We start from the raw sequence: 67,084 nt of genomic DNA, 5'->3' as shown, positions 1-67,084 counted from the left end.
TTTAAATCAATTATGACAGAGGTTCGTTAAACGCTTGATATAACATCTAAATGAAATAAATATCTTGCATTCGGTCATAGGAAAAATAAACGGATCGCAAAAACTGCTCTTGATATAGGTACAAATGGGGAGAAAGTTCCGTGTCCTTTGTGGACGCACATGGCGCACCTTGCACGGATCGAGGAAAGCGGAGATTCAATGGCGCACGCAGTTATAAAGCGAAGAACTCGCCGGTGCAATATCGGAAGTACGAGAAAAATATGCTACCGAAGCACAATCAAGGGGCTCAGATGCATTCCATGCACGGCCGCCAGAATTTCGAGGCATATTGGAATTTTTCTCTGACATTTTCCGAGGTTCCTGCTTTTCTTCCCAACCCCCTCCCTCTCTCCTCCCACCTATCCCTGTTCCTACCGCCCGACCGCACGCGGTTTCTGCGCGAAGGAACGTGCCTTGAACACGCTTACGCGATGTCTCATGTATGTATATGTATGTATCCATCGCGTAAGTGCCTCCCTCGTACGTTCCTGCGATTCATCTTTACCTGCGGACACCTGAAAGTAGAATGCGGCCGGAATCTTCCGCATTCAGAGAGAAATGCGTTGCGGCATCGCTATCGAGCTCCTAAAATTAGATCCGACGTATGCAGGGAGGAAAAAATCACTCACTTGTAATAAACTAGCTCTTTGCTAAGCGATATGATGGAGGAACAAGTCGCGACTGGAAATAGTCTCAAAATAAAAAGTACAATCGAGACTTTTTTTAAAATCGTATAAATTTAATGTCTCCTTGCAAGTAATAATTTATGATAAATGTTTTGAGAATACTACTATTATATATTAATTAATATATAATAATAATGATAATAATAATAATAATAATAATAATAATAATAATAATAATAATAATAATAATAGTAATAATAGTAATAATAATAATAATAATACCAGAATAATAAAAGAATTATAATATTGTACATGGATAGCACGCGTAGAGCTGTATTCTAACATTGCATAGAATCATATGTTGTATAAATGTTAACAGTTTTATTATAATAATTTTTTCAAGTAACATTTTTCAAACATTTTTTATTTATAACATTATACCGCGAATTAACTTAACAACCGCGCGCATTTAATATTGAAAAAGCTATCAAAATACACAATTTCTACGATAATGGTCTTTCAATGTGTTATTTGAAACGCGAGAAGAATGTATTACAATTTACTACGTTCTTCAAATGCAAAAATGTGTGGTATTAAATTCATATAAAATTAATAAAATTACTCACACAACAACTTTAATATTCAAGCTGTAAAATTACACGATTGAATAACATCGCTTAATAACGGATCTTTCATCGATACGGAATAATGCATAGCGTATCTATTGAAATAAGCAATTAACATAGGGAAAAAAGCAACAATAAATTGCGATATTTTTTTTTCAAGGATAGATTCTTGAATATAATGCACATGTTTTTATAAATATGTAATATACTTTCGTAGTATATTTTAGATACTATTATTTGTTAATTTTTGTAACATACTTTAGATATTATTATTTGTTAATTTTAAAATTATTTTGTAATAAAAATGCGGGAAAAGACATATGCGATTGTCATTAAAGCAACATTTTGACGCCGCAAATTTATTTCGACATAAATCTTTTTGCTTACTATCACATTGACGTTCTCCAAAAGAGGAAAAGAAGTCTGCCTGTTGGGCTTCGTCGTACATTAAAATTCGCGGAAAATCTAATATTCGCCTCGAGAACGCGGACAGGGATCGATAATTCGATTAGCAGTAGTCGCTACCGTCTAGTGGATGCTTCCACCTTCCTGCTTTTCACTCCCTCCCCCTCCCTTTTACTCCCTCTCCTCTCTATCATCCAACGTCGAGTACAGTTAAAGTAGCTGGCCCCGATAGGGTGTGTACACTACGCACGTATAATATTCTCGAGCACTTTCCTACAGATAATATCGCTCCAGAAGCCTCTGATGTCGAAGTTAAGGTGGCAGGGGTGGCGCCAACTCGGTTTGAATGCGACACAAGCAGCGCGGCCGCTCTTGATGGATAGACAGACGAAAGAGGAGAGAATTCCTTGTCCCTTCTGCACGTCCTCGTCGGTCACCCGTCGCGGCTATGCCGCATTAATTAACATTGTTAGCGCATATTAATTAAAGCAAAGTAGCGCGACGATAAATGGGCACCGGCAGCTTGAAATCTTTTTCTTGCCCTCCCGTCGTACATACGAGACCTTTTCAATGGCTCAGAGGTCGTAAAAGATTGTAGGTAACGCCAACGAGCGAGACGGTGAAAAATCAATTTCTGTGTCCTATACTTTATGGAAATTTAATTTATTCGTTATGTATGACAGTCGATAACTAACGATATTACGTTCATGAACATGCAGCTGCGATGCGTTTTACAAAGGAGACTAACTAACTCTGTTTTACTTTCTGCAGAGAGCAAATGTATAATTAAATCCGTCAACGGATTCAAATGTCCAGCATGCTGAGACTTCGAATGTTGTACTTGCAAATTGAGCGCTTGTGGACTCGCGTAATGTGATTTAAAACATGATTAGTCATATGGGATGCATCGAGAATGGCGAGACTAAAGTGTAACTTTCGAACGGTCGTCTGTTTGCGAAACGCATTAAAGCTTCTAAAAATCGAAGACATACGTTAGCCGAACGCGTAAGTACGCCCCCCCCCCCGCGTGTAAAGAGAGGGGGATCAATATTGACAAAAGTTCGGGGCTGTCGCGACCCTTCGGAGCGTCTGCTCTTGAGATACGTCGCGGTGTAAAACGAGAAAATAAAATACGAAGCATATGTTACATCTTCCAAAGAAATTTAACGGACAAACATAATAATCCTGTGGATTGTATATACAATATTATCTTTCCAAACAATATTATGTCTCTTTTTCCTATTTACTCTCTCTCTCTCTTTTTCTTTTTTATAAATAATTAAATTTATTGTTAAATTTATATACACAATATATTTTAATGCCTGAAATAATGTGTTGAACATTATCTTTTATGTTTTTTATAATAACAAATATAAATATAAAATTTATTTTATGCAATTTGCAGGCTACATATTAGATTTACAAATACAAACTCTGATAGAATTTAATGACAGCATGTAGATTTGCATACGCACGAATTAATAATGTAATATAAATTAATGAAAAATGTGCGTTTAATAATAACTAAAATATTTCCACTAATGGTTTATTTTTTTTAAATTTTTTGTCTCGTTACCGAATTTTAATTATCAAATTACGGGACAATATAAAAATTTAATCACTTTTTATTCTGAATTATATTACACATCGAAAGATTAAAAAGAGCTTTTGAATCTTGAAGTCTTTGCAGGGAAAAGTTCTTATCGTTCAAAGTAAGATTGGACTTATTTATCGTTCATAACAGATCTGTTCTTATTCTCAGAACTTATGAAGTCTATAGGCAAACTGCACCCAATTTCCATTGAAATCGAAATATCGTGCAATACGATCATATCAAAGACTCGCGTTTGTTCGACAAGTATTTTTCGTCCGAGGAAAAAATGTACACATTTTTTAAGACGATGTACACGCTCGCGTTATCTGCGATACTTTGTATCGTCGGCTTTACGAGATCTCGCGTACAAGTAGAAGCGATATTACTTCGTCGCTTAGACATGACGAATGTATGATACGTACACGTCTATGGGAGCAAATCCCTTTGAGAAGAAAAAGGGGGCGAGCAAACCAGGAACGATTCAAGAACAGCCAATACAACTGACTGCAGAATATTACGTTTCTATTGAAATATATTTGTAAGCCACTTCGGAAGACAATTTTGTCTGAAGGATATGGATGTAGACAGGTGGATAGAGATATTCCTGGAGGGCGGATCGTTATAGCGCGCGGAGGGAAAAGCAACTATGGTGTTGGTGGCTATATAAAAGAAAGAGGGAGGAGAGCTCGTTTATCCTGTTCGCGGCTAGGATTACTTTCTTCACGGATATTGTACGTAAGACTCTAATCAAAACTTCACATATCGTGAGATTACGTCTCGCACAATTTTTAGCTATATTTTATTATTACGTTTTACAGTTCTAATTTGTATCGTTATATTTCTATCTTCGGTAGCAAAAAAGTTACACTCTATATATTTTGATATTTATTTAACGAAAGATAAATATTTGAAATATCTCTCTTTCAAATACACCGATATTTTTGAAAATCAATATTTCACGCAGGCCACTGTGTCATCACTAATTCTTGACATTTCCTAGGCAAATATTTGAAACTCTTCCGTCTCTGTCTTATACTGTTCTTTATTTTCAACAAGTTCTAAAGATTCAGATCCCTATCACTTTTGCCACTACTCAATAACGTAACGCTGACATTATCGTGAATGGCGCGTACATACATCTTCACTTTCTTCAATATTTCCGCATTCTATTCTATCTCTCATGGGTTTCTCCAGTAGACGGATCCGTGCCCTACGAACCGAAGAAATTCGACGACTTTTCGTGAAAAACCTCCGGGGCACAGTTTGCTTTGGAACAAGAGATGTTTGGCTAACATGTGTGCCTAATGGCTCGTGCAAAATGGATTTTTAAGGTCTTTCTTTTAAAATGCGCGCACGAGCTATCTATCGGAAAAGAATGTCGCGAGGTATCGCACGATCGATCGAAAATCGATATTCCACATTAAAAGTGTAACATCATACGTCAACAACATCGAAAAATCATCACACAACATTGATAATAACGAAGCAGCGCTAATTTGTATCTAAAATTTGGAAAACACTTGTGGAATTATTTTCGAGAATATAAAGTAATGTAAGATTAAAAAACCGATTAAAGAGTAGTAAAGAATTCATATTTTAGAGTAAGAAAATGAAAATGATAGCTTCATCAAACATTTTATGAAACAGTTTCTTTAAAGCTATTTCTCCTAGATCTTATTATACTTACAAGGATAACGTGCGTGCCATACACTCGAGAAATGTAAACGCTCGAGGACAACGTGCGCGAGATAACGCTCGTACGCCCTCTTAAAGCTTTTACAGATCACAGTAAGAGAGTGAGAAGGGAGGACCCTCGGATATATTAGGTTTCCCAGTGCGGTTTTCAACCACCCACTCGATCGGTTGATCGGTCGACTTTACCCCGGGGAAATCACACTAGATACGAATTGGAAGCTAACCCTCTCCCTCTGCCTCAGCTTCAGCCCACTTTTTCCTTTCACCTTCCGACGTGCTTAAGAAGAGGACCAAGAGTGCGGTGCAGTACACGGTCCTTGGCGACATGGAGACGGTGCTGTGTATTAATCGGGGGAAGGATCTTCTTTCATTCCTCGTGGCATCCACTCGGTCCCCCGAGACCGGATGAGATGAGAAAGGATTACCGCAGAAGTAGTATTTCTCTCTGCTGTATCGACACTTCAGTGATTGGCGGAAATCAATATCGATTTTTTCCCTCCTAAAATCGCGCGAAACTTCGTGAACCTTACAAAGCCGAAGATCTGATCAGTGTGCAAATCGATATCGTTGCTAGTTCGATAAAAAAGTAATATCATCAAATAGGTATCTTTAGCAAAGCAACATAATAAAGTCTGAAATTCTTTCTCTCTTTTTCTCTATCTTTTATACAATATTTTCATAACATTTCATCAAATATGTACACTAGAAATACGTGCAAAACAACGCTGCTTAATTATTCTATTCCTGTTAAAATGAATTTTTGCCTGCGACATCTGTTTTTTCACAATATTCGAAATTGCATTTAAAGCTTTTCAAAGAAATGAATAACGGGTTAAAGACAAGAATTAAAAGCAGAATTGAACTCTGTTTCGCTCAACTCTTTCCTTGTTAGCAATATTTAAAGAAACTAAGAGGGGTTCGTTTATTCCTTCCAAGAGAGTTTATTTAATAAAACGTATTAAACTCGCCTTCCGTTTGCTTCTCTACTTAAGATAATTTAAAGAAAATCTTTTGACAAATAAAACATCGCGTCGTTTCTTTACAACTGTTGTAAATTAACAAAATGCAATATTATAAAGAGTAAAATACTTTAATTACTTGTATTACTAGATTTTAAATAACTGCCATTAATCGTTTGCTATGCGGCAAATGTTCACTTGATTATCTATTACGATGTCTTAAATTATAAGCAATTTATAATCTAGTCTCTATACTATATTAATTATCAAACAGCTCGTTTCATGTTCATGTAAGCATTAATGCGCAAATCTGAGAAACAGAAAAACCATTTAGTAATTTTATTAAGTTTAGTAATTTTTTAATAAAAATATTAATTATAGTGTGAATTGAAATCGTGGAAATCGTATCTACGATAATACAACTCGTAATTACTGCCATTTAATGAAATTAGTTGTAATGAGTTGCTACATTACATTTACTTGTGTTTGACAATATAAATTACTCCCATTTCAAACTACAATATTTAAGTAATTGGACTTTTATAGTATTTCCATGATCTTAATTCACGCTACAATAAATATCTCTATTAAAAAAATTACTAAACTTAATATCTTTATCATGATCTTAATTCACGCTATAATAAATATCTCTATTAAAAAAATTACTAAACTTAATATCTTCATCAAACCTGTTTCAATGTGATAATTATCGTTTCCATTTGGTCGAGTTCATTAATTCGAATGGGATCTTAATGTTCCACGTTCACTTTTATTGCCGATAGCCAAGACGAGTTGTCTTGTGGCGAAACGATCATCAGAGAACATCCCTCGAAGCGGGAGGAGCCGCAGGAAGCGTGTCCCTAATTTCTCATGTCTGTCCACGGAAATTTCGCATTCGCCCGCGACCCCTCGTATCCATCTAGGAGCCTGTCGGCTATTAAATCTTGCCGGGCGGCAAAAACTCCTTCCGAATTCTATTTGTCTTTCCACCCGTCCTCTTATCCTGCGACCGTGGAAGAAATCCAGCCACTTCCGTCGGTTTTCCGAGCCCGTCTCGAAGTTCCGGCGACCAAACGCTAATCGGTCTAGACTCCGTTTTCTGCTCGTCCCCCCATTCCTGTCTTACGAAATCCTCGTTTTCCTTCCTCGGCTCTCCTTCGTCAGGATATGGCGAAACGAAGCCACAAGCACATAGTCGAGAGACGATTTTCTTGCCTCTCGAGTACTTCGTCCCTTCATGTGACGCGTCAGCAATTGGTCGACGGAATAAACGGACAACTCAATCGGTTCCTCATGACACGTGCGAGTTTCTCGGTCACTAAGCACTCCGACGATAACATGCGTTTGTTATTTTCGTTGGATGTGCGTTGATAGATACAAATACTGCCGAGGATTAATTAACCTATTTTATCGTGTGTCCGATTATCGTGGAACGAGATATCGAAAGATAATCAATCATAGATATAGATATTAGATCTAAATTTGTGGAAATTAACTTATTTTTTCGTGTGAATTTTCTAAGGTGAAATATTAGATAAAAAATAGATATGTAATGTAACTGAAAATTCACAGACATTGTGAATTTTTAACTTGGAATTGCCTATGTATTGTATCTTATGTGCATAATGCCAACAATTTTTTATAAATATTTAATTCGATATCTCATTGTTGCGAGTTGCACTATCGCGATGTTTACCTAATAATAGACTCCTCTATTATGCCACTGCAAATTAATAATACACTTGGGCTTTATATGAGCAAAGTTTATGTTATATATAATGCATAGATCTAGAAAGATGTTATACATATATAATGCATACATCTCTAAAACTCTAAAAACGCATTAAAATCAAGAATCAGGTAAATATTAATGCATTTATGTATAATTAATCCATGATATGTTCCTAACCACAATGTCAAATATTTAACAAACAAATGTATTACATTATTCAAATATGAATCAAATGTTTTTTTCGTCGATTAATTCTTCACTTTAATTCTTTGCTTGTTAATTATTTTTCCTAATTTCTTTCTTTTTAAACATTCTTGTTCTAAAGTCATTAAACTTTTTCTATTCGCGCTATTGTCACACAGATATCGATGACGGAGTAGCGTCATATGTTCAATATTGACACTGCTTATCATTCGTACGCAACATTAATCACGACGGCGTTCCGAACACGTCACTCGCAAGAAAGTGTATTCTCTAATACACGCTTCGCAGGCGTATCTAACCGATAATACAGTGCGAGGCGAGTAGAAAAAGATGCTGAAGGAAGACCGCGGGAAGCGCTCTTTTTTCCCTGCGACTTTTAAATAAAGTCATCCGGCGGGCACGCTCTAATGGCAAATCTATAATGGCGCCGCGCACCTTTTTTCCCCTCTCGTGCAATGTCCTGTTCCTATCATTCTTTGTTTTTGCACCTCACTTTCGGTCGACGTTTCGTTTCACCTCCGACGCGACGACGCGGCCACGACCAGGCCCTACCTTTCTTGTCCACCGACACCAATTCTCTCTCCAGCTCTCTCGAGAAACGTCGAGTGGCGCAAACGGCGACGCCGGCATCGATCGATCGTCGGATGCAACGTGATAATCCCGCGTGGAGTATGCGGTCGCGTATCTAATCTCGGCGCGGCGGATGCGGCATATATATGTGTATGTGCGTGTGTGTGTGTGTTTATGTATTGAGTGCAACAAGGTATATAATACGCGCAGTGATATATCATGTGTACGGAGAACCGATCGTACTTCGGCGTATCCGCGCGCCCTGTTTAAGATCACCGGTGATTGATTTTCTGGAACGAAGAGAACGAGCCGCGCGCGCCTCGCCGGGGAACATATCGCTTAATCTACTTGATATAATTTTCACGGCGTTAACTGGTATTAAGTACACGACGCCCGACACACTGAAGTGAATTTTTCGATTAAATAATAATCGATCTTTGTAATAAATATTCGATTGACTATTTTCCTCGTAATTTATTAATTCTTAGAATGAACATTCGGTAACAAAGAGAAGGGTCTCTCTGTTTTGTATTAATTTTTCAAACACAGCGCAAATTTTTGTGTTCCAGAAACAAATTTATGAAGCGTATCGATATAATTTTATAAATTAAATAACAATTATGCAAAAGAAATATTTTAATTTGTATTAAAATTATAAAATTAAATAATAATAAATTTACATGAAGAGTAAAATATTATAAATATTATGATGTTGCAATCAATTTATATTGTTTCGCGCATCAGTGATGGCTATTGAAATTTCCGTTAGTTAGCACAGCAGTGAATGCACGACGGTAAAACTTAAATGGTCATGACATAATCAATAAATACTTTGACATACAAAATATTAAATGCACATATCAAATCAGGTAATTGAAACGGATAAATGAGCAACGTTTATCGGATCGTTAATTATCGGACGAATGAATAGTTATCGAAAGGACAAAATCGAGCATATTATACCGAAGTAAACACGCTAAACAGCGTAACCGTTGCTTGAAGGAATACTTATGACATTTACGATGCAAACGGGGATGTTTACGATGGTAATAGACAAATGCGTAAAACTTGGAAGACCGACTAATTTGATGAGGGTTCCGAAATGAATCGTTTCGCCGAATTGGTCGAATGTTTCGACGTGGCTTATATTACCAGGTCCCGCCGGCTGGACCTTCTCTACGGCTTTATCTTCACAATGGGGTACTATCTTGAACACCGTGATCGAGATTGCCACGCAGGTCGTTATCGTTTTATGAATAACAGTTCTCGAAATTACCTCTGCCAATGTACATACCCTATCCCGATCTATGTAACTACACGCCACGTGTATTTAAGTATACCGTGCGCTTTGCAAGGGCTCGTTCTGGTGCCCGGCGTGGGATATCGAGCGAAATACTTCAAAATGGTACACCTACCGGCTGCAGATGCATTATCTATGACGTATAATCGTCCGCACGTAAAACGCGATCTTATGGGAATATATTTCGCCGTTTAATAGTGCACTAATACGCTTGTGCGGAGTTAATATCGACGACTAGGTATTCAAATCGTATGTAGTTGGAAAATGTCAAAAGTCGAAAGTGACTTGTATACATGATACTAGTGATAAAAAACAATAAATCAAATGCTATGAATTGAAAAAAAATTCTAAACATCAAATCTTAAAATATATTAAGAAGTGATATGTTTCAAACTACTTTATTTTTATTAATAATTAATGTATACGTGAATATATGAGAAAATGAAAAAGAACCACTTTTCCTCTTTTTTTTTGCCACGACAAACCTTAAAAACAGACCTGTAAACTGTCAAGGCGAATTGAAGTAAAATAATATAGATGTCTCGTCTTTCTCCCCTTAAGCAATAAATTTCCTTTTCCCCGGCAGTTGCGCTTACCGCGGTCGAAAAAACCATCTCCCCGCGATTCGGCATGAAAATAATGCATGATGCTAGGCACGGTATAAAGAATGTACGCATTCTCCAAGCTATCCACGCACCGACATCGCCGTACGGAGATCCCTCAGTACTCACACTAATGCAGAAAGTGAGGGAGGAACGCGCTCGTACACGTGCGTATCCGCGAGACGTATGCAAGGGAAAGTAAGGGCAAACCCAGAGAAAAGGGCCAGCGAGACGCACGCTTTCGCGATAGATAACGATCGCGCACGAGTCCCGAAGCTTTATTTTTTATTCCGCGAAAGGATTCGAGAGATCAGTTAGCGGAACAAGAACACAATGGAAAGAAGAGAAAGGAGAGAGAAAGAAGGAGAGAAAAGGAGTGAAGAGGTACGCGATCCCACATGAGCTTTCAAAAGAAAGTATGTCGACCGCTGTGGATTGTGATAAATGTCGCGACTGTGATGCTGCGATTTCAGAGGTATCTACCACCAATGCCGGTACCGACCATGTCTCCGAGGGCTGCTTTTAACCCTCGTCGTTCTTCCCGATCTCCTGTGAGACGCGTGCCGTACATACAAAAGCTCGGCAGGATCTTTCTCTTTGTCGGAATCGTACGAGTGTTTGTCGTAGATATCGTATACCTTTCGCGCGATTCTAAAAAAATGACGTCATTCGGACGAGTCTCGAACGGATAGTCTGTTGGAGATGTGTGCGATAGAATCGATGATGGACCGGTAACTCGATGGTTCATGACCGCTTGTGCCGGAGAATCGCCCGATAAATGGGACGTGCAAGCACAAAGTATCGGTTAGCACCGGGTAATCGTTTTCGCGAAAACTCGTTGGCCGATAGGACGGAAGGGGTGGACAGGACGAACCGGCGATGATGCGTGATCAACGAGCAAACGCGCTTTTTTCTCCTCTTTTTAGCCCGAGCAACGCGCGTAGGGGTGCGTTGATCGCAGCTTGATTGCGCGCGACACAAGCCACTGCTTGTAATTAGTGCGCGAGTCGATTTGACGCCAGAATCGTTTCTTTACCTCAAAGGGAGCTGTTAAGGCCAAGTGGGTTGCAAGAGGAAAGAAGGGTGATAGTTGGAGGAAGAAAAACGAAAAGGGATGAAAAGCGTGATACAAATCGGAAGAGAGAGAGAGAGAGAGAGAGAGAGAGAGAGAGAGAGAGAGGAATGGAAGGAGGGAAGAAAAGAGGGAGAGGACTGGCATACCCAGGGCAAAACAATTACCTACCCTTCCTGCACGCCGGGGGCACATTTTCACCCTTCAAAACGTGGGAAGGAGAGCCATCGCTTGAGGTATGCGAACTACTCCCTACAAAGCGCATGTATATGTATAGATGCGCACACATACGCGCACGCATATCCACGCGTCACTCGTGGGTATGCTCGTGTGCTTTCTATATACACTAGGGCATTCCTCATCCTCTCGACGAGCATTACCGCGTCCCCACGAGACCGAGGTAGGGTTCTCGCTTTACGGGTACAGCACGACGAAAATACGATGAAACAGACAGGTGAAAGAGAGTGTGTGCGTGCACGCGCACGCACGCTCGGACGAGAGAGAGAGAGAGAAAGAGAGCAACAGATAGATCGATACGCGATGGTAAAAATATATGGGGATAGCTGAAAAGTAGGTACGCAGGTAACTGGACGTCCATGGATGCTTAACAGTTTTATAAATTGGAATTTATACGGTCGTCTCCTTCCATTTTCTTCTCCCTCCCTTGTTCCTTATCATCGGTTCGGAGCGTTGGTAACATGAATAATTCAGCTGCCACAGTAAGCTCGCACGTTGCTCTTTTCTTTCCCTACCCCCGTTTTTTCATCCTCTTTCTGTAAATTGAACCCAGAGGCGATTCACTAGCGCAACGATACTCGTCAAAGCCATTAGTCCCGCACTGCAAGTTCCTCCTTTTTATTTTACCTCATCATGCATCTTGAAGTACTTGTCATGCGAACCAGTTCAACCCGAAATCCCCTTGTAAGAAGTTTGTGATACATATCAGATGTCGAAAAATACTAATATCAATTAAATTAATTTTTAAGTTAATATATTGTGAATTTAGTAATTTTTCCATCATATATATATTAATTAAAATTATGTATATATCTAATTTATAATAATAAGTATTGAGTCGAAGCATTTCGGAGAGATCCGAATTAAAGTATAAGATTTGTATATGTAATTTGCAAAAATAAAATAATGGTGCGATTCTTTTTATTGCACTGATCGTGCCCTACAATATCGTACAACGAAACGATAAGCAAAATAAAAATCATATCATTCCTCTGTTGTTTTGGCATTCCCAACTGAATAGCGCTCCAGGCAATTGGTCGGCCAACCCGAACCTCAATGCGTCCCTGATCTTTATCGAGAGTTGACCTTTTTACTTCTCTCTCAATTGTACCATTTGTACCGTCTACAATTATCCCTAATATATGATTTATTCTTAGCCAGAAATACGTCAGCCGGAAGGGAAACGCGAAATGTAACCGTTGATAACAGCATTTTTACATGTAATATAAAAAGCGATAAGAGAAAGATCCAAAGAAAGAAAGAAGTGATTGAAACGTGACAAATTACAGGAATGTGAATCGGGGCACGCTGGAGGAATAGAACAAACGCAAAAGAGAGAGGGAAAAGAGAAAGAGAAAGAGAAAGAGAGAGAGAGAGAGAGAGAGAGAGAGAGAGAGAGAGAGAGATTTATCGGCGAACTGCACTGAATTTCGTAACTGCCATGTGGGTGGAGGCCGGAGTTGATTTATCCATCGCCGAGGGTTATCTATATCGCCGCAACTTACTTAGCCCTCGCATATTTGTACTGCTTTGCATTTTGCTTAATTCTATTCAGTGAAGTACGAACACTCTATCAATATCATGCGCACAACGTGTACACGCCTACGTTAAAAATTGCTTGTGAAAATCTGATATGCAAACTATGCGATCATTTGTATCGATGAGATTTGCGATTAAAACAAATATGCTTAAAAAAAAAAAGAAAAAATTCGAATTAAATTAATATCAAATATTTGAATATTTTATTTTGAATATTATACTCATTTTATTTGCAAAATATTTTATATGCATTATAAATATATATGTCTCTTCAGAATAAAAATAGATGGTGTTCTCGAATATTTCAGCAGAAATATTTTCTTACTAGAAATAATAAAATATTTCTACTTAAATATTCGAAATCTGCGTCTATTCTTATTCTGGTCATTCTGTATTCGCCGCCAGATACTTATAATTCACGATTTTTATCGTCCGCATCGGCGCTGCGTCCCTACCGAGGTTTTATCCCGCTGTAATCGCTGTCGAAAGCAGCGTTAGTCGTAAATCGCCCAGCATTTAGCTGTATTTCTCCGCGAAAGACCGCGGCACCATGAAGTTAAGTAGACGACTGGAGGAACAGCCAGCGAATCGAAGAAATGGCCGAGTAAAGGTTGCGCGAAATAAGCTCGTCGCCGATAGAGAAAGGAAAGAGGAAGTACGATTGTAGACCAAAGCCGATGAATTTTCTCGATGCTCCTTTATCGTCGCGCCTTCGTTCGGTATCGTCGTTCTGTGCCAGAGAAAGTATGAGAAAGTCGGCCGTACGTACAACCCCGTGCAACCGAGTATTGAGAATTACGATGGGACCGGATTGGTTGTGAGATTTCTTATTTTATAGTTTTGAACACGATTGAGTCAATTGCTTCCTCTTCCCGTTTGTATTTCACGATAGTGGCAAAAATACATTTTAACTGCATAGAAATAAGCATAACAATTATCCGGAAAATCAAGAGAAATACGGTTAATAACGCGGATTAAAATATTACAATGATTTATGCTTTTCCTCTTTTCATAATCAGTATGACTGATAACATTAATGTTTGATTCAATAAATGCATTTAATGATATTTGTATTATAATTTTGCATATTTATGCATGTATGAAATGTTTTATAGAATTAATAGATTATTATCCTCATAATAAGAGATTCACTCATGTAATATAAAAATATGAGCGAAAACATGTAGCTGTATTTGTTGAAAATTATTGGAAAACAACATTATTGGAAATAAAATGCTTTATCGTCTATGCTACATTTTTTAATAATTTCTTGTTATAAAATATAACAAAATTCATAATTTAACATACTTTCAGATGTGTGTAATTTATGTATTTTTTTCAATCAAACAAAATGGGTTCGTTTACGTCGCATATATCCATAATGGTTGCACTGGAAAAGAAGCACGTCAAAGAATTTGATTAAGCTTCAAGTTCATTTTTTTAGCAATATAAATCAAGCAAGAGACATGGTAATAAAGCGTGTATTATGAATATATGCGTGTATTGCATGCAACGTTCTGTGCATAAAAAATGAATATGGTTCAGCGGAAATGAAATAAAAATAATATCGGCCGTTGTATCGTTGTTATCTTTATGAATCGTATTGAATGAAGTAATTATGCATCGCCACAAACCTTCTGTATCGATACTCCGAACACACGATTTAATAGTAATCGAGTGAAATTAACGCATACGTCCCCGCTCATTTTGAGGAAAAGCACTTGCCCTCTCTGTAAACGATGATGGGTGGAGAAATCGCCGCCGCTGTTATGCACTGTGGCTTAAGAGGTAAATGCGACGCTGGAAAATTTCCGGGTAATCAATATTGACTATCGACGCCAACGAACCGCTTTTCACAACAAGCCATTTCGTATGCAATTCAAATAGAAGCGTTGAATTCGTGTTAATCGGCACGCATTTGTAAATGTCCGCGAAAAATACAAGTTAAAATGTCTTTGATATTTTTATTTTTTTAGTTTAATACTTGTTTATCCACAAGCCCATACATGTAGTTATTGTTGCTGCAATAATTGTTTATCAACGCGAAATGTGCAAAAGCATAAATTATTGCGACGCGCGATTACTTTGTCAGATATACAATATTAACGAAATATTCAATGTAAAGTTCAAACAGAATCAAATTTTAATGAAAATTAAAGATCATTGTATTATTTAACACTGTGAACACTATATATTCTCCAGATATGAAACCTGATTTCCGAATCACGAAGCACGTTGATCACTGTATAATGTTTACAATCAATATTGCACCAAGTGAGATATTGTTCATTTGTTTCTAAATGATGGGCGAACATTTGTCAATATTTGATACGACCAATATTAATTTAAAAGCAAGCATGTATATCCGATGTCGAGACATTGCAGATTAAATCATAACCTCAACATTACAACGATTAATCTGTCTCGCGAGTTTAATTATTTTGTAAAATGCATTGATCGATTTTCGAGCAAGAATGCCCGTTAGGTGCGGCTTTATTGAAAATTAGTCAAGTATAAACCGCACGGAAGATTTAAAATTCAAATTGATGTCGATAAAACACGTCAAGGCCTTTCCCGTTTCCTGCTTCGCGCTACTCTTGGAGATTTTATGGTGCAAGAAATGCGAGAGACGCGACGATGCGAGCGTTTGAAGTCTGATGATATTTCTTCCCCTTTCGAGATTTGTCTGACGATGCTTCTGATAAAAATCGGTGTAGCGTGCGACAAAAATATATGTCGGTTTCGGTAATTTATCGACATGCGGCTACATCAAAAGAATTCATAGTATTTGTACGAATTTCGATTACTAAAATATATATACATTGGGGGTTAGGGGTCGACATATAAAGCACATTCAACAACACTCTTAAAATATATGTATATAAGAATATTTTTACTATCTAAAAAATAGAAAATATTTAACTTGATTATTTAAAATATATATAATTTAATATTTCATAATCAATATACGTACTTATAATCTTCTAATATTTTATCTTATAAAAAATTCTATTCTATTAAAAAAAAATTAATGTATTTATAAACTGTTCAAACATATATTTAAAAATATGTTGCTCAATATATATATATTCTTAATACTTTTCAATATTATTTATATACTATCTACATCTTTTATATTTAAACTTTTTTTGCAAGATAAAATAGAATAAAATATCGAAATATTCATCCAAAAAAATTTATGCTGAATGCATTCAAGCATTAAAAAAACTCAAATTTAGTCATCGTGCATTTATGACAACAAGTCATAGCTCTGACACGTGTCCTCCTTGGTGACGGATGACAGATGTCCGTAACACGTGTCGTCGTGTACGTACAAAAAAAAAGATCGCTCTTCGATCGAGGGTCGTGACATGCTGTCTACTCTCGGAAGTAACGCCTTTTGAGCGTTTTAAAATACATTGCATAAATATATAAAACGGAAGCAACTGCGATAATCGAAATTCATATTGATAAAGTAAGTTCGAAAATGATAAATTATATAAGTACAAGATATATACGCACATTGCCAATGGAACATCTTTGAAATAATGCATAGAGAAGTATAGAGGAAGATAGAAGGTTGAAGAAGCAACATTCCCGCATGGTGAAGATCAAAGAAAAAACGTGACATACATCCATATTAGAAAGAAAAATTGAGCAAGGAAAAAGAAAAAAAGGAGGGAATTTCTTCCAGCACAAATCAGTACATCAAAACAACTGTTAATGTAATTTTCGTTCCGCCAGTTGGTCTGTATTCTAGAAGAAATAATAGCTCTTCATCAAAATTAGATTATATCACAATCAGTACTGAGAGAATAATCTATAAAATTATTAAAAGAACAGATAATATTATAGAGTGAAAAATTCTTGCATATATATTGATAAGAAACTTAAAAATTTACACAATCTGATTGTTTATGAAACATTTTTATAACTATCAATAATCGCTTCGAGAGATGGAAGATCGCAGTGAAGATTTAAACAACTTTAAACGAGATACGCGGTCAGGAAGGGCTAACCGTATTAATTCCCACGTCAATAAAATTTCTTCGCAGGCTCGTAATTTCAATACGCTATGAAGTAATTCTCGGGCGAAGATACTTCGGCACTATACTTCGTCCTAGAGCTCGAGTTAAGTAAAAGTTGGGCGTTACGGCGCCTTATAAATCAGAAGCCCGAACTTTCTCACGGGATAACTCCTTAAACTTACTTTTTAACTCTAGCTTTTCTCGAGAGTAACAACCCAATTTATGCAGATTATGGACGCGGATCCGAAACCGCGAATTTGAGCCAACGCGCAAATTGCCATTTCGACGAGCCGTGCGTCGACGCTGTAAAATATTCAACGTCGATTCTAAAGATAGCCATAATATCCGCGGTTATGGTTTTATACGGTTACTTCAGCCTGCTTACATGGTGGAAGTTTTGCGATTCATTGAAGAAAGGCGATCGTTGAGATGCGTTTTTAAAGTCGCATCTCTCTTCGATCGTTAATAATAGATTTTATAAGGATCTTTATTTACATATGAGACAGCCACTTTTATTGCACAATTCTGACGATGAATATTGAATGTTCGTGTAACGAGAGATGAATTCCATTTTTTCGTTTGTGCGTACTCCATACTTTATTCTTTATATAACAACGCGAAAGTAATGGATATTGTATTAAAATATCATAAAATATAACATCTATTTTACGAAATATTTTATTTTATAAATAAATATTTATATGAATTTCTGAAAAATAAAAAAGTACGGTGCTTGCAATGTATATCTAACTCAAATAACAATGTGATTTTACGTGACATTTCAAATATAGCTTCTCGAGCATTTTTGACAAGTATCAAAATGTAACAAGCATCAAACTGATTGTGAGATATCTAAAGCGCGCCATTTTTCGTTTTATCGTCACCATCTGCTCTCGGTCAATTGGACAAGTTTTTTTGGTACACAGATTTTAATGTGGTTTTAACGGAGGTCAATAAATCCGTTAACCGCGAGTGGGCTTCTCCCACCCGATCGTCCCAGAATTTGTTCTAATCAGCGGCAAAGGTCGGGACGTGTTACACTCAGGGTCAATACGCATTACTTAATGAGGAATTTCGAGAAAAAGAGAAAGAAGAGGCAGAGAGAAAGAGATAAAAAATATCAGAAAACTAGATGGCGCGTCTTTCTTGCCGGGTATCTAGCGCACATCCTCATTTAAATGAAATAAATCTTGTTACGAGTAATTTTCGTCCGGTTGGCGGGCCTGAGATGGTAAAGAGAGGAGATGGAAAGGCCTTTTAAGCCAGTACTCGGGCGATGCGAGACAAATGGATTTCGCTCCATCACCCTGGGGACCCCCTTGCAACAATGAATGCTCTTGCGTGCGGCATTCAGGCGTTGCGTATTCTTACGTTTAGACAAAACCTCGTTCCAAATTTAATATCCGCTAGCTGTCCGACAATGTTTGTATTGTTCGAAATAAAGACGGATATGCTTGTACACCGGGTATATTCATAAACCTGAAACTGATTTTGCGGAGTGTATATTCGGGAACTTCCTTCAAAGCGGCTATCAGTAGTAAGAGTCTCGTACGTACAGCCAGTCCCAAGTCCCCAACAAATAAGAGACAAAATTTTTGCTTTCTTTTTAAAAGCAATCATCAAAAGTTAATTACGACACGAAATATTATATTATTAGTCACGAAATGTGTGATTTTTATAATAATTCAATAAGTCGATTTTTATTTAAATATTAGGTTCAAAATATTCCCGTAAAATAAATATCTTTATATAAATAATTATTAGTTATTAATTATTATTATCTTCATATAAATATTAATAATTATTAATGTATATTAATCTATATTTAATAAAAATGATAATAATGCAATAGATAATGTACAATTAATTATTTATTAATTAAAAGAAATGTGAGCGAATTATGAATATTCTACGAATTGTTTGATATGAAAGCATCCTCCTCTGGAGTGTAACTTTAAAAGCGTAACTTATCGCAACGCGTTTTGCGGTGGTTTTAAAAATTTCAAATGCTCCTGAATATTGATGATCTCCGTCCGAAACAGCCGCCTATGATCGCAAGTGTATCTTACTCGAATATGACGTTGCCTGTGTATCATAAATGTTACTAAATTCTCAAAAGAGATATGAAAGTGGAAACATCACGAAGATGATACTATCAGGACGGTCTTCTTGGAAGCTCGCGTGCCTGTTTGCGGTTGGCACGAATTACCAGAAGCTCCTCGCTTTGCGCAAGGCATGTATCGGAACAAGGTATTAATTTGATGCGGTTGATAGCCACGCAAAAAGTATAATCAACGATGGAGAACACGGTCAAATCATATTTTAAGAGTGGCTTCTATATTGAAGTGCATGATGCGCGAGCAGCTATCGCTAAAAGAGTTGATGCTATCTAAAAATGAAATTCATACCGCGCATTAATTTTGTATTAGAGGCGTTGATGTGTTTTCCAGAAGATTATACTACACAGAGGCAATGATTTTAATGTTATAAATAACTACAATAACGATAGAAGATAGTGCGCGTAATATTAATCAAGTTCATAAAACTTCATAAAAGTCGGCGATATAATCATATTATCGAGCATATATAAGAAGATAACAAGCTATAAATCTAATTTGCTTTTTTGTGAATTATATAACCGCATTATAAATCTAGTTGGACAGATATCATTGATAATTCACGAGTCTAAGTAGTGTCCATTGCATGACAACATGTCGATTATCTGGAGCGTAAGACGGGAGTTAACCAATGTATATAGACTAGTAGCGAATGCCATAATTAATAGCATGTAAAACGCAAAGATTGTATCGATTCATTAATATTTCTGACTACACCATTTATCAACCACGATATTCTATAAATTTCATCTTATGTGACGTTTCTCTCAGTGAAAAATGCATATTAAATATTTTATTTAATTATATATTTTTTAAATGCCAAATAAAACATATGATAATACGCAAGTGTAATCTCTAAAAGGGAAGTATATAGAATCGGTCAGTAATTGCTCGAAATATTGTTATAATTATTCGACGAAAAAAAGAGAGAGAAATAAAAAGAATGAAACTTATTTTAGACATCGTTATAATAGCTCAATATTTACCGACGTAGAATGGTGTTACGTAAAAATAACAAAAAGTAACTTCCACGGAAAAAGCCTTTAAACACGAGAACGACAAAAATATTGAATCCCTCTCTCGTCCAACGCGTCCCGTGTCTTTCTTGCACGATTCAATTTATACGGTTTTTTCCTGAGCCCGCGCCTTTATTCGTCTTGCCTGGTAGTCCTGCACGAAGAGGCAAACGGAGTAATGAAGAGGGAAGACGAAGGAGAAATCGGGTAAGCTCTTCTCTCCAGAAACGGAAAGCTTGCGTTTTGTTATTTCGTTTTACGCGCGTTCATTTCGTCCGGGTGTCCGAGGACCGTACATCTTCGACATCCGGCATACGAACAGTCCGCTACTACGCTGGGTTCGTTGAACCATAACGTATTTCCTGTATATTTTCGCAGACGTTTCGCGAGACGGGTGTGCGGATATATCGTAGAGAGCGATAGGTCTCGCGCAATAATAACAGGTGTTGTACTTGTAATATATGTATAACTTAAATCAGCGACAGAGAGTTGCTCTTGCAGACTGAGATAAATATGTCTCATTAGATTTGAAATTATGCTTCGTAGAAATTTACATGAAATGAAACGTTAATAGACATTCAGAAATGCGAAAAATCGTTTGATTATATAATTTAGTAAAATTACGGTCGCGTATAAATTTTTTATTTAAACGATTCTTCAATAAATTTTTTACGATACGAGTTATTTAAAAGTCAAGTTTTTTTTTAAATTATAAATGAAGAGTAATAAAAGAAATATTATAAATTAAATATTATAAATTAAAAATAGATATGATGATAATATACGCGACATTAATGAATAGCAAGAGATTCTTTTTGATCGTTTATAAATGTTTTATTATATCAAGAGTTATATGAAATATAGATTCGTTATTTTATTTTGACGGATTATATCGTCACCGATAATTCTCGACGATTCATTGCCATTTATGGGCATCTCTTTCTCTCTTTCTCATTACACATTTGCTATATAATTTTGTAAATGTCTTATTGTTAGATTACCCATATGATATACCCATCAGATTTAGGCGTGCGATATATTTCACACGACGAGCGAAAAATAATACAGCGAGCGGAGTTCGTCGCCAAGTGGATTGCACCAAACCCTGGTTGAAACAAATGTGATTGATGGTCCATTTGCGATATGTCAAGTAAAATCGAGATAATGTTGCATTTGAACGACATATTCGTGCGTTAAAACTGACGTATCTTAATTATACGTTTATTATAATATATACAAGTCCACAAACTGACTTTGATATTTAATCGAATAGTTCAGTAGTTCAAAAAATGCATAGCAACATAATACACATACTACTATTCTTATACGCATGTATTTAATTGCATATATTTAATTTATATTGAAATGCTGTTATATTGTCACACAATCATATTTTGATTTTATTCTCGCTCCTATTTTTGTATTATATTTAATATATTTTTAACTTTTTTCTAAAATCATACGTCGGCGAATAAGCTATCAAAAATGATCTTAAGATTGAATATCAAGGAATTATTATTTGCGTTTGATATATAAAGTTTCCCCCTAAAATTTATCCGCGGTTTTCTCGTTTTCGCGCACAAAGAACATGGAAACCGTTTGAAAGCGTCACTTTCCTCTCCCTCTCTCGCGATAAATGCTATCGAGGAAGGGGCAGGAGGGTTCTATTCTTTTAGGCTACGAAGTTCTTACGATCGAAAGTAAACATCTAAGCACTCTACAAACGTACCCGAAACTGTATGAGGCGGGGGTGAACGCGCGGGAGATTTCTACTGCCTCAAAAGCGCGCCTCTGGTGTTCTCGTTCGCTTTAAAAAGGGTCTCGAAGAACCCTCTTCAAGTTCCGTCGGTCTTTTATGGTGACAAAGTGGATCGATCTCGTCAGTGTCTGCTCGCTCGTCCTGCCACTAGATATCGCCAAGGCCCAGATTCTCCATTCAATCCTCCAAAACTTTTCACTCACAGTTTTGCATCGCACGGGTTTCTTTTTCGTTTTGTTTTCCCTAACTCACCCTATAATTTACCTATCAACGGTAGATTTTTGATACAATTCAATTATCGCATTATATCAATGTCATAAGAAAAGCATCATTTTAATAAATTGAATTTAATTTTCAATTCAATTTTTCAAAAATTATTTGGCTTAAAAAAGTAAAATGTAGTGAGATTTGTGTTAAACCATATCTTTCAAATAATTACCAATTTTATAACAATATCTTTATTTTGCATTAAGAATCTAATATATATTTCTTTATTAAAAAAAAATTTACGTTATCAATTTATTTATCTCTTTAGAAATCGTTTTATTAATGTAATAAATAAGGATTATGTCCGCCTCTTTCTTTCTTTCTTTTTCCACTACCTTCTTGCTTTCTCTTTATAATACAATAAAACATGATTATAGAATTTTTGCAAGTATGTTCGGGAAATATGTCATGATTGCACATTTGCATATCTCGCGAAATTATAACGTAAGACTCGTTTTAATGTTTCATATAATACTGTAGGTATGATATACTGCTAATAGTCAGCTATACTTGGAAAGAGCTAGAAAAGTGTTACTCGGAGCGATATGAATTTGTCGAATATTCGAAAAGTATTAGTTACGCAAGTAAAAATGCAAATACTTGTACGACTTTTAAAAGTAGATACTTTAAATTTGCAATATATGCACATATAATATCATATACATATTTAGAAGATACACAGTAAAAAATTTTGTGTTAAATTTAACATATTTCACATGTCCCAATTTATCCACTCTAATTTTAATGTTAATTTAACAGAAGGCAAGTATGTAAATAAATAACACAGGTAATATGTAAAAAATTAACACAAAAGTGTAATACTCTTAAACGTTATCTGGAAATAAAGTTTATGTTAAATTAACATATTTATAATGTTAAATTTAATTAAAAGAAAATGTTATTCTTACATTTTTATAATAAATAACAGAAGAGATATGTCGATTTAACATATGGAAACTGTTATAGAGAGAAAAATAACACAACTTATCTGTTCATTTTAACATATAACATATTTCATCAAAAATTCGTATTTCATCAAAAATTTACATATTAATTGTGTTGTTTTAACTCTTAGGAACGGTGAATATTAACTCAACGCAGAAATGTCAAAATAACGCAACGACAATATGTTACATTAACATAAGAGTATGTTAAAAATTTAACACAAAAATTTTGACACGAGAAAATTTTAACAGAAATACAAAATGTTTTTTACCGTGTATCAAAGATTTTCCAGTTGCAAATTTATTCGAAATTTTACGCGCATGTAAGGCATATTTCACTTAAATAAAATAAAAAATTCCGTTTCTTCATAAATAATATTAACATCAATGACATCAATATCAAAAACAGTCTGCACGATTTAGAAAAATATATCTATAATTTGATTCATTTACAAATAACATAGTTTGTTTACAATTTTCAAATTTCGTATTGGACAAGTATCTTATAATTTTCATATAGAGTATATTGCTGGAATATATTTGCGGGTAATTTCTGCGTGCAATCAGGCATTATCTTAAAAAGCGCTCATTATACGTCTTCTTTCTCAGACGCGTATTTGCACGCTATCCTAAAGAGCTACGGCTGCGTTCTCACCTCAGCAGAATCATATTGCCGCCGAGAGGCTTAAAACCTATTTAGACGAAACGTGTTGTCTCGTTATAAAATATCATTCCGATATTCTTTTTAAAATGGTGCTCTTAGAAGAGAATGGAGCAAAAGTTGAACTTTGCCGATTCTTGCAACCATTATCTGTACACGAGTTAGCACTACTAATTACGATTATTGTTATGAAATCGTGTGAAATAATTTTATCCTTGAGCAATCGTATAAATACTTGAATAAAAAAACCCTCCAATATGTCATACGACTTGCAATTCGATATCCTTTCGATAAAAGAGAGAAAGAGAGAGAGAGAGAGAATGTGTATCATTCTCTTGCTAAATACTTCTTTGAATGCCCATTTAAAATTCCGCGCGCGTACTTGACAAGTCACTGACCGATCTCGATCAGTCGATCAGCTGATTGCACAATCGGCTGTTATTTTATATTCGAAATTACACGCAGCTTGCCGTCGTGGCAATTCGCGTTTCCCGCCGTGTCATAATTGATCTCGAAGTCCCGCGGTCGGGAAACGAGCTTCGCCTCCCGGGTAGAAAGTCAACGCGTTATAACGACAAGCAAGGCGCTACGGGCACGAAATCAGATGTTAATGGCGTTTCCGTGCTAGGTGAATTACACAGCGCCCAACGTAATTGCAGACGTTCGCGTATCGTGAAAATACGTGTGTGTCGTACTTAACAGGGAGACGCGAATTTGCGTCACGCCGCGGCGAAATGAAATTTCGTCTCAATTTGGCGGGCGCCGTGTCTCGTCCAATATAGACGCCGGCTAATTCGTTGCAGCGAACCGCATTAGCAGAAGGCTGACGGAAGACGCTGCTTGGGAGCACGCATTATATGTATATGTAAAATATATATGTGTTACCTTATCTCCGTTCTTTTCAACTTCGGAGAACGTCAAAGTTGCCAGAGCAGCGTCTATCGTCTGCAGAAGGAGGCCCGTCAAAATCGTGCCGATAAACTTAAGTAGAGGCGTCTGGCATTCCGCGGACGCACTTCAAACGCGCTAAATCGACAGCGACTCAAATCTTAACTTTCCACACGCGATCCCGACTTGGTCTGACCTCGCACGTGTCAGTTTCATTCGAATTAATCGATAAATGGACAGCTTCGTTTTCTTATGTACACATTTTGAAAGATTATTTAGTGAGAATGAAAATGTAATTAGAAAATTATGAGATTAGAATGACATTTGAACGAGAGCCACGGAAACGTATGTTAACAAAATGTTACATACGTAATTTACTGTAATTCATATTAATTAAAATATTATGAAAACTAGTGTACACTTGTTTAAAAGTGCGACATTCGCAACTGGTGATTTATCAAAGAAAATATCATGAAAATGATTGTCAAACAGTTCTGAGAAATATTATGTAAAAATAAATATAATATTAATTTAAAAAATATTGGTACGCAATACATATATAAATAATTTTAATTTTATCTTTGATATGTGTTTACAGTCTATTTAAAATTTATTAATAAACAAATTTAAATTTTTCTAGTACAAATAACGAAAAGTAAAAATCAACATGTATCGAATCAGAGTAAAAACTTTGATAATTATGTAAAAAAATATAATATTATCTTAATGCTTTATTACTTTCATATTTCATGATAAAAATTTTAACAAAATTTTATAAAAATTAAAGTTGTACATATCAAGCTGTCATGTATATGCTTGTTTATCACAACGGTAAAGAGAATAAATGTCGGATTTATTGTTCATAAAATTAAATTAAACAATTTAGCAATGACAATTTCCCCGAGTTACCAGAATAACCTGTCCATTTCGATATTATATGAAAATTCACGATCTGGATCAATACGAATTCTGACTCATAAAAGCAATATGTTGCACCTGTATTTTGAAACATGATTTGAAAATCACGTGCCATTCGAATTCGATAAAATCTTGTTAAAATTGCGTTAAATAATTAAGTTAAAAATGCGTTTAGTTAACTCGCGTTACATTAACCTAACTTAAATGAGCGCGCGAAACTTTGCACTTTGCTACGCACGAAATTTTGCCGGATTCTGTTATCTCGGGTGGCTTACTCCGAAACACAAGTATTTTCATAGAAATCAGATTACATAGAAGTTCACACATAATTACTCACCGATCGATCCGGCGATGTCACTTTTCCCGTTGCGCGTTGCAGTTTTTTCGTGGCCCGGAAATCGGAGTCGGAGTCGGATAAAAATCCCACAGAGTAACGGAGCCGAGGGGAAAGAACGGGAAGCCGATTACCACCTCGTCATTCCGCAGAGATTCCTCGTTGTACAAATTTACGGAGTGAAGATCCACCGCGCTCCTCGCTCACGCCGACTTTCGTGCGTTGAAAAATCGTGATAAGAGCCTGCCGCGCTGGGCCCGTACAACCGTTCAGCTCGGTGTCTCGCGCTCAACTGATCTCCTCTTGTTGGCGCGGATTTCTCGCCGGCCAATCGCCGTCGAGACTGCGCGGCGCGCGCACCTCCGCTCCTCGTGTTGTACACCGCGCCTTAGGTTTAACCCCTGCTGTCAAAGGGGGACCGTGTCGCTCTCGCTCGCGCACACACGTGAACCCCTCTCGTATCTCTCGTCTCTCTCCCCTCTCTTTCTCTCTCTCTCTCTCTCTCGCACTTTTCGCGCCCTGCTACGGGGGAACGCGAGCGAGGGACGCGAGGGACACGAGGGTCGTTGGCACGACGCATGTGTGCGTGTATCATAGGTGTGCGGCGCGTGTCGCGTTACCTCAGGTGCGAATTTCAAGACGGATTTAAACGGCCTTGCTTCGCATATTCGCGCGCTGCCGTAAACTCGATGTTTGTTTAGCCACAAGATTACGAGTGGTAAGTATACGCGCGCACCCCCTCCATTGATTACTTTTGATTACGAGAGTCTGTAGTGTTATGGAAGCCGCGCGACTGTCCGTGTGACATTGAGTAACAATACATCTCGTAAAAATCGGCTTGTGTATACATTGTGTCTCGCGGTAACCTTCGCATTCTTTCGCAGGTATGTATGTACCTGCTTGCCTTCGTTGGATTCGGCGATAGTTTCGCGTGCTCCGCAGATATGTATGTCCGCGGAATCATCGAGGAACATTAAGGATCGAGAGGAAAATGCAACTGATAGATCGAGGTATATAATACAATTGTAATTAATTACAGTTATTTCTTTAATAGCGATTTTAGAAATTATTTTTTACATATAATGTATTTATTTGTCAAATCTAAGAAGACGATTCTTAAACTATTGCTCATAACTGTTGTAAAGTATCGTGTCTTATTTTATTCATTTTATTCTATAGAAAACATATAATATTAATATACATTTTGTTGCGCCACTAGTATACATCATGCGACAAAAATTCGTTTAGTAGAAACTCTAATATAACGTCCGTATATATATAAGATATATTAGCATGTGTGTGTGTGTGTGTGTGTGTGTGTGTGTGTGTGTGTCGCGGGGTGGACGTCACGAATTATAGCTTAAAGACGAGCCTCTTTTCTCTTTTTGGGATAATAATTTGTATTCCCATACAATCTTCGCAAGCCACTTTATACGATTCAAATTTTAAACGCATAAGGAATGTACTCTACGTCGCGGAATTTACACGCTAATAAACACAAGAGCGTAAACAATATATAAAATATTTTATTTGTGTGTAGTAGTATTTATCGTGTACTACAACTCCCTTCGCTACCGTTTCCCTCGACGATTCGCTCTTGCTCTCTCTTTCTCTTTCTCTTTCTATTTATTTTTCTCTCTCCCTCTCTCTCTCTCTTTTTACTCCCTTTTGCTTCTCTGATAATTCCACCAAGGGTTCAGCTTTAAGCTAATGCTTTTTTCACCCTGCCTTCGGCGTAGGCGACAGGCTCTAATATCTGTACGCGGCCTTCCCGCCCCGAGTGATGCGAATTTTTCTCAGAAACGACTTTCCATTCGACCGCACGAATCCACAAGGTATCCCCCAAGGCGCCCACCCACGAATTATCCGAGTATCTTAGGTAATTCTACTGGGAATCGTATTGCATAATGTTAAGAAAACGCGATGAAAGCCTCCGCAATATATCTCCGATGAATTCTCGTCCGGTAATAGTATCTTATCGTTACAGTACGCTTTTTCTTATCCGTCATCTATTCCTGCCATTATAATTTAATTATTTTCCGCCTCTGAGATCTGCGCGCATCTGTATCTTCTGTATAATACTTTTGTAGTACTTCGATAAGATTTTAAAAAGCTGACGTCGGTGAGATAAAAAGAGATACTCGAGAGAGATTGTAAAAAAATGAGCCACGGTATGTTCTTTTAAATCCCTATGCAATTTAACGTATCGATATATATCGCGAAAAATATGTCGTTGAGGACTAACCGTCCTAAGTAAGTCGCGCGAGGCTCGGAATGAAGGGCGATATATCGACCTAACTCGCGCGGTAACTTCCGCTCATTTTGAACCACGTACGGAAACGCATTCCGCGCATAACGTAAAAGTAAGACACGGAAGGAACTCCGGTATGCAGCGCAAAATCACCCTCGGCGGAAACTCGTTGCCGGCGATGTCCTCCGGAGCTACGCGCTCGCGGGTCTCGGGTTCGTGCCAAGTAGGATTTAAGTAAGTTCTTAACGAGCGTCTAGTTGCTGTTATCTGGCAGTTGAGAGTAGCGCTAATACGGCCGCGTTCGTCCATTCCGGCTCGATAGAGGACTACAGGCGCTTGGGCAGCAGCCGGTGGGTTTATCAGATCGCCGAAATAGAGTTTTAGATTAGATTCAGAGACCAGTTCGCGAATGTCGTCGGAGCCGGTTCGCGCATAAGGACTTTTTAATGCATTCGCCGTTAAGAACTCGATTCAAACTCCCTAAACGAGTTACGGCAAAGTTCTTTCTCTCTTTTACGAACGCGTGTACTCGTGGACGGCCTCCTTTAGACCGCTTCTTTCTTCTTATCAGCCGATCTTGCGCTTCCTGCTCTCTTTTTCTTCGCGTGTTACCTCCTACGTGTTCCCCTGTAAAAAGAGGCACCGGAAGCCATCGCGGATCAACCGGCCTTTGTCGCTGACTCCGAGGCTTTTAGGACTTTTCGGCGCGAGATGTGCCCGATCGTTAAAAGGCCCGTGAATTTTATCTTCGATAAGCCGTTGACTAAAAAGTTGATAGCATTACAATGAGATTTCTAGATTGGCTCACTGAGCGTGCCGAAATAAAATGCGAAATGTCAAATGAAAGCATTGCGTTAACGGGAATTTGTATTCCGAAATTATTTGTATAAATTGTATCGTGTTATTATAAAGTATAATTGTCGGTTTCTGCGACATATACATCGAAAATATAAATTTTAATGAAAATCCGTGATACATATATTTGTAGTGTATTTATGAATACGAAAACATAATATTTTATATTTATTTTTACTTCAAATTGAGAAAATTAAATGTCAAAGTTGTATTTCGAAACGTGTAACGCGGTTTTTTTTTCAGTGAAAAAAGTGATGCTTTAGTTTGTTGCATAAATATTCTATTAATACGATTTCAGATTCGTCATATTGCTATGTGCAAAATTTGTTTTCTTTGTATATGTTTGTGAATAAGAACCGTGATCGATTTGTATTCCTATGAGGTAACGTTTCTTTGCGTCGAAAGGTATTTCTGAAAGTTGAAGTCAAAACGTTGACGATTCAAATTTAACGTTAAAAATGAGTTCGTATCGCGGAGAGAAATTTTCTATCGTGATTCGTTTGCGGGCATAGAGTTTGGTCGTGTCCTGTAAATGCGACACGATTGATCGCGTATTCTGCATTTCAAAAATCTAAAATATAGCTAGCGGTTATTCTGTATTGTAGTGTAATAAATTTGTACATATTACGGAAAGCACAACCGTTTTTGATGCTACAAAACGTTCTGTGATAACAGACCGTACTGCGATTCATATAAAACGTTTGTCAAATACGTCGCATATTTATTTTGTTTTTAGTTCATGATATATCTTTTCATCATCTTGTTTGCTTTGTACAATTATTAAACCCATCAGGAATTGTCCGATAAAATTAAAGTTTATCGATTTCCATAGAATGTCACATTTTAACGACAGATAGGGTCGTTAATCGCGGACAGATAGGGTTGAGAGAATCGTCTTAAAATGGTGCTAGAGATGATATCTATATTTAAAAAATCTCGTTTCATCTTTCCATCATCCAGTCATTAAGTGATTTTCTTGATGATCGAAATCAATTGCAAATCCTTCTTCATCAGAGACCTGCACGGATATAAGCGACCGGTAAGCCGCATGGACGCGACAAAAACAGAACGACGGCTCCGCCGCCGTCTCGATCGGATAAGGCCCGAACGCATTTTGCCTCGGGACGTCGCGATCCATTTCCTGCGCGCGGCTTAAGCGCTGCCGATCTCCGCCGTGACCTTATTTCGCGATGACGAGACGGCAGGAAGCGGAGAAGGAGAAGAGAAAAAGAAGAATAAGGAAAGGGCGAGTGAGTTCGCGCGCCCTTCGTGCCTAAGTCGTGACATGACAAGAGCGACCGGGAGTCGTTCACATCGGCGATCCTGTCACCTCGCCGGTCGTCACGATCGCACCAAGGCCCTTTGACGATCAGGTTAAAGAAAAAATACCGGGAGAGAAGGTGAGGAGGCGAAGTCATGAGAGACGAACTCGAAAACACACGGCCATTGATATAACGAACGTGACCGCCGCACCTCCGACACTATTATTCGCATCTCGAGAAAGGCACGAGTGCCGTCCCACGCGTCCACAACACCGGTCGCGATAAATCGGTGTTAAGTCGAAATTACGATCGTATCGGCTGGTCGGTAGCGATGGTGCGTGCTCGGGCAAATCGCGCGAGGCTTATATAAGTCCCGTTCGGGGCACCATCTGGATCGACCGGACGATTGCGCGTCGTATACGCCCTTGTATTGATGATAATTGTCCGCCGACGAGACCATTCGTCCGCTTTTTCTTTTCACGCGAATTGCCCCTCGGATGGCGGATGTGGATGCCGTTTTATTTCGCGCGACATCACGAGCGAGTCGCGTCGAAATCGACCGTGAACTGGTCGTAATGGTTTTATTTAACAGCCTGTTAAACGATAGTATTTTTTTGTCCTTTAATACACACACATAAGGTATTTATTTAAAGATTTTACATTTTACATTCGCATTAAATTAACGAAGGTTTGCATTCGAGAGAATATGGAACATAAAATATTAAAAAACTTATTGAAATTTTGTTACGCAAATAGTTAATTATGTATAAAAGTAAATGTTTAATTAAAACGCGTTGTTATAATTCTCATTTATATAATCTATAGATAATTAATTATATATAAAAAATTCTGTATATAAGATTAACTTATATAATATAAATGAAGCATATATACCTATGTCTTTTTTTATAAATATCATATATTTATTAAACTTTTAGTCTAATTAATGAACATAATCGCATGTCGTTTTACGTCAATAAGTCGCTATGATTTTATATTCGTAAGATAAAATTCAAGATTTTTTCGTTGAATTATATTTTGTTATAATTTCCTATAAATTTTTATATAAATTTTTAATTATCTCAAAAAAATACTCTATATTTAAATGCAAATACATTACGCATCTTATAAAATTTTCGATTATCAAATAAGAAATTGTGAAGAGTAGCTTAAGAAAAAAATGTTGCCATATTGGTCAAAGTAGTTTTGAGATATAGTTTATTTTTAAATATTATTTTTAAATATTATTTTAAAATATTATTTAAAAATATTATTTAAAAATATTTTTAAATATTATTTAAAAACCTTTATGCGCTCATGTCGCATGCACGTCGTGTATAATGTCACTTATGCTAATTCCAAGACCTTTTGAATTCGTAGGGTTCTCTCCAAGGGTACGAATTGTTCCTGCGGATCTTCGTGTCAGCGTCTCGTCACTGTCACGGGGGATTAAAATCCGGTTTTCGATTCACGCTGCATCCTGTCAATGAAAATAATAATGCCAAGCGCGCGCACATGCGGCGAAGCGCATTATAGGCCCCCGTGCGCGATGCTTGTCATCTGTAGAATGATGCGCGCGCGTTCGTTCGCTTTGTGCCATCAGCCGTTTACCGTAACGCAAACACGGCGCTTGCCGTATCACTGTCGTTTTAATTGCAATTTTCAACGCGAATGAAAATTACCCGCGCGGATCCGCGTTTGAACTCTCAGGGATAGAAATGATGCTTCTTCCCTTGATATAAAAGCGCATTACCGCCCGCTTCACTAGAATGCCGTTTCATGTGATGAGAGCGTATTAATGTTTCAAATACTAAAGCGAAAACATATAATGTGTACTTTAGAACTGCTATTTAAAGTGAACATATAATTATATATATTTAGTCTATTTATTAACATGTTTCTAATTTCGTAATGCTAACACATGACTTGATTACCTGCACTGGTATCAAAACATTAACATAATATTAGGAAGTTACACAGTTATTATGTATATTAATAAATAAAATATAAATTAGTGTTCACACATTATTAATTTATGTTGAATATTAGCAAATAATATAACATTTAGTTACAATTATGAAAGACATGTCGATACTTAATATTTTTATTTGTGTTTAAAAATTTTCATATAAAAAATATATATTCAAAGTTTTTATATATATTTTATATATAAATTCTTTTTATTAATATATCTCTTTAAATGAATGCGTGTAGAGAATATAGTTCATAACTGTGAATATATGTAGTTCATATCTAACACGATTTAAAAGAGTTGCATCTCATCAATAAATAAAATAGAAATATATGAAATAATGTTGTGATTTTTAAATCTCTTTTTGTATTTTATTGCGACAAAATTTCATTTGTCCATATAAAGGGTTAAATGCATTCGAGTTTGGCAGCTCTTTCGTAAATAGCATCGCGTACATTGTGCGTTTTGAAATCGTTTTAATTGCACGTGCACTCAGCCGCGTACGATTGTTATTGGTCAATAGTCATCATCAGCCAGCTTACATAACGTTATCATATATTGATCTCGATATTCTCGGTAATTATGAATTCTCTATGTAGTTTATGAATATTTCGGTTCGTTCACAGCGTATAAAGTTCGTGGAAAATATATCAGAGATGTGAGCGAAATATTGCATGCGGAAAGGAAATATAATCACCTACATTTTTTATTGATTAAATGAAAAACATATACACTATTTATTCTTAATACTATTTTTATCATTATTGCAATGTTTAAAAAGTACAATAAAGATAATTGGTCGCGAATTGCGTATTAAAATTGTATCAAAATTCGGAATTGTAAGTTATTCATAAAATTGTAATTGTATCAAGCTATGAAGATCGCAATTCGTATCAGTTAAACGCGGCTGAGCGTTGTTATAAACAGTGTCATTACCGTACTCATGAATAGCAAATAACAATGTTAAATCATCATGAAAATGCAACCTTTTAGTGTGTACCACAATATTAAAAATAGCGCATTTTATTTTCTACTTTTAATGCAATACAAATGTCTGAAAAAAATTGGAGTTCTTTTCAAAAATATATAAACAAAAATATCAAAATTGCTTTAAACAATTTAAAACAGAAAAGACAAAAGAATCAGAACAAATCACAAAGAACAATATCATTAATTAAATTAAAAGCGAGCAATATAAACGATATATTATTGTAAGCGTCTATGTCAACGATATATTATTGTGTCAAATATCTTAATACATTTATAATTTTTGTAATTGGTTTATGACTATTCTCTTAATCTTGGATCTTTTTCAATGTATTCAGTATACGTATTATACGATTATTTTCTTTCTCTTTTTCTTTGTCTTCTTATATATATTTATGTACTATTTCACAAAGTATTATCCGGCATACAATCACAAATGTGGTTGTTTTCAAGAGCGGATTTGTGGTCCAACTGTAAACATGCAGCACGCAAGTTTGGGATTAGAAGACGATGCAATTTCTCGTAATGTCATAAACGTGTACAAACTTTACGAAAAAGAGATTCTTATATAGCCTGCTGTATAATTTATAACATTAGGTGATTGTAATTTTACTGACTATACTAAAAAGCAATTTGTTAGATATTTTATTGCAAATTTGGAAATTATTATCTATAAGTACATTTATGCGAGTAATATAAAAAATAAAAATTATTAATTAAAATTTTCTTTTTGGAAATTCGAAGAGTTATTTTAATAATATAATATAATAATATAATATAATTTAGCATTATATCAATGTTAAATTAATAAATTCTTCTTTCTTTTTGTTAAGTATTAAATCAAACATCAAATATTAAGAATGAAAGTTTTTGAAACTAATTATATCAAAACATTATCTTTTTACATATTTCATTATTAAATAGAATTGAGAAAGAAAACCTTTTTATCAATTATGTTTATTGAAATGCTAAGAATGGAATGCTAATTTTTTCACAGAGAATTTATTAAATATGCAAAGAATTAATTATTTGGCGAATGTTATTGATATCTCATACTTGTGTAAAATAAAAATTACATATATAATCTTATAGCTTATATCATGTGGCGAAAAGCATGTGAGCTTTGTGAGGATACTGTCGCCCTCTTTTTATCGAAGGGTGTATCATTTTCTTTCTTTTAGCTTGAACACGTATTATATTTCATTTATTATATAAATAAATTAATTTTTATATATAGCGTGTTATCAGAAGCATTAATAAAGATAATTTAGTTTTATTAAAATCTAACGTTGAATTCATGTTGTAAGATTTTCATATAATAATTATCTTGAATTAAATCATACCATGCTCAATAGATGGTATTACAATAAATTTCCAAGAATATAGATTTCGATTGACTTCTGTTGGTCATATACATCAAATGATATACAATACAGAAAGAAAAATGAGATGACGCCATGGTCATTGATTCATTTTCAGTGTAACATTAATATTATGCGTTAAAAAATAAAAAAGCTGAAAATAAAAAAAAATTGATACGAAACGTCCATCTTTATTGCATGTATTATGACGAGTAATTTGAAATATACTAATAATTAAAAGAAAGAGGAAAGTATTTTTTTCTTGCGCTCCAATTACGCGCCTTATTGACTCTTACTTACAATTTCTTAATTAATTTTTAATTATAATTTTAATTATAATTTTTTAAATTAATTTATAATTATAAATATTAATAGTATACATTTTATAAAATTTAGTTATAAAATTTAGTTATATAAAAGAATCTTTAATATATTTCAAAAGAAACAAAAAATTTTCGTCAACGTAGCAAAAAAGATGTTAATTATAAACAAATGTATTTAATATTTTTATTATTGTTGAATTATCAAGCTATACCCAATGAGAAATGATAAGTCGAATAAACGTCTAATTGTAAGCCATCTAATAAATGTCTATTAGACATCTATTAGACGTCTTAGACGTTTATTAGACGTCTATCCGACTTGTCATTTCTTACTGGGTATGTGACCTTCTGCAGGCATCTTGAGATAATCAATTATCATCACGAAAAAAAGACAATACTTCGAGATTTGCGAATATTAACATAATATTTTTAAAGAGTCAAGTAAAAATCGTATATATAGTAACGGAAATCCAAAATAATAAATAATCGTTTCGATATAAAATCGATTTTTAGCAAAAATTATCTCTCTAATGATACAACCAAATATAATTGTCCGCGACGCTTTATCGTTCTATTTTTCAATCATTTAAATGTAATTCGAATTGAGAACGCGCAATAAAAAAATCGAATCGTAGATCTAAATAATTAACAAAATGAAATACTTTATGACACATTAATCTTTTAATATAATCATAATAATTAATTTATATAATTTAAAGTATTTCTATACTTTAATATTTTCCGCGTACGCATTTGTTAAAGTACGCAAAATATTTCGATGATGAACGGGCAATAACACGGTGTTTGGCCTTGGCGATATGAACAGTACCGCGGTAATGTTTTTGACTTACGGTCATTCGCACAGTGACTTTGAGCAATAAAGTAGTGATGTGAGACGTTTCATATATTATCAAATTCTTTCTTTACATAGTCAACCTTGGCGATATAAACAGTACCGCGGTAATGTTTTCGATCATTTGCTCAGTGGCACTTGAGCAGTAAAGTAGTGATGTGAGACGTTTCATACATTATCAAATTCTAAGTGCAACGAGGAACTTTTCGTGAATGAGTGTAAGTGCAACGAGGAATTCAAATGAGTGCAACGATGATTGAAGTGCCACGAGGAAGAAGCGAACAAAGCAAATGAAAAAAGGAGGTTTTGGCAATGGATGGATCAATAAGACATCATGTAAGTCACTTATATAAATTATTTATCTCATTCATTATTTATTATATTGTTGCGTCCGCGGAACGATATATATCGAATACACGCGACACAACCGATCGGCACATGCTGACACATTCGCGCATTCGCGCTCTCGCAAATAATAACACGATTTTCAGAACACAAGAACTTTAATAAATCACGAATAATATACAAGACTTCGAAATAATCGTAACACGGGCCGCAGATAGACGCGCGTCCGCACAGCTTGACAGCTGAATTCAGACTCTTTGACAGTCGTTGTTTATGACAACATCTTGACAACGCGCGCGGAGACGATCTTCTTCCATCGACGTACTTCTCGCCGACAGAATACAACGGGTGGCGAATACATCCGCAGGGATGGGACGCGGGGACGCAACAATATATAAATATTTATCATTCATTATTTATTATAAATAAATTATTTATCATTAGTATATTATACATTCAAAATTAGTATATTCAAAATATACATATTTCTCGTTTCATTTCTTTGATAGTGATTCAATAATGATTTTAAACTGTAACATATATAATACATATACTTATAAAAAAATGTTCCATTTTATTTTAAAATAATTAAAATATTTATAAAATTTTTTATTAATTAATATTTTCAGATACTTTTTATCCTTTTATAAAATATTTCATATTAATATATTTATTTAAATATTGTATAACATTTTCCAACTTACTTAAGACGATCTTAAATATAAGAGTGGATTATGAATATTTTTTTTTTATTTAGAATATAAAAGAAAGCCTGGGGGTTACCCATCCAGCTATTATACATTTGTTAACGAGTTATTCTTATACTACATTTTACACGAAATTACAATATTTATAATGAGAGTCTAAGATGAAATAAAATAAAATTCATTATGACATTTATAAGTATCATTTACACTTATACTTGTAAATCTAAATTAAAATACCTAGAAGAAAAGAAAACTGTAGCATACAATAACATATATCTATACGATATCGTATTTACGATAACATAATTATTATCTTTCACTTAGGACTATATAAACAGTTTTATTCTATCATTATTCTATTCTAGTACTTAAAATTAAAATTAAAATTAAATATCTCCTTTACCCTAACTTTTAATGATAGGAATAACACTAATAATGGTAATAAAAATAATAATAACAATATTAATATTAATAATAATAATAATAGAATTAATAATAATAATAATGGTGATGATAACTAATATCATACACGAACTGTGCAAAAAAAAAAAACCCAGGTTGAAAATAATAATCGAACTCAAAAGGCTTGTATTTATATATTGACATGAAGTTCTATCATTGTAATTTGTAGATTACTTTAACTAAAAATACAATTCTATTAATAAAACTACAAGTTGACTCTTTATGGGAATATATTCTCCTTGCATTCAAAATTAGTTCTATGAATGAGAAAGGGATTATGAATACCGGCTGTAGTTACTGGTAGGGCCATCTATGCCGGACAGATCGAAGGAGAAGAGTCAGACTAAGAGAGATACAAAAATTATATATTATATAAATATTAAAAAAAAAAAAATGGAAACACAAAAGAGATAATTAATCGAGAGAATAGAGAAAAAGAGATCAGTGATTTGAACATCTTTTAAGAATATTTGAGGACAAAGAAATGGTCACAGAAGATATTGTGATGGATTTCATAGGAAGAAAGAAATGCGACAAATTCCTACAGTCTTGGGACGAGGGAATACAAGTTCATAATCCGAGGACTTGAAAAAGAAGATACGTTGAATAGGAATACATTGTGATTACGAATGAAAAGATAGCATATAGTTGTAAAAAATTTGCTCATAATACAATTCAATTTAATTTAATTGTATATTATATAAATTTTAATTATATATTATATAAAATATAAAGCATTAAGTATCAAAATTATGCTGTTATGAAAATTATAATAAAATAATGTAAAAAATATTTACTACGTTAAAGTCAAACTTTTGAACTTTCTTTATTTTATATAAAGGTAGAAACATTTGAAATATTTTGCAAAATTTATATTTTTGGAGCATCTTAATGCTTTATATATAGGTTCAGAAGAATTATTTTTTAACAAGTTCTATATACGTATTACCAATTAAAATCTAATTACTAAAAAAATTGACAAATATCAAAGATTAATTTACCTTTAACTATTGCTAGTAATTGATATTATATAATATAGTATTTAAAATTATTTTAATTTAATACTTATTAAATTATTTTTTCCAGTTTTTAGATAGATTCGATATTATAAATATACTTGACAAAAATAATAGTAATATTGTTTTATTTTCCTAAATAATTATCAAGTTTTATAAATCTTAAACAAAAAATAAAAAATATATTTATCAGTATTCTTTTAAATAAGAAAATAGTGTTCAGTTTATTTGAGAGTAATTTAAGAATTTTTTAAATGTTATTTTTGACATATTTATTTGTTAAAAAATTTATTAAATTTACATTGTATGTGTATGTATATAAATTTATCGTGGAGGATGCGCGATCATATAAAATAAAATTATATATTTCAAAGTGATGGTATATGAACATTAAAAATTAAAAAAACACACATAAATTATTTAATATTATTGACAATCTATGTACATATATATATATGAATAAACTATATACATATTCCATTTACTGGCATAACAATATTACATATATAATGTAAAATATTCTCTCAAATTTCCAATATATTGTAGCATAAGTTTTATTATAAAACTATCTTTAAGTATTTAGTTATTAGTTGCTCAATATAATATCTATTAATTCATAATAATTATAAGTATTGTATTTTTTTTGCAAATAGGACTTACTCAGCCTTATAGTTTTCTGTTTAAAGTTTTAAAATGCAATACTCGGTTATTGTTTCGAAAGTTATAGAAGTAGTCGAAACTATACACAGCCTTAAAATATTCGCGAGCATCATGCTATTGTAAGAGCATCGTGTCATATTAACACGATGATTAAAGTATTTGTTACAAAATATTTACAGCAACTTCTCGTAAGGCAACGCTGGCGTACTATATTATTAACATCGATACGTTTTGTATAGACTGAGTTGCTTGAACATATTTTGCATTGAGTACTTTCGAAAATGATCCAAATGTAGATCCATATCGAAGCTCCACGTAGATCATTTAGAGTTTGCTTTAGTGTTGAGTTTTGCAATGAAATCCATCGCCTGAGTATCTCCTTTTCGATGCTCTAATGCGTGAACGACATCCGTACCTTTGAATCAATTTTATATTTAATATAATTTCATATTTAATTCATATTTAATATAAAATTTACAAGCAGTGGATATAATTAAATTGTATGCATATTTAGTAAATAAATGCATGTTTTATATAAATTTTTTTAAGTATGAAAGTAAACTAAATATAATATTAAATATAATTATTATTAGATTAACTATTATGATTATCATTATTAGAGTAACTATTATGAACTATATGAATTATTGTTCTTGAAATATAATGCTAATGAAATATAATGTTCTTGAAATATAATAAAAAAGACTTATTTTAAAATACTTACTTTTTTTGGTTGGTCGGGAAAGTTTTAAATGAACTTGTTCTAAAGTTGCAAAGTTAGTTTCAGGTTCAGTGTCAGGAATCTCGCTAAATGGTAGGAAAGCTTCAGCCATAAATTTTGATCTAAGAAAGTCTTTGTCTTTTATCTCAAATGCCACTATAGCATTTTCTATGGCTCTTTGTTCCGGAGTAAGAATACTAAAATGTTAGAAATATTTTATGAGAATACCAGAATATTATATATAATTAATTAAATAATCTTGATTAATAATCAACTCTTTTACTAACATGTTAAATGTTTCGTCAAAAAGAGGAAAAAGCGTTTCTTTTTGCACATGCGTTTTCGGCGCTTTAATATCCGCAAATTTCTCATCAGGCAATAATTTGATCTTTACATAGGAATCACATTTACCTGTAATAAACAGAATAAACTTATATTTTATATAATATATGTAATATAGATATTCCCGTTAAACATTTGAAGAAACCCAGTGTGAAACTTCATGCACGGTGAAGATGATTATCACTGTCGACGTAATCTATCTTATCGATGAGGTCATTAACTTTCATTTTCATTACATATGTTAAATAATTTTAATTATATTCAAAATAATTTCTTTGTTTAATTATTTTGCTATCTCATACATTTATTATTGATAATAATAATTTTAAAGAACCTCATGTATAGATTAGATTACAGATAATCGACGTGAATTTATTCCGTGCCGTGTTCGATTTTTAACTCAGGAAGACCATTCACTAAAGTTCACAATATATTCACTAAAAAAAGAGACTATTTTTCTATTTTTATAAAATATCAATACAAATTTGTTCCAGTCATGCATTTTCAAAATGCTATTTTCACGAGAGCAGGCAATCTGATAGAGAATCATGTAATAATGATGAGGGAGAACTTGATTTTACACTTGCTTTTACATACTTGTCTTCCCTTCTTTCAGTCTTTGTTTAGATTTTGAGTGCAGTTTGCGCTCAAGAGTAGACAGCTTGCCTATAAAATCGCCTACAAAATCGAAAAAAATATCATTTTTTCTTTTAAAGAAGTTCGCGATAGGTTACACTAACGATCAAACATTAAAGTTGAAATAACCACTCCCCTATGATAAGAAAATAATTACACAAGTTCATTTTATAGCCAACTAGTTATTACGTTAAACGTATAAGTGTGTGTTTTAAATTATTTAATCATTATTTGTATCATTAGATATTCCGCTTATAAAACCATTTATCGTTTCGTAACTGCAAACTTCATTTGATATTTATTCAATCATTTTTTATTCCTTCTGGTTTAATAATATTTTTGTTATTTTCACGAACGTTAATTTTATATTATCACGCAAACAACGCATTAACTTTTATATTTCTTTATAGATTTTTTTATAGATTATAATTTTGCTCACCATTATTATCCATACTATGAAGATTTCTTGCATTCAAAATCTGTATATTCAGTGAATTATCGATGAAGTGTGCTTTGACAGTGATAAGACCATAAATAGGTTCCTCAATTTCTTTCTGTTCTTCTAAACGTTCTTGATGGTAACGATGTATGAGCTCAGCAGTTTCAAGTCCGTGTAATTTTAAAAGATGTTCGATCTTCTCTAAAACTTGCACATTCGTTGTTTCATCGGCACCGAGATTAAAATATCGGATGAGCGTATGAAGAGTTCGATGTAAGTTGCAGTAAAAAGCTGGCGGTCGTCGTTTCTGTAAATAACAATGCTATTTTATGAGAAAGAAAAGCTTTAATACGATAAAAAAATATGCTTGCATAAATATGTACTTCTAAATTAGTATTGACTAGCTTATACAGCGTCTCAGACATGATTTCCCAAATCACTAGGAGAACTCTATTAAAGTTATCCTCGTTGAGATTATCATGTAATGTTGTCAGATTACTATCCAAATACTGTAGTAGACGATCCATCGCGTTGCTGGTCATATCAATTAATTCGGCTCCTTCCATGAGATATCTGAAAGCGCAAGTAAATCTCTCAGTAAAATAGCTTAAATGTAATTAAATTAAAAATAATAAGTTGCGCTACAAATTTCGTTATAAATTAACAAAAATTATTATTTGATATAAAGAAGGTAATAAACTTCTTAATATTTGACGTACCTATTCATCGCAGGAGCCATTTTGTTAGCTACAACTTCCAACAACTCTATGATCTTATTCTTTACAGTATCTGTGGCGTTATCAATAATAAGTTCAAGAGTCTGTCGACAACGATCAGCCTCTTCTTGAGTCTTGTGTTCCCCTAAAGCCTCTACAATTTCTTGCAGCCCTAAATCTTTGGCTAGTGGTGCAATCGACGTTCTAATATAATCTATGTTATTAATCGCAAAACACCAGGCTGTTGATATTGTAAATTTCTTTTCATAAACGCTACTCTGCGAGAGTTGCTCTAATTCCGTTGTCAGTTCTGCTTTTTGTGCCATCTTATCCGCATATGCAATGGAACATTTACAAATGTCCTGGGACAAACAATTATTATTATTATAAATTATATTTAAAATTTCTATTGATCTTTTTTTATCTGTTAATATAAATAAAATGTATACATATTTTTTTCCTATTAATTATATATTTTCTATTAATAAGCATATTATATATTACGTTAATTATATTAAACTTTAGGTAGAAAAATTTTGAAACTTACATCAATGATCTTTGCTATAAATGTATAGGAACCTTCAATATCTGGCCATGCAAGCTGTGTCCAAAAGACCTTGATCTGATAGAAAGTTGTTAATGTATCCACGGCGCTCGAACTATACTGAACGCTATTGTCCACTGCTTGCAAAGAGTCAATCTCGACCGCTCTGTCAATGCGTTTAAGTGCTTTGTATACTGCGATGTCCAACCAATGTGCGACACCACCTCGAAACCACTCGTGATATTTTTGTATCTTCATATCCTCCAGCTGTCCTTCGGCACAAAGTACCTGACCAAGTCTGTTAATTAATATATCGATGATTAAATGAGTGAATTGATTAAAATTATCGATATTACAAAAAAAAGAATAAAAATGTAAAAATTTTGCAAAATTATAAAGACTTACACAGCATATCTTTGAAGTGTAAGATAAAGCTCAAACAAAGTTGTGCCTAAATTTAATTCTGCGTTGTCAGTGCTATCAACTTCAATTCGTTTTAATCTGGCACATACATCCTCTATAATAATCATGCACATATCGCTGATTCTCTTTTCATACGCAACATACAACAGTCTTGCATACGGAATATTGATTTTCCTAAAAAAATTAGTAATTAATATTTATTATACTATTCGTATTTTATTGATTATGTTTTACTCTGCGCGTTTTTTTAATCACTTACTTTATGAATAACTTGTCATAAATTTCGATAGCTTTCTGTAAGTCTGATCTAATCAATTGAATTATTTTAATATGATATCTAAGTGCATCTTCATCCGATTCTGTTTCAGGTGAATTATTGCTTACTATATAATCAAACCTTGAATATATCAAAATGTATCTTGAGTAAACTTATTAAACAGTATAAATTAATTTAAATTTATAACTTTATTTTATATTTACCACTCTGCACAGCTTTGAATAACAGTGTTTTCTAAGCCTTGAAGTATATCCATTTTGACATTTTCGTCAAATTGAGGAAACCAAGAGTACATTTTGACCGGAAAGAGGTCAATGTCTTCAGGAACTTTCAGAGCGGATATGGATGATAATATCCTATATAATAAAATAATAAAATAAATTTATATAAAGATTTTATTTATCTCTCTTGGAATATTTTTCTATATTAAATTATTAAGTTTATTATCAGTAAAGACACATATATCATTTAATAATATTTAATACTAGAATAGTATTTATAATATTAGAAAAGCATTTGCATCTTAATATATGATATAGAGTTAATAAAATGGTAGAAATGCTAGATAATTACCCTAAAATAGCGGATAGTTGCATCATGACATTTTTATCCCCCAAAGTCAGTCTTCGAATTTTTCGTATACTGTTTAAGCATGAATACAGAACTTTTTTGGTGGCATCCCAGAATAATCTAGTTTCATCGGCGGAGAATAAGCCACTGTCCATTGGTCTGAGCAAATCAATCGCGAGCTTATTAAAAACTGTGAAACTTAATGGATGCTCTTGATGAATCCTTGCGTATTCCACCCATTGTGCCAAAGCGAGATTTCTAGCTAGTAAACCACGTTGAGCGCTATGCTGAAGAATGAGGGCTTCGGCTGGTCCCGACCAACGACCACACCAACAGTATTTCTCGATTTTTTCCGCCTCAATCTCATGAAGTAGCAATACTCTTAACAAATGTCGATGTTCTTGTGCGGCCACTTGTACATTATGTTCTGCACTAAAAGCCAATCGAAGTTTTATAACGCCCCGGCGTTTGGATTTGTTCTTCTTCTCTAAAGCGTACCACATAGTATGTCCCGTTGATGGTATGTCCTAAAAATATATAAATATAGAACATATAATTAATATTAAAAATACAAACAGATCATATATATTGCATTTTAACATTACATAACATATATAATGTTAAAAAACAATACTGTATATAGTATTAACACATAGCTTCTAATAAAGGAAGAGGTGATTAATCATATGTGTGTATATTTATATAAATAACATATAAATTAAAATATGTATGTGTTATATATATCTAGTATATTAATTAATATATTATGAAAATTTGAATGGCGGATTATATATTTATTTTTATAAGCCCTTTTTCTTATAAAAATGTGATGTATTATTAAAAAATGATATATTTTATAAAATATACTCTTTACAGAAACATATTATATACATATATGTATATATTAATTAAAGATTACCTTTAATGGTATTCGACATCGACCAATGAATTCATTATCATGACTACCAGTCGTAGCTGTTACTGCAATTTCCTTGGCTAGCTTAACTAATCCGCGAACACCTTTAACATCTTTAACTTTGCTCATTTTTTCAGGCACGGTTTCGGCAGCATCAAAATCCCTGAAATTGGCATTGTATTAAAATTATAACTATTAATAATAATACACACATTTTATATAAGCACTTATATAACTTACCATACTTCAAGGCACAAGATGTCGTTTTCAGGATCTTCTAATGGTCTAAATAATAAATAATGAAAATATATAAAATTCAATTCAATTATATTTAATACAAATTTTTTAAATTACAAGATAAAATTTAGACTGACTATTTTTTCCTAAACACGTAGTAAGTAATTTACTAACTTTGAAAGAACATTTTATATATATATATATATATATATATATATATATATATATATATTAACAATATATATTTTCATGCATAGAAGTTTATTATTATTTTTAGAACATTTCGTATATCCTTGCATACTTTTTTTTTTAATATTAATGAATTTGTCAAAAATTTAATAACAAAATATTATATATTAAATTTCAAAAATGTAATTTAATTTGTATAAATATCTTTATCATACTTTACAAAAGTAAAAAAATAAATATTTTACTCACAATTCAAAATGTTCTTCCCAAATTGGACTGAGTGTACAAGTTTTCACAGCAGTATTGTATCTTCTGGTCGGAGCTGATTCAAGATAAAGGGCACAAAAAGGATCACTTTTGCCGTTAGAATCTTTAGAGACTAGTTCTTTGGCTTCAATCACTTCAACATTCAGATGCAATTCTGGTGGCTAAAACATGAAAAATAAAATTATTAAATATATATAAAATATATATAAATATATATAAAATATATACTAAATATATATTATCTTATATACTATCTCTCTGTCAAAATAATTGTAAAAATAATTACTTCGAGATTTTTTGTTTCTTCCAACACTCTTTCGTGTGTCTCATTATCGACTTTAAAAGCATTTTGTAAATGGCTCAAAAGAGTTTCTTGACTACACTCTCTGGAAACGTCGAAGCCAATCTGATGTTGGATCATATACAACAGTGCAGCATAAAGCTCTTCGATCTATAAACAGTACATCATGTATAATATTAATTACAAAGAAGAAGCAAAACACATACATATATATAATGGTATGATATTTCTTTATCAATTATCATTAACAGCTAATTTATGTGTTTTATTTTGTTCAACTTGAACCTCACATAAATCTTGCTATTGAATTTTCTAACTATATGTTATGACAAAATATAATCTGTCGATAATATGAGCAGTTTCGAACGCGTTATTTTCGAAGCTCTGTTAAAATCTGCGAATTAAAGTACAGAGTTTTTAATAAAAATATTTATATTTTTAAGATAATAGTTATAATCACACAAAAATAGAAAAGTAATTTTACATAATTTATCATAATATATAATATACGTAAAATTAGAAAAAAGTCGAAATATATCACATAAACTATATTTGAATTTTTAAAATTATTATAATTCAAGTTGAAAGAGAGTTATAACTTGTGATTAATAATTTTAAAGTAACACGAAACTAACTTATTTTAATAATTTTTTTTACGAAAATTATAAAAGAATTAGAATGCAAAAACATATAGATAAAATAAATATAAATACAATAAGAAGAAAAAGGAAGAACATAAAAAAGGAAAGAGAGGAATATAAAAGTTAAAAACTTGCGCTGGAAGTTTTCATATTTGACTTTTCTGGGAAGACATTATATAATTTTACGAGTTTTTTTCATCACAACCAGATAGTCGATGATCAAACTCACCGTCATGGATTGCAAGAGTGCATTGGTTCTACGTTCAATTTCAGCTTTTGGCACTCCGCAAAAAGTATTTCTCATACGATTGAGGGTAATCGCCCCTATGGGCGGATTTGTGCTCACCATATTGAATCTCATAGCTATTTTATCACTTTCTGAACTTATATACAAAACTCACAAGAATCACACAAACGATTATGTAGTCACATTGAGTTATATGTTCAGTTTTTTCATGATACACATAATATGTATCTAAAAAAGTCATTGTCACATCAAATCGTAATTGTTTCGTTAATGAACGATACGCTGTCAATTTTCTTAGACGATTTGTCTTGAACGATATCGACGACGATAACGAACAGCAGATCTAGAGAAGAGGAATCTAGAGCGACACGACAATGACCCGCGGAAACTCAAGACAGAAGATCATATTGTTATCTAAGAACAATGACGTTTATGCATCAACGATTCTGCCCTCAATCAGACGTCGAACTTGTTCACACTGACACATTCGAATCTTGCGTGAGGATAAAGAATTGACCGCAGAATGACTCTTGTAATCACATCTATTAGAGAATAATAAAAATACTTTAATAATAAACTTACTTTAGCCAAAACTTTTGTTTTCCGAAAGCGTTTTATGTATTATTTATGTATTATTGAAAGTAGAGAGAAAGAGCCGATTTATCGCACGCATGATCGACGAATTTCGTTCTGGCATTAAACGCAGTCAAAGATGAACTTCTACGATGACCACGACCTTTCTTATCGATAATACGATGAGTCGTCGCATATTTGACCGTATGTATGCATAATCGACGATCGCAATCGATCGTAGCGTGCATAAATCGTAATATTTTGAAATTAATCGATATCAGTAGCTCTAATACGAGCGTGCACGATTACGTCAAATAATAAACTTGGGATAAGATCATCGGAATTAAATGAAATTCTCATTGCATTGTATCTCTTTATTTTAACATTAAAGTTTGTGTTACAGCAAGTCCGTGGGAATATAGTTTATTTATTTAATTCGTTGTTTTAATATTAAAATTATAATTAAGTTTAAAAAATGAATTATTTGATCTGTTTCTACTGTGTGTAATATTAAAAAGTAAAGTTTATTTGGCAGTGTCTCTCTCTTTTAGATAATGGATGAAAAATTTATTCGATTTATTAGAGTGAAAACAAGTTAATCGCATATTTTAAGAAAACAGATAAATTTTAGCCGTTGTGATAAATTTTAGGTTGTTAGTAAATACTGCATTATATTATTAATTATCAATGAGTAATGTATATGTTTTACTAAATTAAAAAAAGTATGAAAACTGCAACAAATGCGTTACTGTTATACAGGGTGTCCCATTTTAATGTCCCACCCCAAATAACTTTCTTATTTTTAATTTTAGAAAAAGATGTTTCAGACAAAAGTTGTATAGTTTCAAGGGGGACATAAGGTGGTGTCATTAGTTTGACCTTGAATAGTTGCTTCAAGGTCACGTAAAGGTCACCTTCAATTTTTTAAATGAAACCCCTTACTTTCTATTGCATATTCTTGTAGCTTATTTCGAGAGCTTTCCAAAACACTATAATTAAGTATCTTTTCGTTAAGTACTTTTTGAGTTATGAGGATTGAAATAATTTCTTAATTTTACATAAACCGTAAAATATCTTGTAAAATATTCATTTTTCGATTATCTTACCATAATACTTTTATGTACAAAACAATGAGAGGAATCAATTGGTGTAAAGAAAACACATAGTTGTTTTTAAGAAAAAATATGGAATTGTTAATTGCAAATTACATATTTTTCCTTAAAAACAACTATGTGTTTTCTTTACACCAATTGATCCCTCTCATTATTTTGTACGTAAAAGTATTAAGGTAAGATAATCGAAAAATGAATATTTTACAAGATATTTTACGGTTTATGTAAAATTAAGAAATTATTTCAAGCCTCATAACTCAAAAAGTAATTAACGAAAAGGTACTTAATTATAGTGTTTTGGAAAGCTCTCGAAATAAGCTACAAGAATATGCAATAGAAAGTAAGGGGTTTCATTTAAAAAATTGAAGGTGACCTTTACGTGACCTTGAAGCAACTATTCAAGGTCAAACTAATGACACCACCTTATGTCCCCCTTGAAACCATACAACTTTTGTCTGAAACATCTTTTTCTAAAATTAAAAATAAGAAAATTATTTGGGGTGGGACATTAAAATGGGACACCCTGTATAATACTGAATTTTTTATACTGTTATTGTAATTGCAATTTTCTAACACCTTCTAATGTTCCTTATCGTTTTCGCAGATAGAGGATCGATAATGCGTAAATACATGCTTCCTAAAATAACTGATTCCATGCCAATGATTTTAAAAAGAGATACTTCTTAAATAAATTATATTCCCACAGACTTACTATAACAAACTTTGGAATAGTCAATAATATTATGAATATCTTGAGCATGTTTCATATATAATACATTGATACATAAAAGAAATTGGATATATATAAAAAATCTATCTTATGCAATTTTTACAAATTATTAATCAAAAAGAATTACGAATTAAATTAGGACATTGGCAATAATAAGCTATACTTATAAATTTCTTATCAAGATGCTACTATTTTAAGTTGTAAAATATAATGTAATTTTTTTTACTTATTCTGCTTCTTACATGGGAACTTTTAATTTCTAATGAAGATTGTGAGGACAGCAATTCTGTTTGTGGAAAGACCAGAATTCGGAACACAACCTTCAAGATCAGTGTCCACTGGTAGTTATAGTTGCCAAGTGTAATTGACTCTGACAGTGAGATTTAGACTATACTCTATATTTCACGGTTAAATTTGCTGATGAAAACAACTTCCTTCAAGTAAACAATATCATAAAATATTTAATATGCGTTAATAATTTTCTATTAATTTTCTATTTTATATGTTTTTTATGGCAAGAAAAAGATGTACATATATGTACATTTTAGAGAAAGAAGATCATATTTCCTTATGTATTTAAACAGTTTGAAAATGCATAACAAATCTGGACACAAAAGAACTGTGTCGTATCCCGTTTAGAGTGACCTATAGAACAAGTGTAACCACAATGCGTTCATACGTTCGCGCAATTACGTCCAATGAAAGTTGATATACTGACAATTAGTTCATTGGTCATCAAGGCATATCGAGACACCCGTTGTATGATAAATAGAATGAATGTATGTACTACATAGCATGAATGTATGTACTACATGCTTTTGTCCTTCTTATTGCGTTCTTCTCCTCTAATTTTCATAGAATTATGTAATTTTGGACTGGACTAACTCTACGCTCACTTTATTATCAATTCTAATTTTCGACGAGGTAAGATATTTATTATTATGTATACAATGTCATAATAATCATGATTACTTTACACAATATTAATAAATTTGAATTTTTAAATTTGAATTTGAATTTTATTTATAGTATATTATTTTTATTTTTACCGTGAAACATATGTAAAAATGTCCCAAAATTACATAATAACGAATACATATATGCAAAAATGCTTTGAAATTATATAATAACGAAAGGCATTTGATTCATATACAAAAAAATTGGTAGTAATGAAAATAGATAACTATAAATATTGAGACTCGCGTGACGACACCACGTGACGATTCGATTCGTTTTTAAACTGTCTCTGACAATTTGCCAGTTTTAAAGGCTATTGGACAAGAGAAGAAAAAGCAGTCCAACCCAGTTTTCCGAGTAGCGATTTATTTTTACGATTTAGCAAATACTAAAAACTGAAGTACTTCTAATTACATTAACATTGTAACTGAATAGAAGCTACAGAAACATTATATTTAAATTTTTGCACGCATATAATAAATGAGAATTATATATTTTTTATTATATGTTATTATATATTATATATTTTTATTATATTGTATTATATATTGTTTTATACTAATATTTATTAAAATTATCTTTTTTTATTTTTTAAATAATTTTTTAATCTTTATCGAAATTTTAGTTTTTATTCCAATTTAATTTTAATTTTCTTACATGTACCGATGATAATGCTTATTAATAAAAATTAAACATAATTTACTTTTATATTAAAAATGTTATTTAAGATATGAAAAAAATGTAAAATTTTCTTAGTAAAATATTTGCAATTATTCTAATGACATTTACTCTTCTCTGGGACACAAAATCACACAACACATAACAAATTAAACTCTATTTCACCGATTTATATTCAATTTTAGAATACACATTTCTTGAAAAACACCAAAAATCTTTTCAGATATTAAAACAAATGTAAAACGAATAAGAATAGTTTGCTACTTTTTTCATTGACTTATCCACACATTAACCATGAAAACGCGCAAATACATTTATATTTTCTTGTTTTAGAACTTCTGCAGGAAAATATATTTTGAAGGTATTTGATAATCCAGTTAATTAAATTATAGTAATTAGCGATAAGGCTAAAAGAGGTGGTAAGGATAATCGGCGTGAGAAGACAAGACAGGAACTTGACGGAGGCGAGCACCACACTGCCAGGAATAGATGGACCGACGGATCAGAATCGTCGACTAGAAGACTTAGTGGTAGTGTATTTGTACGTTGTGCATTTGCTAACGCAGACACGTGGATCTCATTTCAGATTGAGTTTAACTACTCGATTAAGCATAACACCCTGTATGGAGGATGCACGTGTGAATGTATAATTGTATTACATATTGAAACTATTCACTTGAGACCGACACTTTCGTATATATTTTATAATCAAATCATATAAATGCAAATCACTTATAATCAAAGATAGCAAGAAAAAGAGAAAGAATATATTGTTCAATAAATATAATAGCATATATTTCTGAATTTCTTTTATAATATATCTTATATATTATTTATATGTTGTAATTTTTAAATAAATTTTATAATTATTTATTTTTTTCTCAAGAGCATAAAAATATTTGATTGACTAAGAATTTATTGCGTGTGATGTGCAACATTTTAACTGTTGATCATTATTTTGTATCAAAGTTCAACTTTAAGCTTGTAGAACAACGACTGATTCTTAAATCGATGAAAATTTATTAGAATATTTTATATTTTATCGCATATGACATCACGCAAAACAAATTACAGAAATGTATGAAAGGATATATTGATTATATTAATCTTTTATAGTCAAACTATTCATGTGTGATTACAGATTATAAGTAATAAAATATTTTTCTATGACATCTAATACAAATTGTACGTATTACACAAATATTCAGCATATTAACGTATATAAATTTAAGATAGAGTGCAAGAGTGACAATATATAATGTGTAAATTCGCTTAGTTGATTTCAGACTTACGCATTTTTTCTCTTTTTCCTCGCTTTTAGTAAAAAGTGGTTCGTCAAATTTGATTAAACGCATTACTTCATGTTAAATTAAACAAATTCAGCGCTAAAATTTATATTATCAAAGAAAAGCATTTCGTGTAACACCTAAGGGAACGTCTAACTTCGACTACCCTTCATTCCGGACTGAGAGACCTTTGGAAAAATCAATACCGTTACCGATCGTTATATACAATCACGTGGCAGGACATACAGCAATATACGGGAAATATGAAGTTTCGATTTAACAAACAGGAGTCTATGAATCATGAATATGTATCATAAATAGAAAAAGTTGACATTATGCTGTAACTACGGAGGAAATATGTAAAAGTTCTCTTATAATAGACATGTAAAATAGCTTATCATGCATACTTATGAATTTAACGGTAAAATTACGAGATTTATTATTCATCATTTAATATTTACAACTATTTTAAAATTTATCTAATTTTAATTTTTAAATTGTTTCGCCAAATGTTATTTTTAATTGTGATTTTCTCATTTTTATAAGAAACACTCTCTAATAATTTGTTTTTATTATTGTTAATTAATATAATAGATATAAAGATATAAATTATGAATAGATGTAGATATAAATTATGAATGTCAAATGCGCTAGATTTCTTTGGTGTAATTTAATTTCACACACAGTTAATGCAGTTACTGTTTAAAATTATTTTCCCATGTCGATGAATCTGTCTTGAATTACATACGGTGTGAATATAACGCGTTGTATAAAAGTTCTTTCGACTGCTGTGCGCAAGCATTACAGACAGTAAAGAGCCATTTCGATCTTGAACAGACCATCCGTTATCTATTGACGTAAAGGATGCGGTATGGAGCTACTCGAAGTATTTTCAGACAACACTCTGTGGCGTTAACGCGTAAAAATTTGTTCTCTTGCCGAAAGTAGTCATTAATAACTTGCAATATAATAAGCTATCCCAAATTAAAATCTCAAAATAAGATGCAAAATAATATCCTCTTTAAAAAGAGATTTGTTAATCTTCTAATGTTAATTGCGAATTATACATCTTGGGCATTACGCTTGAATTTAAGAGAAATCTGAGTTAAGCAATTTAATTTTATAAATTGTGATGTTTTTTATACATAAGAGATAATAAGTTTCTTATATGTAAGATATATAAATTTCTTATATATTAGATTAGAAAAATAACGCGACTGTTTATAAAAATATATAATTGTGCTATGAAGTAAGATAAAATTGCTATGTGATATTTTATCATTATTTAAGAGTAAAAAATTAAAAAAGAATTATATATATACAAAAAAGTTCATTTTTAAAATATTTATTATTATATTAGTTTAGTATTAATTTATTTTTTGTATCGCTTTTTTTATTAGTAATAATATAAAATATTTAACACTCACGTTTAATCCCATTGATTCGGCAAAGAAATTCTGAGCAAGCTCGTTTTCATCTCTGTCGCTGTCAGTTTCCAGCAGAGCTTCAGTTGGCTCATCGACGTTGTCTTCCTCATTTAAGGAATCTTCTTCTTCTTGCGTTTCATCCTTTTTCTGTGGAAGCGGGCCTTCTGCTTGTTCTTGAGCGCGAACTTTTTCTGCAAGCAGTGTGCCGAGATTTTCGAAAAAGCTGCCATCTGATTCTTGAACCCTAAAAATATGTAAATATTTTCAAATTATAGTTAATTCAGATTATAATAATGATAATAGTTTAATTATATTTTAATTTTTAATATTTTATTTTATTAAAATAATATAAGATTATTTGTATTTTGTCGATATATTAGTGTTTGCTCATATAAAAATAAAATTTTTTTTATTTTTTAATTAAAATATTAAAATATAAGAAATTTATACTTGTTAAATATAGTTGTATAATTGTCATATTTTTAAATCACATAAAAAATATAAATATATATTATTTAATTATAAATTATTAAAAACATAAAATATACTTTGCTATCAAGATATAAGAGAGCCAAAGTAATGTTTAATATTTTATCTAAATATTTTTGTTTAAAATAAGAGATATTTTTTATAACGTTATAAGCAGGGGAAGATATATATATATATATATATATATATATATATTTTTTATTCATACAATAAATAAAACATTAAGGGAATATTCTACATATAATGCGCTTACATATAATGAGTTCGATGAGAGAGAGTGATACATTTAAGAAATAAATTTAGCGTTCAATACTTCTGCATATTGTAATGTATATATGATATATGGTATATGATATATGATTAATTGTGTGCAATAAAATAAATAAATATGAAGATACATTATATAGCACTTTTAATATTTTGATATTTTTCTATTAAGACCATTCAAAGAAAAAATAATTTGCAAATGAAATACTTATATTAAACTTAAAATATATTGTTTTTAAGAAAATAAAATGAGAAAAAATATAGGAAAATTTGGAAAATTCAAATTTAGAAAATTCAAATTTGGGCAAAAATGTGTGCGCGTGTGCAGAAATCGTTAAAAAGCGTGGTTTTACAAGAGCACGTGGTTCGCAAAAAACATTACAATGCTACTGCACTAAAACGCAACGTAAGCTTTTCCACACAAATTGCGCACAAATGTAAATCTTCTCGTTTCACCTTTTAGTAATAAAGTTGTACGCGGCAAATTTCCAATAAAATCTTGCGACAGTTACTTCTTTTGCTTCCGGTTTTTGAGACATTCGAATAGCAGCGATCGCATAATATGGATGTTTTTCGTCCAGTTTTTCAAAGTGTGCCATTTTCTTAATCCTTCAGCAAAAACACAACACGTCTAACGAAAAATTACGTAAGATAAAAAAAAATACATTACGTTATTAGATCAAAAATATTTTTGTTATTTACTGTTATTCTTGATTTTTATTTTATAATGTTCTAACTTTTTTATGATTTTCAACTAACAATAAGCAGTAAGATTTGTCTAATTTGAAATTAAATAGAAAATGCGTTTATGCGTTTATTACGTTAAAGAATAAAATCTTACAAAATTTAATTATGAAAAGTTTACAAATTTCACGATAAATTCGAATGCTTCCTATAGTATATACACGTTCGCACTTTAACTTCACTATTCAACTTCACTTTGATAATAAATTTTTGTTGCGGAGACAAAACTTTTTTTAAGAGACAATATAATGCACTGTAGTAAATATCACGCAGCAAATGTCACAAAAAAACTTTTTTAACGTGCTATTTAACATGTAAAATCAAATATAGTAAATGAATTTGACAGTGAATTGACGTTTTTGCTCACATTTTTGTAAACTGGATTGTTTTTTTCAAATCACTAAATTATCTTTCTTGAGCTATGTATGTTCTCGTTTCGCGACTTCTTTCACACTGATTGTCACAATGTTATAGCTTGATCATATAAAAGCCGGAACTTAATTACTTTTCTACGTAACCGGAATCCCACATGTATCATGAGTTATATGAGATTCCCACAGTCGCAAATTATAATTTACAGATTCTGTGAAATTAAACTGGCTCGTTAGATTTATATGAACAGTTTCAATACACTGATAAAATACCGGATTCTGTTCCTTTGCAAACTGAGTATTGAATTTGACTGGGAAACAGATAACAGATTAGCAAGTAAGATATACTAACATGTTGCCTGGGATTTGATTACACAAATAATTTGCGATAGAGATGTAATTAGAATTACGTAAGTTGACGAGACTGGCTTGAAAGAAAATAATAGTTTATTATGACAATAAATGTGCATGTACTATGTGATATTTAATATATTAAATTTAAATTATCTTTCCTTTGTTATGTATTGGTAAATAGGATTCATATGTAGCATATTGCATAATCAAGTATGTGATAATGAATTTATAATAAATTGAATAAATTAAATTGAATTATAATATTATAACAATGCATTTCTTAAAAATATTTAAAAAATTTTGATAAGATTAATATTTAGTTGCATGAAATTACAGTATATGACATTTTTAATTTATTTTATTTTATTATATATATATTATATATTATATATTATATTTTGTTATGCCATTTTATATAATACACTTTATTTTTAAATATTACTTTCCATTTTTGTAACATTTTCTTAGCACTTATGAATACATTATGCTAACAACTGTTATAAAATCAAAGCGCATGTAAATTATGCACAGATAAACGAGCTTTGCGATTAAAGGATAAACACAAATCATAACATGTATTAAAGTATTACGTAGAATTCGTTTGTTTGCTAATCACTTAAATTTATTATAAGAAACAATTTACGCATAACAGAAAAAAGAAAGAAAAAATCTTTTTGAATTATTTCAGTTAATCAATTAAATAATTTTAACCAAACGTACATTTTTCTTAAAAATATTTTTCATTTTTCTTAAAAAAATATTAAAAAGAATGAAAAACAGTTAAAAAATATACCATGATCTCCAATTAATCGGATCATATTGAGAACAATTTGTTTAAGTTTTTCTGCGAAAAATGAAACGGGAAGTACGTTCCCGAATTACGAAGCAAAAAGAATAGGAAAGAGATGTTTGCTCATTTGCGTCACTGCTGTTTTGTTTTCTCTTTTGAAGCAATGCATTGCGTCTTGTTGAGCCTCTTTTATTCTTAACTCAAGAACGAAGTGATTCATGATATCGCATGCCAGTTGGATACTTTGTGGTCGATTGTCGTTCGAAAAACGCACGTTTATGCAATCTTATTTTATTCTTCTTTGTCATCTACTTTTAAGTTCTTATGACATTGTAATCTTGAAAGTTAAATAGTTCAATTTGATTGTTTTTCATAATCGATTTTAATATTAATCGATTAATCGCAAACCACAATTTGCATTATACTTGATATGAATTTATAGTTCATCTATAATCTGTGTAAAATTGAGACAAAATAATGCTATAAATCTACAATATTATTAATAGAAATTTGTTGGAAAAAATTAAATAACATGTTTATTATTTACTATAAATGGTTCACTCGTTTTATTGTTAAATTTAACCATTGTTAGACCGATCTTTAAATGTTGCATTATAATGAAACTGAAGTGTTATTTTGTAAATAATAAGCGCAAGGTTTAATGTGATGTAAGCCGAAGGCAATCTTTAATGATATAAATGACCTCGAATTTCCAGGCAGGAACGTGATCATTTTCTGTTTCAAAATCGATACAATATTTACCGTATGTTTATGTTTATTAATACATTTATTAATATATTAATTAATAATTGTTAATTATATATTTTTAAAAAAGAAAAAGATTTATCAAATTTAATTTTCTTAAAAATGTTTAAATAACATTTTGTGTACTTCTAGTAATTTACAAGCAAATAAAAATGTTAGATTTTATAATGAGTTTTAAAATGATGATCTTATTATGCTCAAAATCTACGTTGCATAAAATATATAATTCATATTGTTGCCATATATAAAACTTCACTTGAGAAAAATTTGCATTGTTTTAATCTCATAAATACCGAAGTATTCGATGATTATTTCAAAGATTAGCGATGTTTATTATATATATGTATGTATGCAATTTTGAAACTCATTAAGATAGTATCAAATAATTAATTTACATTTCAAGACGATTTACGTTTCATCTAGAACGGGCCATTCACCTAGAGCGGTGATTTAAAATGAATTTCCCCTTCTTTATCAAGTCGTTCTTAATCATCGAGAAAACCAGGAAATTCCCTCGGTCATTTCAATGTGACGTCCGCGGTATTTTCGCCACAATATCATTCAATCTTTTGGAAACCGTGGGAAATATTGTAAAAATAGAAATAAGCGCAAGGTTACGCTTATTGATTAATGCATTATTATTTTAAGATAATTAGTATATATGATTATTTAAGAGATAACTAATATGTATAATATATAATTTATATATATATGATTTTCTTTTGTAATTATTCCGGCTAGACTAGCCTATTTCGATTTTGATAAAATTTTTGAACGTCACAAGTACATTTACTAGAACATTTAGTAAGTGCTGCATGCCTGTAAAATTTTATCAAAATCGGAGCAGGGAAATCTTATCTATTAGTATCATTTTATACTGGAAACAATTCATAACACATTAATAAGTCATTTCTGTCGATAAAATCGAATTACACCTGACTAAATTCCTTTACAGATGATCGATTTCATGTCTCTCGTGACGTCTGTAGTTAATTATCTCTCACAAAGACGTTGAAAGCTATGAATCATATAACATCACAACGACCTTGCACATCTTGTGGGATATATATATAGGCACACCTATTTTACATATAGGTATAGAGCTCAGACTTAATCCCTACTCTGAACCACCTCATGTTGATTTCATTCTATTAATAGATCTTACAGGCGTCTGCTTATATACAATTTAATTTAATATTACATCGATGAGTTAAGAGCATTCATCTAATTTATCACAGGACGTTATCATCAACGTGAAAATTATGAGCATACATACAGAACTGCTATTGACTTTGAGTTTCGTGCCAAATATGTCACGAACATACAGATACACACACACACACACACACACATACATATACACATACAATAAGTTCATTTCTTGCTTCTCTTAAAATTATTACAATGATATAATAATATTTTTGGAATATATATTTACATAATTTACATCTAATCGATAAAATTTTGATTTTTCTGAAGTTATGAATGTGTATTGTCAATATCATTGTCATGTTAGCAATAAATTGTATTAAAAATTTTATAAATATATTTCTTTACATGTGGAAAGTTTAATATTTTTTTAAATATATTTGTTATTACATTTTTAAAATATTTCAAGATTTTGACATACTTGAAGTAATATTCTCTGTAAAAATGTTATTTTATTCTCAGATATATGTGTTTATATTATATAAAAATGGATATTATTAATATAGATTAAATAGATAGACTTAATATGCATATTAAATAGATATTAAATAGACTTTTAATATGTATATTTGTGTATATATATGTATATGAGATCAGGTTTTATATTTTATTAACAAATAATTTTTATAATTTCTCTTACAAAATTATGACATTTTCTGTATCTTTCTTCTCAGAGCATATATGTTTTGCGGAAAACTTACAGCAAAGTACAAGATATAGATCGAGTAAAAACATATAATAAGAAATGATCACACGTAGTTGACGTTAATTTACCTTATCTCATGCTCCGATTTCTCTTGTTCCTGATTCTCTTTTGCCAATTTTTCTTCTACAATCTTGTGATAAAAATCTTTCCACATAATTTCTTCGTCCATCTTCGCAGCTCAATTTCTTCGTTTTCAATTAGAAAGTATTTATATGCAATCCAGCATTCCCCCAAAAATGTACCATATTATTTTACACATGTGATTATTTTGTTGACCGTATGAAATTTGCGCAAAATATTTGTGTACACGTATACCAAAAAAAACGCGCACTCACAAAAACATTCCTTGCTATAATCGATTTTTCGTATACGAGAGAAATTAGAGTGTGTCTTGCAACGAAAAGATGCCGGCTGGTGTTAAGAGCAATACAGGTGACTAGCAAGCGTTCCTTATTCGCAAATAAGAGCTCACCAGTCACATGTACTTTTTGATCGCCCTGTAGATGGCACCTATTGTCAAGCCACAGAAACGTTCTTTTCTTACCCGTCGTGCATAGCAAAACTGTGTATTTTATATATATTTAAATAATTTTAATTTTACAACATCTTATTGTTATAAGAATGCTCTCTTTTTGCGTTCTGAGAATTAACAAAGAATTAATTAAATTAAAGTTAATATTAATAAAAATTAATCCTGATTTTATGTTGCTTTTTTTTGTTTCAATATTTAAATAAAAATGATACGAAGAAATTACATTAGCGCGCGTATGAAAAATATTTGCTTAGTTTATTTAATTTAATTATCTTGTTTTTCATCTATTATCTTATCTTATCACTTTCGTACGATATTAGGCTAATTAAATAACATTTTATGTCACAAGACGCACAGATGTAAATGACTCAACATTCGCGGAGTTTCTTTGTCATCTCGATGATATCATCTGTTATATTACCTCTTTGTTGAACATATATAGAATTAATATCGACGGAGATCATCAATGCAAAAAATATAATTTGTACGCATTTTACACACTATATAATGCACTATATACGTATAATGCGTATTGTCTGTATCAAAATTTACTGTAGCAAAACTATCAATATGATACATTCAAAATATGAATAAATTTACATGAAAAATATTTTTCTTACAAATATTAACAATTGTTAGATAACATTCTGATATGATGATATATCTAATCAGTCAATAACCTTCTACAACAAAACTTAAAACATAACAAATGCAAAGAATATCTAATCTCACCTTTTTCATTATCACAATAATTATCGGAATATAAAAGTCAATTTTACGAAGAAAATAATGCAAATGCATTCCAACTAATTTTAGACCAGTACCTGTGTATGGAATTGATTCCTAGCAAGCTGCTACCCAGACTGGCGTCCCGATCGTTGTGGTGCATGAACGCAGGCGCCATTTCGCTTGATACTATACATATAGTTCTGTGTTATAGCATTGTCAAATATCAATAATATGTATTGCAGCACTATAATATGAGAATGTTAGCTTTTTTTTTATGTTAATTTTTTACAAAAATTATAAATGCTAGTTATTATTTCGTATAATCTTAAATATAAATTTTGCACTATACTTCAATACTTCGTCTATGAGACAATGTATTAATGTCTGCTTGAGTGCATAAATTTTTAGGTTTTATGATGTATGTCGACATACGACTTACAAAGTGATAAGTAGAAATAAATTTACAAGAAATATTTTGCTGTTCTGGATAAAATGCATCACATATTTGAGAGAGATCGTACAAACGGACTAGTTATTTGTAATTAGTTCAAGCATGCGGTGCAAATTAATAACATTTTTTCTATTCTTCGGTAAGTATATATATAAGGTAAAAAAATATATTATTTAATTCCATATCAATAGTAATTAAATCGGTAATTAATAATTAATATTGTTTTATTTCTATAGAAACTACAGTATTTTATGTGACGGCGAAGCGTATTTATTATGATAATGTTAATGCGTGGACAGGATTTCAAAAAAATCAATCGGATGATACGTCATTCGTTTTAATAAATCCAAAACAGATTCAAGATGCGGAAACAACGATAAAATATTTCTTGACAAGATTGACTGGGCCAATTGATCACCCAATAACGTTAAGAATATCATTTTCTAATGGAGACAATTTGCAAAGTACAATTAATGATATAAGCAAGATTATACGAACAAAAATTATGGGATTTGCCCGAGCTAGTGGATTAACTACATCAGTTCGTCAATTTGAACAAACACCATGGAATTCTACAATCTCTGAAAATTGGTTTACCGAAGGTTTGGTTCAGGGATCACTTTTACTATGTGATCTTGTTAGAATAGGAGAGGAAGTTTGGTTCACGATCGATCGTTATTTCAATAGGTATAATGTGATTTTATACGAGGACAAAGTAAGTTTGTATTTAAATAATAAATTATTTTGTGTGACATATTTTATAAATATGTGTGATGAACTACATTTCTCTTTTAAAATAAAATATTTAATATTATTTTATTCTATACATGTTGTAAGGAAAAAAGTATGTAACATGTAACTTCATGGTAATAATTCATTTTTTTCAAGAAGCATTACATATTTTTTTTCCTTACAACATACATAGAAAAGAATAATATTAGATATTTTATATATGTATACATATATGTATAGTTTTTAAAATTTATTTCATACATATTTATATATTTATTTATTTATTGAAAAATATGTATATATAAATTTTTTGTTAGGAATTATTACCACGCAAAACGATACAAAGCTTCAAGTTTCTAAGCATTATAAACGATGCCGCTACATTTAATGAAAAATTATTCAAATGTTTATTGTCGGTAAAGAAAAGAAGAAATCTTACATTTGTTTATCTTGCTCAAACTCTCGTAAACTTAATAAAAGATTCACCGAGCAGTAATGTAAAAACTTATAAGTTCAGTTTAGAATCAACATTCTCCTATTTTACACTAAATAATGATACAGCCAATGAAAAATTGTATGCTCTGCTTTGTCATTCATTGATTAAAAGAGCCAATCATTATGATAATTGTATCAAAGAGTTGCAACGTCTCATAGCTTGCGCGTCATCATCGATGCAAAACTCGCGCGAAATAATCGCTCATCGTACACTTTTTGCCGAACCATGGTTAACCGCTATTGAAACTTTAAGTGATTGTAAGACTTATATTAATGAAGATGACAGCGCGAGCATTCTCTGCAATTTCGATCGAAAATTACCAAGGACTACGACGCGACGAGTAAATTATATTTACGAAAAGATTCTGGGCCGTCGAATATCTAATTCTCTTCGTCGTGTCGCAAATGAATTCGGAAACGTTCTCTCTCGAAACAGATGGGGAAGACAATTTATATATGACGTGTGTCAGTATTTCATGATTTACAATGAAGGTCGCAGAAAATTGAATACGCTTTCGAAAGATTATATTAAAGATAAGAAAACAACTATAAGGTAAATGATAACTTTTAATAAATCATATAATGGACACAGCAATAATATTCGCTATAAATGTATACTGAACAAATGCAAATCAGAAAAATATATTAAAATAAATTAAGTGGTACTATTCTTTCAATAACTGTATCAATTATTATTGCATCCCATTATTTGTCTGAAAAAATATCAATCAAATAAAAAATATAGTTTTTAAAAGTAATAAGATAAATTAATTATGTTGCTTGTTTTAATATTTTTTAATTAATACTTTCTTATAATCTCATAAATATAATAGTTTAATAATTAATACATTATTAATTCTGCAGTACAGAATGTATTACGTCAGTTTTAATCATATTATTATTTTTCACGATAAAATTTACGATATTTAAAAAAAATTACGATATGTGTAATTTTAAATTTAATAAATTTAGTTATGCACTTATTTATAATTTTCTTTTTAGATACAAAAAAATATCTGTATCATTGGATCTATATAAAAAGGGAGTATTAAAAAAAACGATGTTTGCTATTGGTAACTTTCATCGTTCCATGTTAGCGATGGAAAAATTCCTTGTTCAAGATATTAGAAATTCTTTCAAGGAATCATGGCAGACTCAAATCCTTGTTTGCTTGTCTAAATGGATGACAAAACTTTTAGAATTATTCGGATGCGCAAATTTGGATGACTCAGATATCGACATGTCAATTTCTACTGATGTTCCGTCAATTAATATAACAGATTCAGATGACTCAATGATAGACAACGATACTTATGATAAAAATAATGAAATTAAACATCTTGTATTATATCGCAGAAAAAATCGTTAGTACTTACTTTAATTATTATGTATTTATATTAATTATTATGAGAAGAAAAGATATGTGTTTTATCTTGTAAATAGTAATTCCTTAAATAAGTAAGTTCCTTTGTTCTGTTTTGTTTAAATTTGTAAAAGAATCTAGAAGACTAATAGTTCGTATTGCTATCAAAAGTTTTTATAAATCAATTATATATATTATTACAGAGATAAGAAAAGAGACTAATGAAGCCTTCGATAAATTAATGCGTTTCATGAATCACGTAAATAGAATGCAAAACAGAAATAGTAAAAGCACTTTAGCAAATCTTGCAAATAATTTGTTATTGGTAACTATGTTTATGGAGACTATTAGTTTTATTTCTACATTGTTCTGTTTGGGAGAACATAAAGATGAATCTAATTTTGAAGAATTGGAGGGAGAATGAGTTTTAGCCATCTGAACGTAGATTATTGCCTTTAATTAATTTTACAAAACTTGATGTAATTAAGAATACCTTCTTTGATGATATTTGAAGCTTCCGAGGAAATCATTGATATGTATATGAATTTTACCATAAATATATCTATAGATAAACAAATAAGTTTCTTGATTTAATAAAGTATTTTATTTGTGAAATCAATATTACAGCATTAAAAACATATATATATTTTTTAAAAAAAAAATGTGCATATCTTTTATATGTATATTTTTTTAAATATATATACTTTCAAAACAGGAAAATTAATTATGTATGTACTGAGTTAATTATCAAGATATAAACCAGAATTGAAAGAAATAAAATTTTAAATTTATATTCTTATTAAAAAATCTTTTGTCTTTAATTTTTTTGCATGTCTTATTCTGTAAAAATTATATTATTTTTTGTAATTTGACTTTTTTATATCGGGTAGATAATATAAACCACATAAATTATGGTAATAAAATTTTTTGGACTTCAAGCTTATAAATAATGTAAGTGTAGAAAAAATATTTATAATAAAAAAAGTTTCCAAAAAATAATTTATATAATTTATTATACAATGTCACTTTTTGAAAATGTATTAAATCTAAGTTTAATTTTTATTTAAATTTATATATATGTATAATAGTTACATTTACATTATCTAAAACACAATGACAGCTTTATAATCCTCGAAAATAGAATATTTTTGAATCTTTACAATAAATCTGCTGGCCACTTATAAGTACTGAGCTTCCCATGATAAGAAATGATAAATTTTAAATTATTATTTTACAACACTTACATAAATCATATTAAGCCTTCACATTGTTATGATACTGTAACTGCGATAGTATCAATATCTGTTTCAGTTAAACATTCACGGAATATGTCGTGTTTGAAATTTACAGTCGCGGTAAAATGGATCGTTATATTTTACATATATCCGTTCACATTGTATCATGACACAGTCAGTAAAAATGCGCGGAGCAGTCATTATTCTCTATTTCGCTGGTATGAATAACTATGTACATTCTACAATAGATGAATGTTGATTAATTTCCTTTGTTATCAGTAATTATCAGATATTATTATCGCATAATAGCATTAAAGCAATAATTAAATGACATTTAGTCTCATTATTCTCGATACGAGCCTTAGCCACATGTTATTTATCATTCTCCATGCATATTCTAGGTTTCCTGATTAAAACATCGAGTGAAAATGCAACGCATAAAATGCAACCAAAAATTATCGGAGGACAGCCGATTGATATAAAATATCGACCTTTTATGGTTAATATTATTTTTTACCTATACTTACCAATGTATAGATATAATTTGTTTATTTCAAGAATAAAACGATATTTGCAGCTCTCTTTACATGATTCATATGGATTTCTGTGCAGTGCTAGTATATTATCGAGGACATGGGCTATCACTGCTCTCCATTGTTTGTAATAAGATTTTAACATTATAATATATTATTGATTTTAAAATAATTGTAATTAAATTACACCTTTCTCATTAAAAAATTTATGTTTATTTATTATTTAGTCTTTTCCATTAAAATTTATGAATCGAAAACTGTAAATTAATTTTGTATAATTTCGGTATTTTGTATTGCTTTTTAGAATTCCGGTATCATCGTCACAGTATTATGTACGAGCTGGATCTAATAAAACAGATAAGGGTGGATCTCTGCATAAGGTGACAAACATTCATATATACAACGCTACATATCACAATTGGTTTTCGACATTCCATCACGATATCGCGCTTTTTGAAGTGAAACCATCATTTCGTTTTTCGAGAACTGTCCGACCGATTCGTTTACCGAGATCAACCTCCAGATTACAGCATCAACTCTTAGTTTGTGGTTGGGGAAATACAGAAAAAGTGAGTAAGTTTAATTTATGATATATATATATATATATATATACAGGGTGTATCAGACCACCCGTGCCAGCCAAATATCTCGAAAACCAAGAACGACAGACAAAAATATTTCAGACAAAAGTTGTAGGGTTTCAAGTAACGTATTATATAGTAATATTGGTACGACCTTGAATAGTGTTGTCAAGGTCACGCGAAGGTCATCTTAAATTTCTTAAATGGAACCCCTACTTTTCATTACATATTCTTGTAGCTTATCTCGAGGGCTTTTCAAAACACTATAATAAAGTATTTTTTCATTGAGTACTTTTCGAGTTATGAGGCTTGAAATCATTTCTTAATTTTACATAAACCATAAAATATCTTGTAAAATATTCATTTTTCGATTATCTTACCTTAATACTTTTATGTACAAAATAATGAGAGGAATCAATTGGTGTAAAGAAAACACAAAATTGTTTCGAAAAAAAAAATGTAATTTGCAATTAACAATTACATTTTTTTTCGAAACAATTTTGTGTTTTCTTTACACCAATTGATTCCTCTCATTATTTTGTACATAAAAGTATTAAGGTAAGATAATCGAAAAATGAATATTTTACAAGATATTGTACGGTTTATGTAAAATTAAGAAATGATTTCAAGCCTTATAACTCGAAAAGTACTCAATGAAAAAATACTTTATTATAGTGTTTTGAAAAGCCCTTGAGATAAGCTACAAGAATATTTAATGAAAAATAGGGGGTTCCATTTAAGAAATTTAAGATGACCTTCACGTGACCTTGACAACACTATTCAAGGTCGTACCAATATTACTATATAATACATTACTTGAAACCCTACAACTTTTGTCTGAAATATTTTTGTCTGTCGTTCTTGGTTTTCGAGATATTTGGCTGGCACGGGTGGTCTGATACACCCTGTATATATACATACAGAGTTTTGGGAAATTCAATCGACAAATTTTCAGAGATTGTCGGGGGCACCATAAGAATCATTTTTTGCAAATGAACCTGGGGTCGGAAACGTGTCATTACATCGCTACGACATACGGAGTGTTCGAAAGAGTCGGGACCTCGAAATATCACAAAAAATAGAAGTTTTACAAAAAATTGTTTCAAACAAAAGTTGTAGGATGTAAAAAGGTCTATTTACTGGCGCCATGTGTTTGACCTTGGATGACGTCGCCAAGGTCACGACAAGGCCACCTTGAATTTTTGAAATGGAACCCTCCACTTTTTATTGCATATTCAAGGTGGCCTTGTCGTGACCTTGGCGACGCCATCCAAGGTCAAACACATGGCGCCAGTAAATAGACCTTTTTACACCCTACAACTT

At 32.0% G+C, this 67,084-nt stretch overlaps 4 protein-coding genes and 2 long non-coding RNA genes across 14 annotated transcripts in view; 4 read left to right on the top strand and 2 right to left on the bottom strand.

Moving 5' to 3' along the window:
* Positions 1 to 15,514: 15,514 nt before the first annotated feature.
* LOC145975389 (uncharacterized) lies at positions 15,515 to 17,000 on the top strand. Its single transcript, XR_014439959.1, has 3 exons — positions 15,515 to 15,990; positions 16,357 to 16,675; positions 16,757 to 17,000. It is a non-coding gene; the product is annotated as an uncharacterized LOC145975389 (long non-coding RNA).
* A 9,766-nt stretch (positions 17,001 to 26,766) lies between these two features.
* Positions 26,767 to 32,312, top strand: LOC145970429 (uncharacterized). The gene is made up of 3 exons (XR_014438474.1): positions 26,767 to 26,850; positions 27,017 to 27,142; positions 31,881 to 32,312. It is a non-coding gene; the product is annotated as an uncharacterized LOC145970429 (long non-coding RNA).
* Positions 32,313 to 38,923: 6,611 nt separating this feature from the next.
* Positions 38,924 to 59,557, bottom strand: Stac (C2 and C2B_Munc13-like domain-containing protein staccato). 9 transcript variants are annotated; one of them, XM_083088823.1, is made up of 19 exons: positions 59,179 to 59,557; positions 54,628 to 54,780; positions 53,416 to 53,659; positions 45,750 to 45,914; positions 45,446 to 45,624; positions 45,011 to 45,055; positions 44,774 to 44,933; positions 43,858 to 44,381; positions 43,488 to 43,640; positions 43,267 to 43,404; positions 42,990 to 43,181; positions 42,588 to 42,882; positions 42,044 to 42,402; positions 41,708 to 41,897; positions 41,325 to 41,631; positions 40,847 to 40,927; positions 40,195 to 40,318; positions 39,911 to 40,104; positions 38,924 to 39,601 (listed from the first exon to the last, which is right to left on the bottom strand). In XM_083088823.1, the coding sequence occupies exons 1-19, from the start codon at positions 59,277 to 59,279 to the stop codon at positions 39,507 to 39,509; spliced, it is 3,699 nt and encodes a 1,232-aa protein (XP_082944949.1). In that variant the 5' UTR covers positions 59,280 to 59,557; the 3' UTR covers positions 38,924 to 39,506. The 9 variants fall into 9 exon arrangements, with proteins under 9 accessions (XP_082944949.1, XP_082944959.1, XP_082945011.1 ...); XM_083088833.1 differs by having other exon boundaries at positions 54,628 to 54,802; positions 59,179 to 59,556; XM_083088885.1 differs by lacking the exon at positions 40,847 to 40,927 and having other exon boundaries at positions 59,179 to 59,556.
* Positions 59,558 to 60,471: 914 nt separating this feature from the next.
* LOC145965390 (uncharacterized) overlaps positions 60,472 to 67,084 on the bottom strand; it is a 9,978-nt gene continuing 3,365 nt past the window's right edge. The window contains exon 2 of the mRNA XM_083088901.1: positions 60,472 to 60,557. Coding sequence (XP_082945027.1) covers positions 60,497 to 60,557 — 61 coding nt within the window. The 3' untranslated portion in view covers positions 60,472 to 60,496. The remainder of the gene's footprint in view (positions 60,558 to 67,084) is intronic.
* Positions 60,925 to 64,006, top strand: LOC145973926 (uncharacterized). The gene is given in 7 exon segments (XM_083103607.1): positions 60,925 to 60,961; positions 61,059 to 61,537; positions 61,872 to 62,602; positions 63,052 to 63,413; positions 63,616 to 63,821; positions 63,823 to 63,903; positions 63,905 to 64,006. Coding segments are annotated over 7 exon segments (1,998 nt in total).
* Positions 64,814 to 67,084, top strand: part of LOC145970348 (trypsin 3A1) — a 3,073-nt gene continuing 802 nt past the window's right edge. The window contains exons 1-4 of the mRNA XM_083097043.1: positions 64,814 to 64,865; positions 65,049 to 65,146; positions 65,225 to 65,307; positions 65,485 to 65,749. Coding sequence (XP_082953169.1) covers positions 64,814 to 64,865; positions 65,049 to 65,146; positions 65,225 to 65,307; positions 65,485 to 65,749 — 498 coding nt within the window. The remainder of the gene's footprint in view (positions 64,866 to 65,048; positions 65,147 to 65,224; positions 65,308 to 65,484; positions 65,750 to 67,084) is intronic.

Source organism: Camponotus vicinus, unplaced genomic scaffold (genome assembly GCF_025532165.1).
Source record: "Camponotus vicinus isolate PSW18456_S1 unplaced genomic scaffold, iyCamVici1.0 SCAF_1, whole genome shotgun sequence".
In the NCBI taxonomy this organism is placed as follows: domain Eukaryota; kingdom Metazoa; phylum Arthropoda; class Insecta; order Hymenoptera; family Formicidae; genus Camponotus; species Camponotus vicinus.
Note: the sequence above shows the minus strand (reverse complement) of the source record. Positions and strands in the feature narration are given on the sequence as shown.

Excerpts from the sequence above, each read along its gene's own strand:
- Stac (XM_083088823.1), bottom strand. The coding sequence starts at position 59,279 with ATGGACGAAGAAATTATGTGGAAAGATTTTTATCACAAGATTGTAGAA. Across the intron at positions 53,660-54,627 it reads TACAACTTTATTACTAAAAG|GGTTCAAGAATCAGATGGCA; the intron begins GTGAAACGAGAA and ends ACATATTTTTAG. Across the intron at positions 41,898-42,043 it reads ATGGCTCCTGCGATGAATAG|ATATCTCATGGAAGGAGCCG; the intron begins GTACGTCAAATA and ends TTGCGCTTTCAG.